The 72,089-nt window shown below is 34.1% G+C and overlaps 1 protein-coding gene and 2 pseudogenes across 1 annotated transcript; 2 read left to right on the forward strand and 1 right to left on the reverse strand.

Annotated features, from left to right (window-relative positions):
* Positions 1-5,866: 5,866 nt before the first annotated feature.
* Positions 5,867-9,787, forward strand: LOC149570229 (glucan endo-1,3-beta-glucosidase pseudogene; annotated as a pseudogene).
* A 15,789-nt stretch (positions 9,788-25,576) lies between these two features.
* LOC149570230 (glucan endo-1,3-beta-glucosidase-like) lies at positions 25,577-30,700 on the reverse strand (annotated as a pseudogene).
* Positions 30,701-40,285: 9,585 nt separating this feature from the next.
* LOC149570231 (glucan endo-1,3-beta-glucosidase-like) lies at positions 40,286-42,132 on the forward strand. The gene is made up of 2 exons (XM_089817881.1): positions 40,286-41,394; positions 41,822-42,132. Exons 1-2 carry the CDS (start codon positions 40,484-40,486, stop codon positions 41,928-41,930), a joined length of 1,020 nt encoding a protein of 339 aa, XP_089674007.1. The 5' UTR covers positions 40,286-40,483; the 3' UTR covers positions 41,931-42,132.
* The last annotated feature ends 29,957 nt before the right edge of the window (positions 42,133-72,089 follow it).

A 72,089-nucleotide genomic window follows, 5' to 3' on the forward strand; every position in this document is an offset into this window, starting at 1 on the left:
GCATGAACTTAAAATATTAAAAAAGTTGATTGTCAATCATGAAACTAAAAATCAAAAACTTCAAGAAGAGTTAAAGGAAGCAAATTTGATTATAGAAAATCAAAAAATCTTGCTTGAAGAAAAGGATAAAAAATTGAATGTCTTGCAAAGTTCATCTAAAGAATCTACTAGTCAGAAAATAAAGTTCTTTTTCAATGGTTATTATTTTAGTTGCAATATTTTTGGGCACAAGGCTATCTTTTGTGAAAATAACACTAATCAAAGAAAAAGGAAAGTTGTTAGGTTTTTTAAATGCTTTCATTATGGTCATTATGCAAATCAATGTAAATTGAATATGAGACCAAAACAAATTTGGAAGCAAATAAAAGCAACAGAAAAGTCCTTGATTGTTGAAACAACTCTATTCGCTCAAAAACCTGCAATCTAGGTATTGGATAGTGGTTGTTCACACCATATGACTAGGTGTAGAAACAAATTTAAAACCGTAGAAAATTTTGATGGAGTGTTTGTTCGATTTGGTGATAACTCATGAGCCTATATAATAGGAAAAGGCTCAATAATTTTGAATAAAGAGACACCTATTCATGATGTGTATTTTGTTGAAGGTCTAAAACATAACTTACTAAGTGCACGTCAAATTTGTGACAATAGATATTCTATTTCCTTTAATGCAAAAGAATGTTATATTAAAAATGGAAATGATAAAGACATTGCCAGTGGATTAAGAACAAGCAGTAATCTTTACAATCTAATAGATTCAACTATCCAAGAAACTTCATTAGTTAATACTTTTCTAATGAGTCAAGGAGAAGAAAATTGGCTATGGCACAAAAGAATGGGACATTTAAACTTCGATAATCTTGCTAGAATCAGTAAGAATAAACAGGTCAGAGGACTACCACAGATTACCAAACTAGTAAATATTTGTGAAGAGTGTTAAGGGCAAACAAACAAGAGTTTCTTTTAAAACAAAAGAATACTTTTCAAGTAGACCACTTGAATTAGTGCATACTAATTTGTGTGGTCCTACTAAAACTGCTTCACTAAATGGTGAAAAGTATTTCATGCTATTTATAGATGATTATTCAAGGATGGTTTGGGTGACATTTTTGAAACATAAATCAAACGCCTTTGAACGTTTCAAATTTGTTAGAAAGATGGTAGAAAAAGAAACTGATTTAAAACTAAAATGTTTAAGATCAGATAGGGGAGGAGAATTCACCTCTCAAGAATTTATTAAGTATTGTGAGAAACATGGAATAAAAAGACAATATTCTACTACTAGGACACCATAGCAAAATGGTGTTGTCAAAAGGAAGAAGCTATTCATAAAACTATTTACATTCTTAACAGAGCACAAATTAGAGTTAGAACTACCTACACTCCATATGAATTATGGAATGTAAAAACAATAAATGTCAAGAATTTTAAAATTTTTGGTTGCAAATGTTTTATCAAAAAGAACAATGATTCTTTAGAAAATTTTAACTCAAGATCTGATGAAGGGATCTTTCTTGGGTATTCCATGCATAGCAAAGCTTATAAATGCTATAATAAAAGGCTAAACAAAGTTGTAGAAGCTATAAATGTCATATTTGATGAAAATTTTGTGTGCTGTAATGATCAAGAAGATCATGAAGATTCATCTTTTTAGAAATCAGAAATTGTACATGATGAACATACTGAAAATGATAAACATGAACTTGCTAATGAAAATGAACTGGCTGATGAAAGTAAACCACAAAATTGCTCAAGTCCTAAAATAACTAGTGCTGGTTCAAAAATAAAAATCTCTTCCAGAATAATAGCTAAGAGATATCCTGAATCTCAAGTTATTGGAAATGTAGAGAAAGGAATTCTAACCAGAAGAAAAGCCAAAATAGGAGAACAAGAAAATATTGTTGAACATTACTGCTTGATAGCTAATTTTGAACCATAGAATGTTGCTGAAGCCTTATCAGACTCCTGTTGGAAAAATGCTATTTAGGAAGAAATAAATGAAATAGAGAAAAATAAGACTTGGGAACTTGTTCCTAGACCTAGTGACAAAAACATCATAGGTGCAAAGTGGATATTTCATAATCAACTGAATGAAGAAGATAAAGTGGTCAAAAATAAAGCCAGATTTGTTTGTAAAGGCTATCCTCATCAAGAAGGGATTGATTTCAGTGAAACCTTTGCATTAGTTGCAAGAATGGAATCAATTAGAATTTTTCTTGCTTATGCTAGTCATAAGAAATTCAGTATATACCAGATGGATGTTAAAACTGCCTTCTTAAATGGGTATCTTGAAGAGGAGGTTTATGTGGAATAGCTAGAAGGCTTTGAATCTTGTGACAAACCTAATTATGTCTACCGATTGAAAAAGACTTTGTATGGATTAAAATAGGCTCCTAGGGCCTGGTACTCTAGGTTGGATAAACATTTAATTTCAAATGTTTTTTCTTGTGGAAAGGAAGACAACACTTTGTATATCAAAGTTATAAATGATGACATTTTGGCTATAGAAATCTATGTGGATGACATCATTTTTCGGTCTACTAATGATGATTCAGTAAAACATTTTTCAAAAATCATGGAATCAGAATTTGAGATGTCAATGTTAGGTGTGCTTACATTTTTTCTTGGTTTGCAAGTTTCACAGCTTGAACATGGATTATTTCTATCTCAAACTCAATATGCCAAAGAAATGTTGAGAAAATTTAATATGGCTGAATGCAAACCTGTCAGCACTCCTATGGAAACTAGCTATAAACTAATGAAGAATGATGATTCACCTTCTGTTAATCAAACTCTTTATAGATCTATGATTTGAAGTTTTCTATATCTAACTACATCTAGACCTAATATAATGCAAGCTGAATGTATGGTGTCAAGATTTCAATCTGATCCAAAGCAATCACATCTTAATGCAGTGCATAGAATACTGAAATATATTCAAGGCACTCTTGATTATGGTTTATGGTATCCTTATAACAACGATTTTACTCTTATTGGTTATACTGATGCAGATTAGGGTGAATCTGATGATAAAAAGAGCACCAGTGGTGCAGCTTTCTTTCTTGGTGAGTGTTTAGTTGCTTGGCATAGTAAGAAATAGGATTGTGTAACTTTATCCACTTGTGAATCTAAATATGTTGCAGCTACAACATGTTGTACTCAATTAATTTGAATGGATTATCAGTTATCTGATTTGGGCATCCAGGTTTCTAAACCTATTTCAATAATGTGTGATAACATGAGTGCTATCCAATTAAGCAAAAACCTAGTTATGCACTCACGTACAAAACACATAGCCATCAAACTTCATTTCTTAAGAGATAAAGTTAAAAATAATGAATTAAAATTGGTTTATGTGCCTACTCAAGGAGAGGTGGTAGATATTTTTACAAAAGCACTACCAAGAGAACTATTTGAACAGTTAAGAACATGATTGGGAGTTTTCTCTCAATCAATGTTGACATAAAAACTCTTCCTAATAACTATTCTGTGTTAGGTTTCTACTCCTTTCACAAAAAGAATTCATGAAAGGTAGATGGTCAAATTTTTGGCGCAAATTTTTTGGGGGGAGTAATCAGCATTTCACAAATTGGTTTCAGAGGTTTGATTTCATAGATTGATTTCAGTTGGCTCACAACTAGTTTAGAGGTTTGGATTCATAGATTGGTTTATTGGTTTCAAATTTGTTTTCTCAATTTGATTTCTCAATTTGATTTCTCAGTTTTTGGTTGATTCAGGTTAGTTGGTTTTAGTGATATGGATCAACATTTCATGATAAATCAGTATTGTATATCTGTTCATTATCTTGTATATATAAATTGAAATATCTTCAAAGTCACCTTGTATATATGAGATGATATTATGAGATTGTTGACCACAATGACATTATAAAGATGGAACAATGCATGCACTAAAAAGGTGGCAAATACACATGTATATAAGTCACGAGGCAACATTTAATAAAGTATGTAAATGTGGCATATTGAAGCCAATACAAATTAAATAGAAATTCTGAAGTAATGTTTTGATGGCAATGTTTTAAAATAGAGAAGACTTCTTTGGCGACAGCTGTGACTGTAAATACTGATAGAATAGACATGGTATTTAATTCTAATTTTCCAGTTCATGCCAAATGTTAAAATCTTGTGGCAGATTTGAAATAACACGAAATTTCATTTTTCTTTGTAGGTAATTGTTCTCATTGAAAGAAAGCAATGAAAATGCAGTGAAATGTATTGGTCCACTTCTCCCTCTGGAACATTTTTTTTGTATTTCATGATAAAGTATTATGGGTGATTCTTTAACAACAGGTGCAAAGATTTTGTTCTCTGTCAGCAAACTCCAACATGGGTAACAGTTAATAAAGTTTGTGTTTGAAGAATGACTTCTTATATTCATTATATATGTATACTCATCCTCTTGTTTAACTGTGCATGCATGAGATGAAAAATACCATTATTTCTTCAAATAGAACAAGGATTTCGAAGGAAAATGCATAAAGGTCTACAGGTAAAAATCCATGACAGGTTCAGGTATGTAGCTTCAATGTTGTTGTAGTATATTAAAAAGTGTGAAATATGTCTTCACAATTTAGGAACAAAGGTTGATATTTTCCTTCTTTAGATTTTTTATCGATCCTTTTATAAAGAAGTTTTTTTTTTTGCATGGTGAAAAATGAAAACCCTAGATGATGCTTTAAAAAGAAATCACAGTCAGAGATTTTTTACTCTTTTGGGATTAAAAGAAAATGTCTTTTCTTAAAAAAGAAAGCAATTTTTTTTAAAGAGAAGAAAGAAAGGGGTTTTGATAAAATGCATGAAATTTTTGACTAGATTGTAAAGAATTTTTTATACAACAAAATTTTTTTAAAGTATTTGAAAGGGGGCAAAATTTCAGTCATCAAAATGAATGTTTCTTACTGCTGTCGATTTTTCTTTCAAATGGAAAATTTCTCAAAACTATCAAAAAGAAATTAAAAGAAGTCAAATGAAAAACCTAAAAAGGGTTCTATAGAAGCACATTATTTGTTGTAAGATACTTTGTCTTCATAACCAATTTAAAATGAAGATGGATTCAAAGGCATTGCATGTTCAAACTCGAAATACTAAATGAAAAGTTTAATAAACAGAGGTAAAATGGTTTTCTTTTTGAAGGGTAATTGGATTTTTTTTTAAAGATTCTTTTGAGGGTATTAAACTCGGAATACTACCAGCACAGTTTTGAATAAAAAGGAAGATATGGCAAACAATTTAATAAGGAAAGATCACATTTGAATGGTAACCGATTTCAGTTGGTTGCTCAAACAACAAAGAGGGTTTTCTTAACAACCCTAACTGGTTCAATTTGGTTTACTTGTAACTGTTCATTTTGAATTTCATCTCTATATATAGAGATCATTTGTAAATCCAAAATATGAGTTGTGAAGAGGCAAAAAGAAGATTTATATTTTTGAAAAGCTTGCAAAAACTAGAGTCTTATTATAAACTTGTATGCATGTATAGATGTCATATATACACATTTATATATGTTTATAAGATTGTAATTACAACACTGATAAAAGGGTTAAACACGCTGAGCAGTAGAAGTTGCTGATTGTAAAATAGTTGGAACCCAATAAAGAATACAGGTTCATGGAGTGGTTTTTCTCCCAATGACAAAATCATGAGGATTTTCGAGGGTTTTCCACTCGGCACAAAATTGGTCTCTTCTTTCTATGAGTTGACATTATTCTATATGTTTACATTTTAATATGTTTTGATTTCTCCACTGCTGTAAATTTTGACTTAAAATTACTGAAATCAGATTTTGAAATAATTTAATAGTGTTCTGATTCACCCCCTCTTAGAACCTTGATACTTCCAACAGAATGTCCCGTGCACTGGGAGTGTGCTATGGAACACCGGAGAATGTGCCCAAACCGCGCGAGGTGGTGGAGCTGCTGAAGCGCCACAACATCGGGAAAGTGAGGATTTTGGAGGCACATGATCATGATCGCGTGGAAGCTCTGAGAGCCCTGGAGAAGACGGGCATAGAAGAAGTAATAGTTGGATTGAGAAACGAGGAGCTCGAGAAGGTTGCGAGCAACCAGGCGGCAGCCAACGGGTGGGTGAGGGAAAACGTTGGCGCCTTCTACCCGGCCACCAATATCAAATACATTTCGGTGGGAAATGAGGTGCTGCATTACGGAAACGAGAGATACGTCTCACATCTCCTCCCCGCAATACGAAACATTCAGTCCGCACTGCGCAAGGCCAATCTGGACAAGGATATAAAGGTCTCCACCACCCAGGCGGCATCATCTGTGCTGGCGGGAGCAGGAGCGGGAGATTCTAATTATGATCCGCGTTCCTCTCAGGGTGAGTTCAGCAACAATCTCAAGAGCACTCTCCGCCCTCTGCTGAGGTTCTTGGCTGACAACGGCTCTCCATTCATGGTGAATGTGTACCCTTATTTCACCTACGGGCAACAGGGACCAGATATCCTTGGACTATGCGCTCTTCAACCCCTCGGCCTCGGTGGTGCACGATGGAGGTATTCAATACAGGAATTTGTTCGACTCGACGGTGGAATCTGTCATTGCCGCGCTTGAAAGAGAGGGACATCCACGTCTACCCCTGCTCATTATGGAGAGCGGATGGCCCTCTGCGGGAGATTATGAGGTGGCAACCGTGGACAACGCCAGGGCCTACAATAACAACCTCATCAGGCATGTCTCATCCAACCGTGGAATGCCCAGGAGGCTTGGAAACCTGTCACAACCCACTCTTCCCTTACCCAAATAAATAGGCTCTCATTGCCACCTTTTCTTTTTAGTTTTATTTTTATATTTTTTTTATTGATAACTTAATAAATAAGAATTTAAGATTTCATGCGGGGGGTTGGGAAGAGTTAGTTGCAGTATTCGAAGAAGTTCGGTCAGTTACAAGGGAAGAGGGGAATAACGAAAAACTACAAAACACAGCTCTACAGCACATATATTGGCATTCCCTCTGAGATATCTGGGGCAAAAATTCTCATTTCATGCGCTCCAAACTATCTCTAAGTCAACATTAATAACATAGTGTTTTTGTTCATGGTTGTGTTGTTTTGGGATTCTTCTCATGATCATACAAACAGAACCAGTGAAGCAGAATGAGCTGCAATGGCTGCCGAGTGTTGAGAAAAGGTTGCAGTGAGTCATGCGTACTGAGGCCATGCCTGGAATGGATCAACACCGCACAATCTCAGGCAAATGCCATTACCTTCCTCGCCAAATTCTATGGCCGAACGGGGCTAATTAACCTCATCAGCAATGGCCCTCAATGTTCAAGGCCTGAATCTTCAGGCAAGCATGTCTTTTATTTATTCCATCTTCCACCTACAAAAGAAACCCGCTTTGGCCCTGCGAACTTGTCAAGAGCTTTGTACATTTCATGCACTGGCGGGTACTTAAAAAGCTGTTTAATCAAGTGCAACACATGGAGAAGCATCATTGTAATGAATTCCGTGATATCCTAATGTTCAATGAGTGGGCACTGGGCTGTATGGGTAATCCAACCGGCGTAGCTCTGCATGGGTGGCGACTGGAAGGAAGGGAACCAGGCACAAGGACAGCATGAGTTTATTGGAGCCACTGACCACTGTCAGGTTATAGTATATTATGTTTTTGGTTGTGCATTCGCTTGAAATGTTGATATATGTTATTGGGGTTGTTATTTCATTGAATGTTTTGTCAGATACATCCTATATGATCATTTCTATTATATCTCTGCAATATCTATTTCTTTTCCCTTAAATGCAACATAAATGCTACCCTATACCTCCTTGCTCATGGTAGTCATATTCTACCATTTGTTGATAGGTATTGGCAAGGTGAGAATGGACCTGTGTCCACAATAGGGTAGCGTTAGGAAATCTGTAGCCTCCCTCACACCAGTTAAATGAATCTCACATTAATTAAAATGCTTAATAACATAGCAAAAACAAATGGGAACTTTGCTACTTGAATTGATTAAACCTAGTAATAGGGGAAATGATTTTTTTTGGCACAGGTACTTATGACTGTAGAAAACCCGCATTCGTTTGTAAAACTAAACTTTCTCAGCTGACTAAATGGCATGCTTCAAAAAAAACTACAGCTAGGAGAGATTTAAATTAGTTAGCTAGTAATTCTTCCTAGGGAAGTGTTTAGTGTCTTAGCACAGTAAAAAGAAAGCAATTGTTTCTCTTTCAACAGCCTGAAGCGGAATATATTGCAGCAGTGTCATGCTGCACAATGGTACTCTGGATGAAGCGGACTTTGAAATATTTTAAGATAGATTTCAGTCCTCCTATTTCTATTTTCTGTGATAAAAAAGAATAAAAAAATCCTGTTCTGCACTCTAGAACCAAACATATTCCTATTAAGTACCATTTCTTGTTTGAACAAGTCAGTAATCATCAAGTTAAGCTTGAGTATGTTCTTCCTAAGGATCAGATTGCAGACGTGTTTACTAAGCTTTTGCCCAAGACAAATTTGAAAGGGTGAGACAGCAGTTAAGAGTGGTTTCACTCCACCATTAAAGAGTTGACTTGAAGAGTTAGGGGAGTATTTGTTGCATTATTTCATGCCCGTTATAAGTGTTTGTAGGTTAAATTGCAGATTTTTTTATCAATATCCTCATTTTCATAAATCCTAGTCATCCATTAAACTTTGAATCTTGGCCATTGACTTCCCTCATGGAAATTAGCATGGTATTAACCTTGTTGACCTAATCATGATAAGAATGTCATTCATAATTTCATAGACTGAATGTGACCATCAAGGATATGTACTTCTTAATAGTGTTGTTTTACTTGTATGCTTATATGTTGATAGTGCGTAGTGGAAAGTAATGGTGTCATGCTGCTTGTGTATTTATGTTCTATGAGAGGAAATTTAAGATAGGACAACATACTAGGATTGCTAATGGATTTACTAGTAGCTACGTGATTGGCTTAACCTATGTGTGTTAAAAGAGAATTGATGGAAATACTTGGAAGTTGGATTAAAATTTCTTGCTAAAGATGCATTAAAATGCTGCAATTAATTGATCCATGGTTAGAGAACTTTATGGTTTTATCCTTGTATGTGAATGGGAGTATGGCACTCAAAGATGAATAAACCTTGTTATGTTCTACTTACCATAAATAATGGGATTGAAATGGCAACTAAGAAAATGTTATTTAGTTATCTTGTTGACTGATTACTATTCTTGACACTACTGTGTAGCACAATTCCATTACTTCTCTTGGTTTTATTTGATTAGACTATCTCATTGACAGGCTAGGTATCTTTCATGTCAGGAAAGATTCTGGGGAAGCCTAACAGCTTTGTGGTAGGGTGGTAAAGCACTCCCACAATATTCTCGCCCTTGTTTCTTAGACAGGTTCATGAGCTCCTTACAACTTGGTTGTCATGGTTAGACCACCTGGTATCTGGTATTCAGTGCTGGTAAATCTAGTAACGAATTTACAAATTTCTTTTAATTTGAGCATATATGTGTATGTATCATTTTAATTAAAGTTAATGATAGTTAATTAACTCATGTTCATGAGTCAATATTCAAAAGACTTTGACTCTCGTTGATTTTTCCTGCAATTTATGGAGATGGCTGATGTGGCATTGGTTTTGTAGGGGCAGCCCTTACAAAACCCCATCCACGCCTACATTTTCTCCCTCTTCAACCACAACATCGAGTCCGGCTCCAACGTCTAGCACCATTTCGACCTCTTCTATCCCAACAAAACTCCCGTCTACCCTGTTGACTTCACCCCCACCCACTACTAGGTACTGGAATCTTCCCTGATTATTATCTAGCCATCCATCACTCACCAATAATACAGAGGTCTCGGTCTGCTATGCCCTCCGGATTATTATCTATCTCTCACCAATAATCCAGGAGGCATGGTTTTCTATGCCTTCCTCTACATTGTAAATAATTACCACTCCTAAATAAGTGAAGTGTATCACCTTTTCTTTAGTGTAATCCATCCTCTATATAATAAGACTTGCCAAATATCATTTGGAATATAATTAGTCACTTTAAGGAATTATTTGTATTTCATTGAAAAGGAAATAAAAACCGCATTTCACCAATGAAAGAAAATTACTCTCCGCATAAAATCATTAAAATATAGTAATTCAATCTCAGATCAAGGATACCTTCACTCTAGTAATAAAATAAATGGGCTAGATAGTTTCACAGTCTAAATCTTATAAGAAGTGTAAATAAAGTAGGAAAGCAATAAAATTAAGATTTATTAGTCCTTATGAGACAGTAGAAATGTGAACCAACATTTATAAATACATGTACAACTCTATAGTTATTTCCTTGGAATATAGAAAAAATTATATTTTACTTTAATCATTTTATGGTTCACAAGAATTGTGTTTTGTTTTAATTAGTATACTAAGTATATATATTTTTTGCTAGTAATTTTAGAAACCTTATTAATATTTCAAATTTCTTCTTGAAATGTAATGACTCTTATTTAATATATCATGTTTGGGTTTGCCCTCTTCTTATTGAGAAAATGTAATAGTTTATTTGACAATTTATAAAGAAATAAGGATAAAATAATAAATATGATTTATCGAGCATCTAGTTGTGAAATGGTGTCATGAGCTCTAAGGCTTGAAAGATTTATATTGAATCTTTTGAAACATCTAAAGAAAAGTAAAGTTAGTAGTAATTTTAAATTCTATTAATCTTGATCAAGAAACTTGGACTACCTATTACATTTCAACTAAGAATGAGCTATTGGTGGTTTTTAAGAAATATTTGGTTGTATTCTAATTCCTCAATTAAATAATTCTAAATTTCACATTCATGGCACATTTTCTAGAGAATTCTATTATTATATATTATCTTTGTATATGTGTAATTCTTCATCAGTTGTTATTTTTCTACTAGGTAAACTAGGGAATGCACCTTTTAACTTTGTACACTATATAGGACCCCTGGTTTGAGGCAAGACTAGAGGTTTTCTTTCTATGTTCCTTTCTACCAATCCCTGTTTGAATTGAGATTTTATAAATTTTATTTTAAGACAATTTATAAGGCTTCAACCTTTTATGGATAAAATAAATATTTATTAATTAATTTTACAAAGAATTAATGACTCTTATTAAACACACATTGCACATCCTCCTCTATATCTCATTTTCCTCTAGGTGGTATTAATGGTCACTCTTTCAAAAAATAGAGAGTGTTGTATTAGTTCTTTTGATTTAATATTTCTAGGAATTCCAATTTAATAAAAAAAAATTATATTTTACTTTAATCATTTTATGATTCATCAAATTGTGGTTTGTTTTAATTAGTATACTAAGTATATATATGTTTTTCAACTAATGTTTCTTCTTAAAATGTAATGACTCTTATTTAATATATCAAGTTCAAGCTCATCCTCTTCTTATTGAAAAAATGTAATAGTTTAGTTGATAATTTATAAAGAAATAAGGATAAAATAATAAATATGGTTTATCAGGCTTCTAGTTATGAAATGGTGTCAGGAGGGCATTTCAAATTCTTTCTCTAAGGCTTGAAAGATTTATGTTAAGTTTTTTGAAACATCTAAACAAAAATAAAATTAGTAGTAATTATAAATTTTGCTAGTCTTGATCAAGAAACTTGGACTACCTCTTACATTTCAGCTAAGAATGAGGTATTGGTGGTTTTTAAGTAATATTTGGTTGTATTATAATTTCTCAATTAAATAATACCAAATTTCAAATTTATGGCATTTTTTCTAAATAGAATTCTAGACATGAAAAAACATAAGACCATTGAACAAACATGATTAATTGAAAGACAACTGTAGAAATACATAGATAGACAATATCTATATCTTTCTATATTAGTCAACTAAAGACACTCATAGATGAATAAAATAATGAATTAAAAAAATATAGTTTGAGATCTTAGAGAGAATTGTTCTTGGCTTCATTACTGGAAGGAGAAAGATGAAAAAGGCTAGGGATGCAAGTAAGGACAACAAGGAAGAGAGCTAGGGAGAAGGAGACATCAACAAATTGTAGAATGAGCTCTATCAATTGGGGAAAGACTAGAATGCTATCAAGCAAGCTTGATAGTTCTATTGTTATTTTGTTTTTTCTCTCTATGGCTATCTCTAGTTTCAAAGATGTTTATGTTCTTAAGGATAACTTGAACTTTATTATTTTCAAGTCTAGTGACTGTTACAACAATGGTTTTTGTTGGCTGAACATCTCGATACCTAAGTCTTGGTTTGATTATTTTCCAAGTAAGATGTTTAGTAGGGTTACATCTGTTATTTCCTTGAATAGTTTTTTTATGTTTATAATTTGAAGGATCATATTGTTTTTTGTTTTATTTTTTGTTTTAGTTTTTTCTTAATAATTATTTTTGGAAGTATGGTTAATTTTTTGGTTTATGATGCTCTAGCTTCTTTCTTTACTATAATGGTCTAGGTAGTGCTAATTCTTTGTAATGGTTCTATAGGTTCAAGACCCTTTTCCTTCCTTCATTATCAAAAAAAATTAACTATATGATTATTACCCATATTGTGAGATCTATTTTCACTAATATTACCACTATTATTATATATCATCTTTTGGAAGGAAGTGAAAATTTATTTAGGAGTTGGTCATGTTTGGTCTATTTAAATTATTATTGCAGTCCATTTAATGACACTTAATAATAAATGATGCTTCATATTATTTTGGAATCATGTTTGGGAATATCTTAGAAGTTATAATGATTGAAGTTTTCCTTTTGTATTAATTAGTTGTTGGATTCACATGGCTATAAACTTGTGGTTTTATTCTTTATTGGCTAGTTGAGTTGTTTGGTGCTGGTATTGTTATAAAAGATCAATGCTTGGGATTTTGGTATCTACATCCATTTTATCTTTCAATGGCTTTAACATGGTGAACATAATCTTTTTAATCAATGTATTATGATTTTTTCTAGAAATAAAAATAGTTTTTGAAATGAATAATTGTATTCCATCTAGAGAGATGATGATAGAGATAAAAACTTGGAAGGGTGAAGCCAGGTCATATCAAGCAAGTATTATTATTATTTAGACAATCATTTTCACTAAGGGAAGAAGTTATACACTTCACTTATTTAAGAGTGTTAATTATTTACAATCTAGAACAAGAAGGAATAGTAGGCAAGGATTTCCTTATGTATTATTGGCAAGGGATATATAGGTGGATAAAAAATGGAGGGATAGATATCTCTAACCACTACCTAGTAGAGGGTGAAGTTAATGGGGTATACAAGAGTTTTTTTATGATACAAGAAGCCTAAATGGAAATTGATGTCTAGTCCAAAATTTATTTTTTGGTTGAAGAGGGAAAAAAAGGAGGTGTGGATGAGCTTTCTAGGCCTCCTAGGTATTTCCTATTTGGAGGAGATATGCCTAATGAGGTTTTTATTGTACACCCTAGCTTCATCCATGGTTTGTACCCCATCATCTGCTATGGAAGGTCACACACTCATGGTAAAAGGCAATGGTATATGTGGATTTACCTCTATTCTAAGTGCAATAATGATAGTTTCCTAAATCACATCAAACAAGTTCTTGTATTCAATGCCTTCATCTTGGACGACTAGGGAAAAGGGGTTGAGCAATGAATAGACTAACGAGATCTTGTCTTTATTTCCAGTGTAGGTAAAATAAGGGTAAACATTAGCAATGAATGGAGAGGAGTTGTCATCCAAGAAGCTATGGTTGGGAAGTAAATTGCATCCATATGTTCATTATGGACTAAGGAAATATGATGTTTATAGGAACCACAAGAACGGGTTACAATTTTTTGCATAAACTGACACTGAACTGTAAATTTTCAAGAAAACATTCACATTCAAATGCAAATTGCCATTTAATGGTAAGGAATTTGAAGATGAACTAAAATAGAATCTTTTAGGATTTTCTATGCATATTCTAAATATAAATTTTATTTAATTTCAATTGATTTGATTGAATTAATTTTTCTCCCACGAAAATTGCTATGTTATCAAAAACCTAATTTTTAAAAAGTGAAATTATTTTGACACACAATTTTTTTTTTCTACTATAGATATCAACGTGATTCTTTCAAATTTAGTCTACAAGTTAACATCCATACGAAAACCATAGAGGTGGTATGGCATCTTTATCCTTAGTATTTCATATTTTATCAGAGTTTAAAGTTGATCTAATAGTAATTTTGACATACATGGATTTTGACACATGTAACTTATATATTTATCGAATTTCAAAATTTCTTTTCTTGATTTAAAGAGGACTCAAATACAATGAATGTAGTTATTTTTAAAAAAAATTATTCTCTTAGTTACTATTTCTCCATGAGCATTCAATACATAGGTTTATTTTTTACAATGATCCTCTATTCAATTAGCATAAAAAAATGTATACATAAACAATTCAAAATATGTCAAGTCCATAGTCATTAGAAAGCTAGTTCTGAGTACATGTTTCATGCAAAATGACATATCTTAAGTGCTCCATCTAAACCTACAAATAGAGCTTGGAAGCCATGAAAACAATAGGAAATATTATAGACTTTGAAAAATGCATCTACTTTACTAGTTTTGATAGAAACTAAATTTCTGTTAAAAAAATTTCAATAGTTTCAATAGAAACTATTTTCATTTAGTTTCTATCGAAACTATTTAGGCCATATTTTTCATGTCTAATTAGTTTTGATAGAAACTATTTTTTAGTTTCAATCAAAACTATTTAATAGTTTCTATCAAAACTAAATAATAGTTTATATTGAAACTATTTAGTTTCAATCGAAACTACCTTCAAAAGTAGGTTTGATCAAAACTATGTGAGGAGTTTCTATTGAAACACTTTGGTCCAAAAATTCATCTTGTGCATTTTTGGATGAATTTCTTCCTCAAAAAATTTGTAACTTTCTCTCCTTTCTCACAACATTAGAGACATATATTTTTCTATGTCATGGAGTAATCATTTTCTACTTTGATATATTATCAAAGTAGAATTAATGAAACATGTATAATATAAAATTATTTAGCACATTTCAAACCATTGAGAATGTTATCCTAGATGTAATGATTGAATTATTAACTTTAATCATTTAGCGTTGGAGACATAATTACCTTTTATTAATCGACTATCATTTTTTCAGCACTTCTTTCCTATATATTTTCAATAAAATATAAATAATTCTTGAAGATGAATGATTATATTCTTTCCATACATGTTGAGAGATAAAAATTACATAAGTAAAGTCAATTTATCTAAGAAACAAGTATCATCATTCAAAGGGCCAATTAAATTAAGGAAAGAAGTGATACATTTCACTTATTTTGGAGTGGCAATAATTCACAAGAGAGGGAGGCATAGATGTTCTATATTCTACCAAATTTACAATATTATTCTTATCTAATGATAAGATTAGAATTCATCTATATTAGTCTCACCTTTTTTGATATAATATCCACCTTTTATTTCTATTTTAGTCCACATTTATAAAATTAATGAATGCTATCTCATTCCTACTACAAGTACTACTGGTCACACATTTTTGTATGTAATGCAAGATGCTTTTATAAATATATATTCATATATTTTTTCTTTATAAGGTGGAATCATATTTGAAATATAATAGAATTTAGAGTTATATTTAGATTTGAATTAAAAATTTCAAACATTCCATTTCTATTTTTGACAATGAGATATTAAATGCATGGTAATACATGGTTACATATACTTGTATCTATTTTTATTATGGTTCTTATTTATACTCTTTCATTGTGACCAATATCCATCTTAATGTTGATGAAGGATGCTCCCCTTAATACCATAAACACATGATAGAAACAAAGAAATAAAAAGAAATTGCAAGAACAAAATATAGGCTTGTTATTATCATTGCAAATGTGAAATTATAGAATTTAGATTTACAATATGCTAACCCACATGGGCACCTTCATTATAGAAATTTGTAACACAATGTTGTGAACTATCACCCGGAGCTGTCTTGGACATTGTTCAGGCTTTTCTTAAATATGCAATTTTATGCCACTTGGAAAGGTTCTATACACTCAAACTTGAAAACTAGGGCTAGCAGACACTAAAAATACATATACAGTCGCCCAATACATTTTTAACATTTATTTTGGAATTTTTGGTCAGCCCAAATTTGAAAGGCCATAACTCTCAAACCATTTATCTAATTGGCTATTATAACACCTTTTTGGAAACATTAGCTTTTGATCTAAAAGCTTGAGCCAATGCAAGTGCTCATCCATCAAGTTTTTGTGCCTCATCCAAGCACTTTTAGGCCTTCAACAATGAGATTAAAGTTTGTATACTAAGATTGTAGACCAAAAATCCACAATAAATCCATGAATACTCATGATATGGCACTAAGCCTCAACTGATAGGCTGATATATCCAAGATGAGCATCCACTTTTGAAATTAGGACATTCCAAGCTTACACGATTGACTTACTAAGTAGCAAGCCTCTATAGACAACAACTTCATATTAAGACAACCCTTATTCAAACAACTGAAATGAGATATTTTTGGTTGATGCAAGATTGCTCTTACACCCAGGATGCTCTTGCATCAAAAGTTTATTCATTTAGACTACTTTATTCCATACCCATGGTTGTGATTTTAGTAGCCTTAGTCACTTATGGAGTTGTGGAAATGCCTCATTTTATTTAAATTCTTTTTTGATCTATAGTTATAATTCTTTTTTGTTAAATTAACATGATAAACATTTAATTGTGAGTATAAATGTTACATTTACAAGTGTAGCTCAATGATTTAAAAATAAAGCACATTCATATATTAATTATAGAATATAGAAATTTGATATTTTCTAGGTGTAGCACCTTTTTTTATAATATCAAGAGATATATAGATTTCCTAAATTATAAAGCTATCTTTTTCCACATATGTATATTATGAAGAGTTCCTAATTAAAATATATATAATGTAAAAATATCTTCTTATTTAAGCTCTCCTTGATCCTTGATTTGACAATTTAATTATTATCTTTTGCTAGCTTTAATGTGGGGAATGCAATCTTTTTTGTTAATGTATTGTTATTTTTCTAGAAATATAAATAACTCTTGAAACTGAAGAATTATATTCCAATCAAGGACATGATGGTAGAGATAAAACTCGGAAGCATGAATCTAGCTGATATAAAGAATGTCTTATTATTATTTAGAGGGTCAACTATATTAAGGGAAGAAGTGATATATTTCACTTATTTAGGAGTGGTAAGTATTTACAATATGGACTAGGAAGGAAGAGTATAGGAGGCCTTCATTGTGTATTATTGGTGTGTGATTTCCAAGTGGATAGTAAGTGAAGGACAAACATCCATGATCCGTAGTAAGGAGTGAATTTGGTAGAGTAGATTGGAGTTTTGTTCCAGCATAGAAGAGGCCAAAATGGTTGTCGACGTCTAGTCCAAACTTGATGTTCTAGTTGAAGAGGGAGAAAATGTTGGCATGGATGGTCTTTCTAGGCCTCCTGGGTGTTCTCTCATTCGAGGAGATGTTCCTCATGAGGTTATTATTGAATGCCCTAGCGTTGTCCATGGTTTCCACCCTATCATCTCCTACAGAGGGCCACCAACTCTTCAAAATGAGTAGGGGTAAATGTGAATGTCCCTCTCTTTCAAGAATAACAATGAGAGAGTCCATCAACACATTGAATAAGTTTCTATATTGAAGATCTACATCGTGGATGAAAGGGGCAAGGGGTTGAAGAGTGCATAGTCTATGGATATTTTTTTCCTTGTTGTCCACATAGGTATAATAAGAGTACACATTTTCCATGAATTGAGAGTCATTGTTATCCAAGAACATCAATAGAGGGAGGAGAGTTCTCCTGAGATCATTGTGTAACTCTCCCTGCAAAGGGAGCAGATCGTAAGAATCTCCTACCAGTATAGATGGGGTTGCATGGGTGGTGGAGACTCTTATATCCTTGTCCCTATTGGCATTTTTCAATGTAGGCTGAATATTTTGTATTGCAAGGAGGAGATGTGCTATGGGTTTTTGATTTGGACTTCCTATTATAATACAAAAAAATATCTGAGCTAAAATGTAATACAAATTCCAAGTTCCTATTAAAGACTAGGAGAATTTTAAGCTACTATTAATGATATGTTCCAAAAAAGTTAATGTAAATAATTGAAATCCTTGATGAGAGAATTGGAAATACCATCATGACTCCATTTCATGATTAGAATTTAAGAAAACTATTGGAAATTTATTCAACACTTCTCTTAGGATTCATGACAAGGGCTTAACCACCTCTTGTCTACTATAAGTTGAGTGATTGTATTGAACACTAATGGAACAATCTTTTTGTGCAAGAGAAAATCCACTCTAAAAAGTCATATTAGAGCTTGGTCACAGGTTTGAATCCTCGGACCATTGGGTATTGTCGAGGGTGAAATTGTTGAAAATTTATTTAGTACTCCCCTAAGGATTTGTGACAAGGGCTTAACCACTTTTTTTGTACTATAAGTTGAGTGGTTGTATCAGGCACTAATGGATCAGTCTTTTGGTGTAACAGAAACCCCACTCTAACAAGTTGTATCAGATCTTGGTCACAAGTTTGAATCCTCAAACCCTTGTTTAGTGCTAAGGGGGAGATTGTTAGAAATTTATTCAACACTCCCCTTGGGCTCCATGACAAGGGTTTAATTGTCTCTTGTGTACTATAAGATGAGTGTCTTTATTGGGCATTAATGGATTGGTCTTTTGCCACAACAGTAACTACACTCTAACAAAATCATTTTTAGAGCCCCAACCTAATCTTCCTATAATTTATGAACTAAACCTTTAAATTTCTTTAATAAAATGGGATGAATCGAAGCATGATATATTAAGTAAGAATCATTACATTTTGAGGGATTTTAGAGCATTAGTAAGACTGCTAACAATACTTGAAACTTATATTTACTACACTAATTAAAAGAAACCATAGTTTGGAAAGAATACATATTATGGTGATTAAATAAAAACACAATTTCTGCTACTAAAATGGCATTCCTAAAAATGTCATATCAAAAGCTCTAGGAAAACACCCGACTAATTTGTTGAAATGAATCGTTAAGAATGAAACATAAACTTGATTTCTTCCTTGAATACATCTTCACATACCCTATTAAATATTTTATATTAAATTAGGGTGAGAAAAGTTTGTTTTGTGAGTATGGGTATTATAATTACAATTCTAGCTTTATGATGAAGAAGAAAAGTAGAACAATCTTATTCATTATGAATTGTGAAAATGATCTTGCGTTCATCAAATGCACCTATTTTTATCAAAAACATCAAGTGATACATATATTCTCTATATCTTAGAGCTATCATTTTTTTATTTACATACAAGGAATAAATTATTATACCTTATAGAAAATCTAGCACATTTTGTATCACTCACAATGCAATCCTTGATCTCATGATTGAATTACTATTTTTCAATGGTTTGTTGAAGGGAAGTAATTTTTATTCATTTTCAACAAAATACAAATAATTCATGAAAGTGACTAATTATATCCTAGTTGTAGACATATTGAAAGAGACCAAACACGGAAGAGTGCAACCAGCTAATATCAAAGTCTTATTGTTGAAAGGATCGATTATATCAGGAGAAGTGATGTGCCCTTCACTTATCTAGGAGCGGTAATTATTTACAATCTAGAGGAAGACATAGCAGACCGATACCTCTGTGTTATTGGTGAGTGATAGATAAATAATAATCCAGAAAGATTCCATTACCCAGTAGGGGGTGAACTCGACGGGGTAGACTGGAGTTTTGTTGGGATTGAAGACCTCCATTGTCCAAGGATATCTAGTCCCTGTTGCCTGAGCAGGTGAAGTAGGGGTACACATTCATCATGAATGGAGAGCCGTTGTCAGCCAAGAACCTCAGTAGAGGTCGGAGAGCTCTCTTGAGCTCATTGTCGAACTGTCCCTAAAAAGGGAGCGGATAATAATTTGAATCTCCCTCTCCTGCTCATAATTTGAATCTTCGTCTAGATTGATGTTGTGAATTGCGGTGTGAATTGTTTGTATTGAAGGGAGGAGATGTGAGACATATTTCTTCTTTCCGTAATGCAACACCTCATTTCCCACCGAAATCTATTTGATGTTGGCGGCCGGGTAGAAGGCACCAATATTGTCCCTCACCCACTCGTTGGCTGCCGCCTAGTCGTTCGCAACCTTCTCGAGCTCCTTGTTCCTCACTCCCACTACTACTTCTTCTATGTTAGTCTTCTCTAGGGCTCTCAGAGCTTCCACATTATCGTGTGCTTCTAAAATCCTCACTTTCCCAATGTCGTGGTACTCTAGCAACTCCATCATTGTCAGCCTTAAACATCACACACTAGGAAGAAATTAAGCTTGGAAAAGTAAGTCAAACTTTGACTATTTAACACTTCTACACTAGAAATCAAGTCTTAGTGTGATGTTTAAACTCCATCACTTTTTACGGGCTGGGCACATTCCCCAATGTTCCATAGCACACTCTCACTGCACGAGGCTATAGATGCATCTTTTAACCTTCTCATGATTCTACGAGGATTAATGTCTATCTATCTTCAGGAATTGAATTCAACAAATTAGAGTTTCTGTATAGGAATATAAGAAACATATATATATTTTGACCATTGATCATATAGTCACATTATTTTGCTGCATCCATTCAAAATAGAGAACAACATGCAACTATTTTACTTGGATCACAATTTGAATTTCATCTCACCAACATATCCACATCAATAGTTTCCACATATGGTGGAAGAATTGTAGGTTATTTGCATCCAAGTGCATTTGCAATATACTTAAGTTATTACGAAATTAGGAACTATAACTTATTTCAAACACTTTACATTTATCACTCAAATGATGGGTTTACATGCAAAGTGAAAGTACTTTGACATTGACACTAGTTATCAACACATCATTCCATGTGGTTGTTAAAGTTAAGAGGTTGCTTTTAAATAAATAAAGAAAGGAGTTGTTAGATTAGATTTAGGTTTCAGAATCAGGTGGTGAATAAAAGAGCTGATTTTCAACAAATCACTAAGGTAGTAGTTAGATTAGATTTAGGTTCGAGTGGTGAATAGGTCGAAATAGACAAGTAAATTTTCCAAAATGATAAAATAGATTATTATATATATTTTTAATTTTAAAATCATATATTTGTTTTAAAAATATCTATGATGGAAGCATTTTAAAGTTTCTAACTTGTGATAACACATGGCCTTTGTATGATACTCCATTCCCATATGAAAATTATATTAACTAAAATATTATATTGTTAAATAATTTGTAAGTTTGTAATGGTTAAAATTAGGTAATAGCCTACAACACAATGGTATCTAGGAGGTCTTGAGTTTGAATCTATTCAAGCTTCATAAAAAAAAATTAATCACAACAAAAATAATAATTAATTTTAGCTTCGGCCTCTTATCGATCAAAAATAAAATAACATTATTATAATGGTTAAATTTTGTTATTCATACTTTTGAAAGAAGAATTCCAATACAATATTATATTAACAAATGACATACTTTTGTAGAAAATTCCCTTTATCCATTTAAATGCTTACACGTTCCAACACATTTCCCTATTTGTTACACAAATAAATATTACCAACTCTTACATATCATGAAAGAAAAGATTAGACAATGATTGTCTAGGAAATCAAAAGAATATGGCTTTGCAATGCATTCGATCAATATTACAATTTTCAAGGAAAATATTAACTATAATTCCCATTATATGTAAGAAGTTATCAGTAAGGATGATGATTTGAGCATGAGATGATAAGACCACCTAGGAAGAGGACACCTTTACACACTAAAGAGGAAGGAATGAAAGACTCTTAGAAGGACTAGCTTAAAGTTTCAATGGAAGAGATATCAATGAAAGATATACATGATAGAAAGATGTGCAAGGACAAGGAATCTTGAAATTTTTATTGTTAGAAAGGAATTAGAAGATTAGATATTCCTAATACTTGAGAGCTTGAGAAATGCTAAAGGAATGTAGGAAAAGAGGAGAATACAAATATGCCTTATTGAGAGACAAAAAAGAAATAATTTTCTAGAAACTACAATATTGGTCCACTACAGAGTCACTATAAGAATGGGACATGACAAGTAAACATAATGAAACATTTGTTTCCCTCATTTTTCTTTTCAATTTTTTGAACCTTACAAACCTTAATGTTGCAGATTTGAACTCAACCTTTATAATGATTGAATAAAATGTACATAAAATAAATTAAAGGTCCATAAAAATGGATCTTCAATGTTTTAAATCTAATTATATAAATTTTAATAAAAAAATTCTTATTTTTCTTTAGGTAAAAGTACATGATTAATTTTTTAATAGTTGCATAACTTATCACAAACTTTGTTGAATTCCAATTTTTTTTATAGTTTACTTTAACTTAGACAGACACATTAAATCTTTTGAGAAAAGGATTTCAATGAAATAGTATATTAAGAAAATGACATATTTTCCTGAAAATCTAGGTGTCCCTCCTTGTTCCATAGAGAAATTTATTGTATATTTTTTAATACATTCCTCCCTTTGCCTATTTAAATGTTTACACATTCTAATATATTTCCTTGTTTGTTATACCAAAAAATACTACCAACTCTTAGAGCTCATGGAAGAGCACAATCAACAATGGTAATATAGGAATCTAAAACAATATGGTTTTGAATTGCATTGGGTCAATAGTCATCTAGGAGACTAATTTGAACATCATTTTGATTTGCATTGGGTCAATAGTTTGACATGGCACTTCCAGATCAATGCCCCAAGAATGACCAAGCCTTCTCAATCCATCCATACAAAAGAACTTTTGCATACTCTATGCATGGGTGAGACACCATTATCCTTTATTAATTTGAAATATGAAATCTATTTAATTTTTTGAAGTTTTCACTTAATTAAAAACTCCACCATGGGTTATCCAGAACTAGTCACCTTGGGCTCTCATGTCGATTGTGTGCCACCCTTCACACTTTGGTCCTAGAAGGACCCTTCTATGCTCCAAATGAAAGTCAAGAAATGAATAAAACAAAAATATTTTATTTTTCTTTAGATGTTTCAACAAACTTAATATAAATCTTTCAAGCCTTAGAGAAAGAATTTGAAATGTCCTCCTGACACCATTTCATAACTAGAAGCCTGATAAATTGTATTTATTATTTAATCCTTATTTCTTTATAAATTATCAACTAAACTATTACATTTTTTCAATAAGAAGAGGGTGATCCTGAAATTGATATATTAAATAAGAGTCATTACATTTTAAGAAGAGATTTAAAACATTAACAAGGCTTCTAACATTACTAGAAAAACATATATATATACCTAGTATACTAATTAAAACAAAACACAATTTGGTGAACTGTAAAATGATTAAAGTAAAATACAACTTTTTCTATTAAATTGGAATTCCTATAGATATTAAATCAAAAGAACTAATACAAAACTCTCTATTTTTTGAAAGAGTGACCATTAATACCACATAGAGGAAAATGAGATACAGATGAGGTTGTGTAATGTGTGTTTAACAAGAGTTATTAATTCTTTGTAAAATTAATTAATAAATATCTTTTTTATCCATAAAAGTTTGAAGCCTTATAGATTATATTAAAATAAAATTTAGAAAATCTTAGTTCAAATAGGCACTGGCAGAAAAGAACATAGAAAGAAAGCCTCTAGTTTTTCTTGGGACCAGGGGTCCTGTATAGTGTACAAAGTTAAAATGTGCATTCCCTAGTTTCCCTAGTAGAAAAATTACAATTGATGAAGAATTACACATATACAAAGATAATATATAATGATAGAATTCTCTAGAAAATGTGCCATGAATGTGAAATTTGGAATTATTGAATTGAGAAATTAGAAAACAACCAAATATTACTTAAAAACCACCAATAGCTCATTCTTAGCTAAAATGTAATAGTTAGTCCAAGTTTCTTGATCAAGACTATTAGAATTTAAAATTACTACTAATTTTATTTTTCTTTAGATGTTTCAAAAAATTTAATATAAATCTTTCAAGTCTTAAGCTCATGACACCATTTCACAACTAGATGCTTGATAAATTATATTTATTATTTTATCCTTATTTCTTCATAAACTGTCAACTAAACTATTACATTTTTTCAATAAGAAGAGGGCGAGCCCAAACTTGATATATTAAATAAGAGCCATTACATATCAAGAAGAATTTTGAAATATTAATAAGGTTTCTAACATTACTAGCAAAATATATATACTTAGTATACTTTTAAAACAAAACACAATTGTATGAACCATTAAATGATTAAAGTAAAATATAATTTTTCTATATTCGAAGGAAATAACTATAGAGTTGTACATGTATTTATAAATGTTGGTTTGCATTTCTACTATTTCATAAGGACTAATAACTCTTAATTTTATTGCTCTCCTACATTATTTGCACTTATTTTAACATTTAGATTGTGAAAATATTTAGCCCATTTTTTCATCACTGAGAGTGAAGGTATCCTTGATCTGAGATTGAATTACTATATTTTATTAATGATTTTATGTGGAGAGTAATTTTCTTTCATTAGTGAAATGCCATTTTTATTTCCTTTTCAAAAAAATACAAATAATTCCTTAAAGTGACTAATTATATTCCAAATGATATCAAGCAAGTTTTATTATATAGAGGATCGATTGCACTAAAGAAGAAGGTGATACACTTCAATTATTTAAGAGTGATAATTATTTACAATGTAGAGGAAGGCATAGAAAGTCATGCCTTATGCATTATTGGTGAGAGATAGATAATAATCTGGAGGACATAGCAGATTGAGACCTTTGTATTATTGGTGAGTGATAGATGGGTAGATAATAATTCTGAAAGCTCCAACTTGCCAAATAATTTAACACCCGACTTCAAAAATTAATTCAAGACCATCAAAGTTAATGTTGAGATATTCTAATATACTTGTGTAAACTGCATTTAAAATTTAATTGTTTTCTTTAGCAGATAAAATTTGACCATTATTTATAGAAGCATAAAAAATATATATTTTACACAATGGAGTGCTAATTCCAAGGTAATTACTATAGAGTTGTCCATGTATTTATAAATGTTGGTTCACATTTATACTATTTCATAAGGACTAATATGAACTCTTAATTTTATTGCTCTCCTACATTATTTATACTTATAACATTTACACTGTGAAAATATCTAGCCCATTTTTTTAATCATTGAGAGTGAAGGTATCCTTGATTTGAGATTGAATTAGTATATTTTATTAACGATTTTATGCGGAGAATGATTCTCTTTCATTAGTGAAATGTCATTTTTATTTCCTTTTCAACGAAATACAAGTAATTCCTTTAAGTGACTAATTATATTCCAAATGATATCAAGCAAGTCTTATTATATTGAGGATATCAAGTCTTATTATATTGAGGATTGATTACCCTATAGAAAAGGTGATACACTTGACTTATTTAGGAGTGGTAATTATTTACAATGTAGAGGAAGGCATAGAAAGCCATGCGTTCTGCATTATTGGTGAGAGATAGATAATTATCCAGAGGACATAGCGGACCGAGACCTCTGTATTATTGGTGAGTGATAGATAGATAGATAATAATCCGAAAAGATTCCACTACCTAGAATGGGGTGGGGTGAAGTCGACGGGGTAGACGGGAGTTTTTTTGGGATAGAAGAGGCCGAAATGCCCCTGGACTTTGGGCCCGGACTTGATGTTGTGGTTGAAGAGGGAGAAAATGTAGGCGTGGATGGGGTTTCCAGGCCTCCTGGGTGTTCCCTTGTTGGAGGAGACATGCCTGATGAGGTTGTTATTGTACGCCCTAGCGTTGTCCACGGTACCCACCCCATCATCTCTCGCATAGGGCCACCCGCTCTCCGTAATGAGCAGGGGTAGACGTGGATGTCCCTCTCTTTCAAGCATGGCAATGACAGAGTCCACCATCGCGTCGAACAAGTTCCTGTATTGAAGACCTCCGTTGTGCACCACCGGGGTGGAGGGGTTGAAGAGTGCATAGTCCAAGGATATCTGGTCCCTATTGCCTATGTAGGTATAATAAGGGTACACATTCACCATGAATGGAGAGCCGTTGTCAGCCAAGAAGCTCAGTAGAGGGCGGAGTTGTAGGATTCAACCAACAACAGCAACACAATAAAAAAAAATGATAATATTCAAAACAAGGAAGGCTCTGTTTTATTGCAGAGAAAAAAACTGATATATTATTCCTTCTACAAATTGCTGTTCAGCCAATACATTTATTCAAATAAAAATTGTTAAAACTAATCCCTAACACAGATCAAAATATAGATCAGGAGTTTTGACAGTAGTTTTAGCATTATTCCATGCCTATGATTAAGGATGGGAGAAGAAGTAACTAAGACTAGACAAAAATGCATCCAAAAATATCATCTAATGCATGCCATATGTACAACATGCTTCTTGTTTAAACTACTCCTAAACTGAAGTATTCTAAAAATTATTTATAGAATGGTGGAAATGGAGCAGTGGAGCTGGAGTTTGAAGTGAAGATCTCAGCATCAATCTTCATACTCTCCCTTGATGCTGAGAGGACTCACAATCTGATCTCTGAGTACCAAAAACTGATCTTTTGTAACTGCCTTTGTGAAGATGTCTGCAATTTTCTCTTTTGTGTTGATGTACTTCAACTCAACCACTTTATTTTGTACCAAATCTCTAATAAAATGTTGTTTAAGATCAAAGTGTTTGGTCCTGCTGTGATGAACTGGATTCTTGGCCAATTTAATGGCACTTATGTTGTCACAAAAAATCACAGTCGGCTGAACCTGTATCTCTCCAATTTCTTCAAGAAGCCTTCTAAGCCATAAAGCTTGTGTGCTAGCTGAAGTGACCGCAACATATTCCACTTCTGTAGAAGAGAGAGCAACCATACTTTGCTTCTTTGAACTCCATGTAATTAAACCGGAACCCAAAGAAAAACAATTAACAGATGTAGATTTTCGGTCATCCAAATAATCTCCCCAATCTGAATCACTAAAGCCAACAAGCTCAAACTTATTACAAGAATAGTGAATGCCAAAATCTACCGTGTTTTTCACATACCTCAAAATTCTCTTGGCTGCCTTCATATGTTCTTCTGATGGATTTGTCATATACCTTGAAACCAATGAAACTGAATAAGCAATATCAGGCCTTGTGTGAGTTAAAAACATCAAACTCCCCACAATGCTTCTGTATAATGTCTCATCAACAATTTTAACACCATCATCTCTACATAATGTAACTCCATGAGCAATTGGAGTGGAAAGAGGTTTACAATCAGCCATATCAAATTTTTTCAACATATCTTTTGCATACTTTTCTTGACAAATAAAAATTTCATCTTTACCTTGATAAACCTCCATGCCAAGAAAGTACTTCATGAGACCTAAATCTTTCATCTCAAACTCATTCATCATAGCAACTTTAAATTCATCTTTCATCTTTGAACTACTACCCATATATAACAAATCATCAACATACAAACTCACAATGAGAATATCATTACCTTCTTGTTTGTAGTAAAGGGTAGGTTCACTCTTACTTCTTTGAAAGCCATTCTGCTGAAAATATCCATCAATTCTTGCATACCATGCACGTGGTGCTTGCTTGAGGCCATACAAAGCCTTCTTCAACTTGTAGACATAATCTTCTTTGCCTTGATTCTCAAAACCTTGTGGCTGTCCCACATATACCTCTTCTTCTAAGTACCCATTCAAGAAAGCACTTTTCACATCCATGTGATGAATACTCCATTTCTTTTGAGCTGCAAGAGAGATTAGCATCCTAATAGTTTCTTGTCTTGCTACTGGTGCAAAAGTTTCTTCATAATCAATGCCATACCTTTGAGTGAAACCTTTAGCAACCAATCTTGCCTTGTGTCTTTCAACACTCCCATCACTATTATACTTGGTTTTATAGACCCATTTTGTGCCAATCTTCTTCTTCCTATGTGGAAGATCTACAAGCTCCCATGTTTCATTCCTATCAATGGAATCCATGTCTTCATTCATTGCTTGCATCCAAACCTCATTAGCACATGCATCTTCAAAACATGATGGCTCAAAATCAGCTTTAGCAAGTAATGCAAAATTTACTGTCTCACCTATTGGATCTTCTTCGTGTGCTTTATTTTGACACCTCTCATAAATATCACTCAATCTTCTTACCTTCCTTGGAGGACTAGAGGATGGACTTGCTCTTGGTATTGGTGAGGGGTTTTTTGGTGGGCTTGGTGATCTTGAAATAGAACCATTAGCTGGCTGCTCATTATCATTATCAGCAATATCATCATCATCCAAAACTGATTTTGGCTTTCCAACATGTTGTTTTTGATGACCATAAACTCCCCCTTCATCAAAAATCACATCTCTTGAAACAACAATCTTATTAGTAATAGGATTGAATAATCTATAAGCTTTGGTTTCCTCACTATAGCCCACAAAAATACATGATTCATTTTTAGCATCTAGCTTTTGCCTATTCTGATTAGGGATGTGAACATAAGCCAAACAACCAAAAACTTTAAAATGATTTACATTAGGCTTTTTCTCATACCATGCTTCATATGGAGTCATCTTGTGGAGGGCACTTGTAGGACTCCTGTTGAGAATGTATACGGCTGTAGCAACTGAATCAACCCAATAAGAATTGTTCAAACCCTTGGTTTGTAACATGCTCCTTGCCATTTCTACCACTGTATGATTCTTCCTTTCAGCCACTCCATTCTGTTGGGGTGTGTATGCAGTTGTGAGTTGTCTTTTGATGCCATTCATCTCACAAAAATTCTAAAAATTGTTTGAGAAAAATTCTCCTCCTCGATCTGTTCTCAAACATCTTATTGTGTTCCCTTTCTCATTCTCTACATGAGCTTTAAACTTCTTGAATGTATCAAAGGCTTCATCTTTAGTCTTCAAAAAATATACCCAACACATGCATGAGTAATCATCAATAAAAGTAATGAAATATGATGACTTACCCAAACTTTGTGTTTGCATTGGACCACAAATATCTGAATGAATAAGTTGAAGTGGGTATTGGGCCTGCCATGCATTGCCTTTTGGAAATGATTCCCTTGAATGTTTCCCTTTTGCACACCCTTCACAAATCTGTTTATGCTCTTCAACCTTAGGCAATCCAAGAACTAATGCATTTGATGTTAGATTCTTCAAACTATTAAAATTTAAATGGCCATACCTGAGATGCCACAACCAACTTTTATCCTCATAAGCCATATTGACAAGCTGATTATCATTTTGACCAAACTTCAAAGGAAACATCCTATTCTTTTTCATAGGAACAATTGTAATCACTTTATTTTTTTGATTCTTATCATAGATAGTACAGTGCATGTTCTCAAATACCACTCTATAATTCTTCTCACATAGCTGCCCAACACTCAATAAATTATAATTTAACTTGGGAGTATAATAAATATCTTGAACACTTTTCATACCTTCCTTTGTCTGAACATTCATGGCTCCTTTGGCCGCAACATCCACAGTATTGTTATTACCAAGGGTAATATTGGATTTTTAACTATCATCAAGCTTTGAAAATATTTCTCTTTTGCCAGAAATATGGTTAGAGCATCCAGAATCCAAATACCAAACATCATTCATAGTACTTTCACCTTTCCCATAACACAAAAATATATTACCCGAGGAAGGATCCTCATCTTGTTGGGCATAATTTGCACTATTGTTACCTGATTTCAGTCTACACTCTCTCTCAAAATGTCCATACTTATTGCAATGATAGCATTGAATGTTCCTTTTATCAAATCTGCCTCTACCTTTGCCTCCTTGAGAACCTCCTCTTCCTCTAGATCCTCTTGAAAAATTCTGATTTTGGCCCATTCCCGAGCCTTTGTTGTTGTTACTACTGCTGCTAGCACAATCGTTTTTTGAAATTTTCAATTGGGAAGAAAAAGCCTTCTCATTAACACTGATAGATGTGTCCCTTATTCTATCCTCATGAGTGTGCTCTTGAGATCGTTGCGGAACTCACCCTGAGAGGGGCGCAGATCATAATTAGAATCTCTCGCTCCCGCTCCCGCTAGCACAGATGAGGCCGCCTAGGTGGTGGAGTCCTTTATATCCTTGTCCAGATTGGCCTTTCGCAGTGCGGTCTGAATGTTTCGTATCGTGGTGAGGAGATGTGAGACGTATCTCTCGTTTTTGTAATGCACCACCTCGTTTCCCACCGAAGTGTATTTGATGTTGGCGGCCGGGTAGAAGGTGTCAACATTGTCCCTCACCCACCCGTTGGCTGCCACTTGGTTGCTCGCAACCTTCTCGAGCTCCTCGTTCCTCAATCCAACTATTACTTCTTCTATGCCCGTGTTCTCCAGGGCTCTCAGAGCTTCGACGCAATCATGATCATGTGCCTCCAAAATCCTCACTTTCCCGATGTTGTGGCACTTCAACAGCTCCACCACCTCGCGTGGGCTAGGTACATTCCCCAATGTTCCATAGCACACTCCCACTGCATGGGGCATTCAACATTATAAAATATTCTAATAACAATCACAATCAAAACATACTACGCCACCGATCTTCCAATTACAATTCTAACAACTTATCTAATGTATACATACCTCTAGCGGCCATAGTTACTCCTTAACTAATTCGGACAAACTGATATCTTTGGGAAAAAGCTAAATATTAATGGCTACGATTTTGGTTGTACGATGCAATACTTGTGATACTTAGTGAATGAAAATCACAAGGCCCGATTGGGTATTTATAGTTTGCAATCGAGTCGGTCATTGCGGCAAACCATTTCTACATATGCTTTGCCACCAGATGCTATGGAAACCATTTATAGTGCAAACTCTTCAACCGAATGGCTTAAAAATCACTCATTAATAGTCAAAGTTTGATTTACTTTTCCAGGCTTAATTTATTTCTTAGTGTCAACCCTCCTTATCCCAATAACATGACTACATTCAGTTTCATTTTTTGGAATATAATGCGGATGCATCTTTTAACTTACTCACGGTTCTACGAGGCTCAATGTCTATCTATCTTCAGGAATAGAATTCAACAGATTGGAGTTTATGCAGAAGATATCTATGCTTTGACAATCAAACATACAGTCCACGTAATTATCTCGATCGCCTCAATCATAGGAAACATTTTTACCCATTTGACCTGCAATACGGATTACAATTTCAACCTCAAGTCGCCACAAGCTCCACATCACTAGTTTGTATAGCCAAATGACACATATAGTTGATCTTCTCGCCGCAACATCCAGAGTTCTAGTTGTTGCATAAGGTGGAAGAATTGTAGGTTATTTGTATCTCAAACACTTCTTAATTCAACCATAGATCTTGACGAGGACACTTGGGACTTTGACTTGTTATTAAAACGTCATTCCAAGACATTGACAATAGTTTGAAGTTTCTTTTCACTAAATAAATAAAATAAGTAGTTGTTATTATATTTAATTTACGTTCTTTGTGTGATTTTAATCTGTAGTCAATTTTAATTTACATATGATATTATATTAGAAAAATTATTTTTAATAGTTTATTTTAATTTAGATCTAATATTTAAAATACATTTCAATAAGGAACATAATCTTTTAATTTATTATTGATCATTTGAAATCTATAGCAATCTATCCTTACTTGGATTTCTTTTGTTTCTCTTCAAATTTTCCTAAATCAGTGATATTTGCCCACTAGCTTAGTCTTGAAAATCAAAGGGCTTATGACTTGCCTCTTCAAAGTTACAAATAGTTTAACCCCCAAATTATTGAACAATAATCTACCCTCCACAATGAATCATAATTAGATATTAAATGTATCCAATGATGGTGATCCTTCTCATTGGTTGGATCATGTTAACTATCTCATTCCTAAAAAATATCTATCAATTCATGTGAAAGAAAATTATTTCACAATTCATTTTATAAACTGCAAGTGATTTTCGAGAAGTTAAATCCCAAGCCTAGCATTTCCCACAATTACTAGGATCCCAAATCATCCTTGAGAATAAATAAATTTTAGGATTCAATTATCCTTGTCATAGAGTTATGGTTCTCCTATGCTAGTTTGATTTTATTTAGAGTTAAAAATTGTGTGACAAATTAAAATTTTCAATTTTCTCAATCATTCTCAAATCTTTACTCAAATAATATCCTTGGAAACCTTTTTACCAAGCATTTCCTTGACTTCCTTCCTAGGATAATTGTCCAATGCTTGATAGGTTCGATCTCATTTGTCTATAGTACTATACATTAATACCATATTCTTCTTCATAAAGTTAAAGATAATGTAATTTTACTAACAAAGCTAAAATATTCATAGGTAACTTCACATATACAAGAGAAAGAAGCACACATGGCTAGTAAAAAATCAAGTGCAAAACAAAAAAAATCAACTTACTTCTGCTAGGATGCAGAATCTAGTGGAAAATATATTGTGTTGATTTTTATACTTGATTACACTACTAGTACTTGATCACTTTAGTTGTTCAAATGGTAAGGATTCAGAAAAAATTGCATTCAGTTTTTAAAAAACCTATGTGCAAGTTTTGGGTACCCAATGTATCGGATATGCGATAAGGTTGTGCAATGTTTTTTCCTTTGCATTAGTATTAGGATTGGAAGCAAAAAGTCAATGCAAATTGCAAAACACTTTTTGGATGTTGTTAGACTAGTTTTTTTTTCTCATCACCATTTTTTGGCCCACCATGATCCTGTACATAACCTTTAGTAACTACATAATTGATAGTTTGGTAACAAACTATTATGTACTTTTACACTTAAAAATGTATAATTGCAACACAACATCCTTGTTTATAAATAATTCTTTACAAAAAGTATAATATTTAATCTCTCTATCTTTCCATGCTAGTTGAAATGATGTAGCATGAGGGAAGGTATATCCCTTGAGATTTTTATATTCCTCTAGGTGTCTTCTATTTCCTTCACTTTAGTTGGTTCTAGGACTCGTGAACTTTCTCACAAGATATAAAGAAATTAAATACATATTATGGTCAATCACAAAATTTGAGATCAAAATAGAAAAGTACAATTTTTTTGATTTAAAATATTATCCACTGGGGTAAATAAATATTTATTACTAGGTTTAACCCCAAAAAAGGGCCACACAAGATTTTTTTCTTGTTTTCATCTGAGGCCTCTGCTCTTTTAGGGTTGTAATGTCCTTTGCATATAATTTTGAATATTCTCCCTCAGGGATGTTGTAAAAGTCAGTCTATCCTAGGATCCATGAGTTCCTCCATAATTTTGTAAGAAATTCCTTCATACCCATCCTCTATATCTACATATGTATTACTGACACCTTCCTCATTGTTTAGAGAACCTAAAATCTAGTTATTTCAATTGAGTTCCACTATCAAGGGTCTATCATCAAAAGCATAGGAAAAAATTCTATCTCTCACTATAACCTATACAAAACCTTGCTTCATTCCACCCATCCCCTCCCCTTTAATAATCATTTCATGATAATAAAAATTAGGTTTCTCATATTCTAAGATATATTTTTGGTATATTATATCAATAATAAAGTAAAAAATTAAATTATTTTTCTCAAATTTAATATCATGATCTATTTTTAACTATTTATGTTTCTACAAATGCCAATGACATTTTATTTGTTGAAGAAAAATATGGAAATTTTAAGGTTATTTAGACAAGTAGATTAGAAAAGTTCAAACTTCATTTTAATGACCTTGATTTTTTTTTGAAGTGGTTTATTGAATTATTTGACAAGTTGGAGCTATTAGCATAGTATAGCAATCACTTTAGTTTCATTTTGTCAACAATTACTTCAAAATATTCTATTATTTCTTAATGGTATCATTACATTTTCAAATTATTTTTATTGTTACCCTCTTTTATCCCTCATGAAGAGGTTCATATTAATTTTGAAACATATCCAAATTTTATCATTCAACTATATAAAGAGAAAGAAATTTATTCAAAAAAATTGTTCAAGGAATATTTATGCATTTTCCCCATTCTAACTAAGCTTATTTCCATTTTTTTCTTTTTGATATATGATGGAAAATCACATTGGAAAGTTTCTATAAGAAATCCAAAGTCTTAAAAATTGGTGGATCGGTGGGTTCCAGATAGACAATGATTGGTAGGATTTTCTTAAGATTTGGAGAAATAATTAACTCCTCTTTAAATTTTAAGAAGGATACCAACTAGAATTCTAATATTTCTTAATGATATCTTCATGTATATAATATTTAATCCATAGTATTGATAGGTAAAATTAATATTGCTTCTTTCTTATTTGCTCCTTCATCTAGTATTCATTTAGGAATAATTTATATACTCGTAAAAAGAAGAGAGTTCTATGATTGATGATGATTGATCTACATGTTCTTTACCTTTTCAAGAGGGTAATTACATAGAGTAGGAAAATTATAGTAGATAATAGATTGGAAGCAACCTTATCATAAATAAGATAGGAAGAAGACAAGAGAAGGTTGAATATGTTGTTGATTGCAACTTCGCCAAGAATTTCAAAGATCTATCATTTGGTTTTATGTTGAAACCACAAGTTGGAGTCTTTCTATGAAGGAGGTGGTGGATTTGGTAGTTTTTCTAGACTAGGTAAAAGTACAATTAGTTTCCACACTTATTAAAAGGACAAGGCTAACAAAACTAGAAATATTCAACTTGAATGACATAAACTTGCATTGTTTTTTGGAATTTGGCAGCATACCCAGGAAGAGGTCACTCAAGGAGATGGGGACCAAAAGGGTAAGGACTTGGGGGGAGATCATACTTAACAAAAATATTCCATAGTGAAAAAAAATGACAAAGTGCAAGGAAATTTGGAGGTGGAGAAGCTAGAGAGGTCCATTACTGAACTAATAAAAAAGAGCATAGACCTAGAGGATAAGTTTGATAGGGTTTCCAATTTCTCAATGTGTGTTATGCACTCAAAAACCACTACCCTTTATCTCATGTAGACTAACAAGGATGGTGTAACCAATGAAGAAGAAGTGGAGGCTATTTTCTCTCAATACAACTTCATGGCTAATGATTGGCTCCACCTACTCTTGGAGAACCCAAGGAGCTAGTGATTGGTTACCTCCTACTGGTCTACTTCTATTAGAAATGCCAAAGTTTTTGTTGCACCAAAAGATTGACCTATACATGCTTGATACAAACAATTGTCTTATATAACCATAGGAGGTGGTTAAGCCATGTCACAAAACCTATGAGGCATGTTGGCCCAATGCTAACAATCCCCCTCCCAATGTTTCTCATTATGGCCTGCAGGATTCAAACCTATGACCAAGCTCTAATCCTAATTGTTAGAATGGCAAGGGTTGTTGTTGCAATAGAAGATAGATTTGTTAATGCTTAATAACCAATAGTCATATAGAACCACATGAAGTGGTTAAGCCATGTTGCAAAACTTGTGAGGGATGTTGGCGCACTGCCAACAACTTCCTATTTAGTTTTCTTATTATGGTAGTTGGTTACTTGCTTGGCCTTTGGGCTCTTTTTAGTTTTCTATGATGGACACGTTTATTGGCCAACTTATATCTGATGACCAAGTTTATGTATAGTGTTGATACTTTCATGGATTTTAGTAGTACTTATTTTACTATCATGCTTATGGATGAGTTTTTGATATTCAAAAAGCAGGTTGGGTAATCACATGGAAATGACTTCCTATTGATCTTAGGTTAGGATTTTGCTCTATTTTGGGTTAGTCCCCATTTTGGCTTCTTCTTGATTTCAAGAACATATTTCTGACTATTAAAATATCTACTTGTAATATTTCTCAATTTTAATAAACTAGGTCTAATTAAAACACTATAAAATCTATATGAAGATATTTTAGACTCTGATGTCTACAAAAGCATATTGTTGTATATTTAAAAAATGTCATTAAAAAAGAATAGGAGTTATTGATGGCTCTGATACCACTTGATGAAGGTACGCTCTGATACCACTTGATGATGGGCCACACTACCCTTACCAACTCACAACCAAGAATGCAACAATATGAAGAAAAATTTATTATACTTGAAAATCCAATGCCAATTACATTAACATTTCTACAAGATCTCTCAAGATCCAATCCAAACCCAAGCTAGTCCAGATCCACACTCTGGTAGAAACCTCTAAGATGTCAACTTGTGCTCTCAAGCCACCAAGCAACCTCCTTGTTTCTAAACTGCAGTCACTAGCTCTTCTCCAACTTTATCCAAGATCCAAGTGTAAAGTGCCTCACATTTGGTACTCTGTCTACACTCACAACTCCACAATAATCTTGTTGTAAACTGCCTCACATTCGGCACTCTGTCCATAGACTCAAGAAAACTCACTCGTCACTTCCTCCTTCTCTTTAACACCTTGAAGTTTTCCAAGCTTTCCAAGCTTCACCTTCCACAACTTCTACTTCCTGAGCTTCTCCTTCTCGAGCTTCTACTCCTCAAGCTTCCACTTCTCAAGCTTTCACTTCTCAAGCTTCTCCTTGAGCTTTATTAGAAATGCTCATATGCCTTGCTTAAATAGGCACTTACCACCCCATGCATGACTTATCCACAACCTTCTAGAATTCTTCTACAACCTTCTACAACTTCCATAACCTTCTACAATATCCACAACTTTCTACAATATTCATAACTTTCTAGAATTCTTTCCACACACCTCGATAAATGGAATGACAACCATTTATTTTTTATTTTTTCGATTATGCCACCTATGCGCCTCGAAAATAGAAATCCTCTTTTCCTTTCTTTTCTCCTTTTTTCTCCTTTTTTAAAAGAAAATTATTATTTCTCCTCTAATTTTCGTCATTTTCTCTCTCCTCCAGATTTTTTTTTCCAATTTTTTTTATAAAAAAAATTTAATTTTAATTTTTTTTTTTTCAATAATTTTCCATGCAAGATGCTCCTGCATCAGACTCCCTCGGTAGATAGAAAAGTGTGTCCCACACTTTGACACCAAAAAAGAAAGATCTACCACCATCTTCATCTTCACCAAAGGTTTCCACCTCAACGGGGACAAGAGAACCACCATGCAAATCTTCCACATCTGTATTACTCTATCAAACACCAGAATCTCAAACATCCAATCAACATGCTCACTCCCAAGAACAAACTCAACATAATGCTTCAACAGAAAACTCTCATCCACATCAGCAACTAGTGAATTCACACTCGTAGCAACAAACTCTGCATCAGCAACAACAAAGTCCACATCAGCAGCAATATGTAGATTTCCATCAACATAAGCCAAACTCTCAACACCAACAACCTCATTGCTCACAACAAGATGCTCTGCAAGATACAAGTCACCACCAACAACAACTGGATCATCCATAACTGAGTGCACCACAATCTTCATGTTAGACTCAACCAACTAACCATGAAAACCAACCTCCATCCCAACATCAACAAGGTTAGGAATATCCTCAGCAACATCCTCTATTTGCTCTACAGGTTCTGCATCAGACTCCACAAACTAATGAACAAAACTAACCTCTTCCACCTTGACCTTCTTAGCTTGATTAGCAAATCTAGCATCCAACCGAGAAATCATCTTAGAAAAATTCCTCTCCACTATATCATGGATTTTCGCAATCATCTTAGGGTCCAATCCTCGTGGAGCCATCTCCCAAGATCTTTGTAAATCCTCTGCAACAAATCCTTCCCACACTCCTTGTGACAACTTCAAATTGTTTGCAAGTCAGATCGCAACCTGCCACCTCATACAAACAATTAGGAACCACATCACAAGTCTAGGACAATGGATTTGCAATCCACAAGCTCTCTACGATCATGCCTCAACAGGTTCAAACTTTCATCTTTGCATCCATCAATCAATCTGCATGTCCTCCCAAGGTCCTGGTGTAAACTGCCTAAGCTTCGGCGATCTATTTACATGCTCAGGAACTCCCACTCTAATAAACTTCACCCAACCAAGGTCCTGGTACAAACTGCCTCACACTTTAGCAATCTACTTGTACACTCAAGAAATCCTGCTCTGATAAACTTCACCCAACCAAGGTCCTGGTACAAACTACCTCACACTTCGGCGATCTGCTTGTACACTCAGGAACTCCTGCTCTAATACCACTTGATGAAGTACGACTCTGATACAACTTGATGAAGGTACACTCTGATACCACTTGATGACGGGCCACACTACCCCTACCAACTCACAACCAAGAATGCAACAATATGAAGACAATTTTATTATACTTGAAAATCCAATACCAATTACATTAACATTTCTACAAGATCTCTCAAGATCCAATCCAAACTCAAGCTAGTCCAGATCCACACTCTAGTAGAAACCTCTGAGATGTCAACTTGTGCTCGCAAGCCACCAAGCAACCTCCTTGGTTCTAAACCGCAATCACTAGCTCTTCTCCAACTTTATCCAAGATCCAAGTGTAAACTACCTCACATTCGATGCTTTGTCTACACTCACAACTCCCCCATAATCCTGCTGTAAACTGCCTCACATTCGGCGCTCTGTCCACAGACTCGGGAAAACTCACTCTTCACTTCCTCCTTCTCTTTAACACCTTGAAGCCTTCCAAGCTTTCCAAGCTTCACCTTCCACAACTTCTACTTCCCGAGCTTCTCCTTCTCGAGCTTCTACTCCTCAAGCTTCCACTTCTCAAGCTTCCACTTCTCAAGCTTCCACTCCTCAAGCTTTCACTTCTCAAGCTTCTCCTTGAGCTTGATTAGAAATGCTCATATGCCTTGCTTAAATAAGCACTTGCCACCCCATGCATGACTTATCCACAACCTTCTAGAATTCCTCCACAACCTTCTACAACTTCCATAACCTTCTACAATATCCACAACTTTCTACAATATTCATAACTTTCTAGAATTCTTCCCACACACCTCGATAAATGGAATGACAACCATTTATTTTTTATTTTTTCTATTATGCCACCTATGCGCCTTGAAAATAGAAATCCCCTTTTCCTTTCTTTTCTCCTTTTTTCTTCTTTTTTAAAAAAAAATTATTATTTCTCCTCTAATTTTCGTCACTTTCTCTCTCCTCCAGAATTTTTTTTTTTTTTTGTCCAATTTTTTTTTTTATAATTTAAAATTTTTTTTTTCAATAATTTTTCATGCAAGATGCTCCTGCATCATCACATGTGTCCCAAAAAATAAAATTGGCATTTTCTCGCTTAGTGTTAACATCTAGCATGTCATCCCTAATTAGCTAAGTAATTATTTTGGTAAACCAAACTAATTCCTTAACACAAATTACCATTTCCTTGCCCTGCTATGTTCTTCCTATACATGAATGTAACTGATAAATCTTTAATAACTCTATCTGTACAACTCATAATGACATGCACTCAAAGATGTACAATTCATAATGACATGCACTCATATTTTATCATTTTGAAAAAGTTACTTGTCTATTTCAAACTACTCATCACTTGGACCTAAATCTAATCTAACGACTACCTTAGTTATTTGTTGAAAAGAAACCTTTTTATTCACCACCCAAACAGGCCTGGAACTTTATGGTCACCCCTGGCTGTCATAGGATTTTTTCATGATAATTTAATCATTTTGTTGCTTTTTATTTTACATTCAAAGATAAATATTAAGTGTAATTTTTCCTAATTTTATAATTAAGTTATAGCTGCTAATTTAGTAATACCTTACCTAATCTATCCACAATATTCCAAACACGGTTGGATACAAATAACCTGCAATTCTTCCACCATACGCGTCAGCTAAAACTTTGACGTTGTGGCAACTATTGACACGGATATGGTGGTGATATGAAATTCAAGTTTTGATCCGAGCAAATAGTTACATGTGGTTCTCTATTCTGAATGGATGCAGCAAAATAATGTGACTATATGATCGATGGTCAGAGTATATATATCTTTCTATCTTTCTTGTCCTAGACATAAACTCTAATCTGTTGAATTCTATTCCTGAAGATAGATAGACATTGAGCCTCGTACAACCGTGAGTAGGTTAAAAGATGCATCCGCGTTATATTCCAACAAATGAAACTGAATGTAGTCGTGTTATTGGGATAAGGGGGGTTGAAGAGTTTGCACTTTAAATGGTTTCCATAGCATCTGGTGGCAAAGTCTATGTAGAAATGGTTTGCCACAATGACCAACATGATATCAAACTATAAATACCCAATCGGGCATTGTGATTTTCATTCACGAAGTATCACAAGTATTGCATCCTACAACCAAAATCGTAGCCATTAATATTTAGCTTTTTCCCAAAGATATCAGTTTGTCCGAATTAGTTAATGAATAACTATGGCCACCAGAGATATGTATATATTAGATAAATTGCTGCTAGAATTGTAATTGGAAGATCGGTGGCGTAGTATGTTTTGATTGTGATTGTTATTAGAATATTTTCTAATGTTGAATGCCCCGTGCAGTGGGAGTGGGCTATGGAACATCGGGGAATGTGCCCAGCCCGAGCGAGGTGGTGGAGCTATTGAAGCGCCACAACATCGGGAAAGTGAGGATTTTGGAGGAACATGATCATGATCACATCGAAGCTGTGAGAGCCCTGGAGAAGACGGGCATAGAAGAAGTAATAGTTGGATTGAGGAACGAGGAGCTCGAGAAGGTTGCGAGAAACCAGGCGGCAGCCAACGGGTGGGTGAGGGACAACGTTGGCGCCTTCTACCCGGCCGCCAACATCAAATACATTTCGATGGGAAACGAGGTGCTGTATTACGAAAACGAGAGATACGTCTCACATCTCCTCCCCGCAATACGAAACATTCAGACCGCACTGCGCAAGGCCAATCTGGACAAGGATATAAAGGTCTCCACCACCCAGGTGGCCTCATCTGTGCTAGCGGGAGCGGGAGTGGGAGATTCTAATTATGATCCGCGCCCCTCTCAGGGTGAGTTCCGCAACGATCTCAAGAGCACTCTCCGCCCTCTGCTGAGGTTCTTGACTGAGAACGGCTCTCCATTCATGGTGAATGTGTACCCTTATTTCACCTACGTGGGCAACAGGGACCAGATATCCTTGGACTATGCGCTCTTCAACCCCTCCGCCCCGGTGGTGCACGACGGGGGTCTTCAATACAGGAACTTGTTCGACGCGACGGTGGACTCTCTCATTCCTGCGCTTGAAAGAGAGGGACATCCACGTTTACCCCTACTCATTACGGAGAGCGGGTGGCCCTCTGCGGGAGATGATGGGGTGGCAACCGTGGACAACGCCAGGGCGTACAATAACAACCTCATCAAGCATGTCTCCTCCAACCAGGGAACACCCAGGAGGCCTGGAAACCCCATCCACGCCTACATTTTCTCCCTCTTCATGTTGGGTGATGCGACACGCTCCCCTGCCCACAGCTAGTTAATTATGTGGTGTTCCATGTTCACTAACAGTCACGGCTTTTGGTGCAACGGCAAATTGAACCCATGACCAAGCCAAAACCAGTTGCCGTTGCACCAAAAGCCATGATTGTTAGTGAACATCGAACACCACATAATTCACCACCTGTGGGCAGGGGAGCACGTCACATCACCCAACAATCTCCCCCTCGATGCGCATATCAAGTGCTTACGCGGGTCGAGAAGGCACCGAGGAGATTTGAACCCATGACCAGGCCAAAACTAGGCTCTGATACCAATTGTAGGGCCCATTTTCTGTTGCACCAAAAGCCATGACTGTTAGTGAACATGGAACACCACATAATTAACCACCTGTGGGCAAGGGAGCGCATCGCATCACCCAACACTTCAACCACAACATTGAGTCCGACCCCGACATCCAGCGCCATTTCGACCTCTTCTATCCCAACAGAAATCCCGTCTACCTCGTTGACTTCACCCCCACCCCCTACTAGGTACTAGAATCTTTCCTGATTATTACCTACCCATCTATCACTCACCAATAATACAGAGGTCTTGGTCTGCTATGTCCTCCAGATTATTATCTATCTCTCACCAATAATGCAGAAGGCATGGCTTTCTATGCCTTCCTCTACATTGTAAATAATTACCACTCCTAAATAAGTGAAGTGTATCACCTTTTCTTTAGTTTAATAAGACTTTCTTATATCATTTGGAATATAATTAGTCACTTTAAGGAATTATTTGTATTTCACTGAAAAGGAAATGAAAATCGCATTTTAGTAATGAAAGAAAATTACTCTTTGCATAAAATTATTAAAATATAGTAATTAAAATTGTCATAGTCTAATCAATTAGAAAACTAGAATTAGTATTTGATAAATAATTTATAAATCAAACTTTGAAAAATATCATGTGTTGGTTTCACATAAATTAATGAAGGGGGGCAAATGGGAAAATTAGTTCCCTGCCTTATAGGACTAATAATGTACCCTCATCAAACCATTGAAAAAAATATTTCAATCATGAGATCAAGGATAGTGTTGTGATCGATACAAAATGTGCTAGATATTTTCACAATCTAAATATTATAAAAAGTTGTACAATATATGACACAATAATAAATACTTAGTAAAATTTGTAACACAATTATTAAATTTCAAGAATACCAATTAAACAAATCTATAAATAATAGTGAAATACAATATACTTTATAGGAGAAATAAATCTAATTGATCTTTTTAGCTCACTACTTCTAACTTCTATAGTAACTATTTCTTTTTCCTTAAATTTTAAAATATGCAATTATTTAAAAATAAAATAAAATTAACAAAGGTAGGAGGAGGGTCCTAAACCCATATAGTAGCACTACATTCATACTTTACTGCTCTGGTCCATTACAACCAAGCAGTGGAAAAGAGCAATTCTAGCTCAAACAACTAGAGTCCTACAAGTTATTAAAATTTATCAAAAACCTCCATAGATTGAAGAATATTATTATTATTATTTATGTATAATAGATCTATTTATATTAATTATCCTATGTGTTCTTTGTTCACCATTTGGCAATGTTTTCTCTTTTTCAATTTTTTTTTTTAAAATTTAAATATTTGCCTAAGGTTTGACCCAATATTTTTGAGTTTATTTTATTTTAAGTTTTTTTTCCTCCATTTTTTTAGATAGTAGGGAGTCTTTGGTAAAAATTCCCTAGCAAAAATTTAAAATAAAATAAAATTTTGTAGCTGTCCAAGCATACTTGGTCTACACTTTGCATAGTTTTTTTTGGTTTGGCACATTATATGTATAAAGTTTTCTTGGGTGTCCAAGAATCATTCAATCCAGTAAATTTATGTTGGATTGTAGTTATACTTCAAAATAGGGTTTGATTTTTTTTGATATGATAAACCGGTTTTATAGGGGCCCTGAAACCCATAAGTAGCTACATAAACAAGGCTGATAATAAGCAAAAGAAGCCCAGGCAAAATAAAACAAGTCTAAGAACTGATAATAAGGACAAGGTTCAGCCAACAATAGAGGCCAATAAAAAGGCCAGAACAAACTATCTTTTACAGAACAAAGAAAAAGCCAAAAGAGAAACAACTAAAACACAAAAAGACAGAACAAGAGGGCTACTCTTCATTCTTCTTCTCTAGATCCTGCATGGTTTGGGTAGCCTCATAAATCTTCTAGTGCTCCTCGACCTTTTGCTCCTAGACTTTCTCCATATCCTAGTCCAAATTGGCAAAGGTGATATCAGTGGCCATATCATCCTTAGACCTAGCTCTTCCTCCGTCATTTTTGTCCTCACCAACCAACAGGCCTCTATCTTTGAACACACTATTTAAAGAGAGAATATTGTCATTTATTGAATTGAGGAGAGAGATCATCTAACTAGCCAAATTATGATTGTAGTTTTCAATATTTTTAATTCTCATCTTAACTAGACTGGCTCTATCATTCTGATCCTCCTAGTTCTCAATTTCAATTTTCTTGTTGTTGCCCTCCGACTGAGAAACCTTCTCTCTGACCTCTTCCAACTCATGGTAAAGTCACTTGATTGATCAAAAATTATCAATCATGCTATTACGAGGATTGTTTAGAATATTCATACCTATTTCCCTAGCATTATCAGAGATGGCCACAATAGCAGGGTCTATGAGCTCTTCAAGCTAGGGCTCTTCCTAATTTTCCACCAGAATCTAAGGATTCATTGCTTCTCTATAAATTCCCAACATCACAATCCTTACATTGAAATTCCTCCAAGATTTTCTCATATTCTTGACAAGCACTTCCCCCTCTTTAGCACCAATATTATCCTTTTCCTTCTCCTCGGGGTGAGAGTGAGGATGGGGATTAACAGGAGAAAGGGGAAGAATCATAACTTTTGGCCCCTGATTTGAAACCCTCTCATCATCTACATCATCCCTCTTCTATATTTCCCTTGCATGGTCCTCTTTAATCTCCTCTTCCCTCTCCTTGTCTTCATCATCAGAAACCATGTCCTCCTCATCCTCATTATAATCCATATCATCTTTACCAGAGGTTTGGCCATGGTCCCTTGGGCTCTTTCTTGTAGGGGTTAATTCAAAGGATTACTTCTTAACATGACCCTTAATTTTCTTTCCAGAAGAAATGTTCCCCTCCTCCTCTGAGCTAATGCTCTGAATATCATCAAAGCCAAAGGAGTAGCTAGAGCTACCATTGTCCTCTTTTGCATCTAACGAGGGATTAGTTTAGGTGTTAGTCTATAGATTAGTTTGTCATTTGAACATGCGACATTTTAACTTGCACACATGACTTGACTATGCTTCCACATGTTGTACTCCCTTGTAAATGTTGTTCAAAAGTAAAGTTCAACAAGATAATTGGAGTGGGAGGGGGTGAATCAATTATGCATTAAAAAAACTCTCAATATCTTTCTGAAATACTAAATCAATCATTCTTGGGGTTAGATATGGTTGTGGGTGTTTCTTCATTCGCTTTATCACTTTTCTCATTTGCCAATGGTGGTATGTGGAGTTTTCTCTGGTCTTCCAACCCATTTTGAGGTGGATTTTTTTTTTAAATTTCTCAGTTGAGGTTGAGGTCTTGCCTTCTCTATTTCTTCTTCCCCGCTTCTTGTTGAGCTAGAAGCCCTATTGAGGTAGAGGCAAAGCTTTTTGAGGTGGCTCATTACAGGTGAGAAGTAGTTATTTTTCTAGGAGTTAATGTACAAACATAAACCACCCTTTTACAAAGGAAAAGGCTAACAACAAAATTTTTGTTAAACTTCAACAATGTAAAAGTCATATTTCTGTTTTGAATTTTAAGTTGGTGTATACTGATGAAATGTGTATAAAATGATAAAGTTTATGTTTATAATATTTTTAAAATTTAAAAAAATAAAAATAGCATGTTTTAATATCTTTCAATGACCTTTTTTGATAGTGTTAAAAATTGAGTAAATTAGGGGTTATAGTTCCCACCATATAAATAACTAAAAATGAATATATTTTAATCTAAATTTGAATTATGTTGTTGACAACATGTGTACCTAGAACTATCAAATTTTTTTTTTCAGAAATATTTAATATTTTGTTAGTTATAGCTATTTTAAGTTGAACTTTTCTTAATTTAACAGTTTTTCATTCCCACCATCTTTTCCCTAGTAAATCTATGTTAACAATTGCAAATGTTATATATTATTGAAGAAGACTTTCTCCTCTAGAATAATTAACCATTTAAATTTTTATTTTTTTTTATCATCTAGTAATTTTATATTTTCGAATGTGCATCATCTTCACTATTGAAATAACTAGTTGTATTATTTTGCAATTATTGTAATAAAAAATCTCCAAATAGATCCATCTCAAAGCTACACTTCCCCTTTCCACCTTAATAGGAACATGGAAGAGGTACACCAAAAGGAGGAGGAAACACCAAACCCCCTTCCTAGCCATTTGAGCACTAGAATTCACCACAAAGTTGTGAAAAGACCCAAGACCAGGTGCCAAAATTACCCAAAAACAACAATCTAGAATGAGTCCTTGAAAATTAGTAGCAATTGTCTAGCATCTAGCAAAAAAAAAAAAAAAAACTCCTATATAAGAATAAGGGAGAGGCCACTAAACATGAAAATCAAAGACAAAACTTTCAACCACTCTTACACTCATGTAAGGTGAACCATCACTTTCCAATAGTACATTAGATTAGGTTGGGAAATGCCATAGTACCTCTCATCCTAGCAACACTAGCCTTAGGGAGTTGCTTCCAGAACTAACCAGAGTAGTTCTCATCATCAACAAAAGGAAACAATAATTTTGTTGGCTTCAATCTAGTCTTCGTAAAATGGGGTAAAAACCATTTGAAGAAACAAAGACCCACCAAGTAATATGATGTTGAGCAAACCCCTACAAGTGTAAAATGAAATAGTGCATATGAAGAAGCTAAAATTGGGAAACCAAAACCAAATACCCCAATATTTCCTCCAGGGATAACACTTAGACAATCAAGCATAATCCATCCAAGAAAAACCATCTTTTGCAAGTAGAGAGTACCTAGGACCAACCTTAATAGCTAGTAAAAAGTTTGGGTAGAGGCCCCATCACAGTCTCAAAGCACAATGTCTGACATCCACTCTGAGAGCAAGTTGTAACCAATAGATTGAGTCCTCCAATTCCTTCTAATCATAGTCAAGTAACTAATCATCCCTATAGTACTTAGTACCATATTACTACAATTAACTCCTTAGAAGAATAAAAAAACCCAAAATAATTTGCCTCAATAATTGAGGGAGTAAGCCCTTTGCCAAGGGAAATGTAGGATTTTGGATAATCTTGTTCCAATAACCATAGAAAAGTGTGAAAGGGGGAAAAACATCAACAAGTGCAGAAAACCTACAAGAATCCTCCCACCAAAACACACCACAACAACTGCAATCCTATAAAATCCCTAGCCATGAATCATACCCATCCATGTCAGAACAAATAGATACCACATAAAGTGGAGATTGAGAGCCATAATTATAACTCCCCACAAGGGCTTCATAATTCATTCACCAAATATGCAACCAAGGGGTTCATGAAACACATAAATAAGAAGTAGAAGAGCCCACATAATATGATCACCAAGCTCTAAAAAATATTAGGAAGCCACCATAGACTAGAAGCTCATATGCCATCATTGAAATTGGACATTTATCCTTGGGGACAAACCTATTTGAATGCAATCCTCGACACAAGAAAAATATCGCCAAATGAGTCCAAACTAGTCCGTCCCTATCATCAGCATGCATCCAAAGAGAAGGGGAATGCACAAAAAAGGGAACAAAATAGCATAAATCTACCTAAACAAGGAATTGAGCTTTTAGAAGAGGAAGAAAGTGGCCCAGGTAAGTCAAAGGAAAAGTGGCCCTCCTATAAAAAGGCTTGGAGGCCCAAGGGGCTTCACAAACATAGATCGTAGCTGAAAACTCTAATTAAAGAAAAGAAGGGGAGAAGCAAATCACCCATTGCAACAACTTCTTCCCAAATCCTCCCAGATCATCCTCCACTCCAAAATGTTCCTCTTGAACACATAGATTTTGAAAAACTATCCCCTCTCCTCTTCAATTAATATACTATATTGATAGCCCCAATTTGCCAAATAATTGAACATTGACTTCAAAAATGATTTCAAGACTATCAAAGTTAATGTTGAGATTTTCTAATTTGTACTTGTGTAAACTACCTTTAAAATTTAATGTTTTTCTTTACCAGATAAAATTTGACCATCATTTATAGAAGCATAATTAATTAACTCTTAATGTTATATTCAAAAACTATAATTTAATTATTTACTTTATTTTAGATATAATGTAACCTAAAATGTATTTAGACAACATAGAACATAATTTTCTTTGGCATTTGATGAATATCAAAGGGGAGATGATGGTTGGAATAAAGAGTTTGTATAGGGAGTAGTGAGAGGTATTCCTTTCTACCAACCTTTAGATGATAGATCCATGATGGGAGAACTCAATGGAAATAAACAACTTCCATATTCTTTAGACAATGAAGAAGTTTTTACTCATATAGATGTAGATCTAGATGATGGAGATGAAAAAAATTCCTTAAAAAGTGGGGCAAAAAATGTGGATTATATATAGTTAAATTTTGTTTTATTATTTAATTTAATATAGTAAATATTTTACATTTATAATAATAATAATCATCTTCAATCTATAGAGGTTTCTTATAAGTTTAGATATTTTGTAGGACTTTGGGTGTTTGTGTTAGGGTTGTTAATTTTTGCTATTTGGTTGTAATAGCCTAGAGTAGTGAAGTGTGAAGTGTAATGCTATTATATGGGTTTTGGACCCTCTTCCTACCTTTGTTAATAAAAAATAATTTTTAAATAATTGCATATTTAAAAAAAAAAAAATAATAGCTACAATAGAAGTTAGAATTAGTGAGCTAAAATGATAAAATAGATTTCTATCTGCTAAAGTATATTGGATTTCACTTTTATTTATAAATTTATTTAATTTGTATTCTTAAAATTTAATAGTTTTATTTTAATGTTTACTAAGTATTTTATATTGTGTGATATATTGTGCAACTTCCTAATTATGAAGAATTACTAGCAACCCCTTTAGATCATTTCTATAAGCCATTAATGCAATCAACCCATTTATTATTATTATATATCTTTTCACTCCTTTTATATCTCTCTATATCTCCTCCTATTTTTAAATTTTCATTTTCATTTTCATCCACATCTCTCTATTTTTCTTGCTCTTTAACCCTATGAAAGAACATTGATACATTGCATCCCTTGCCTTTTATTGGCTTTAGCATAAGGAAATTGATATTTTTAAATTAAAGTATTATCATTTTTCTAGAAATACAAATAGCTCTTGAAACTAGAGAATTGTATTCCATCTAGAGACATGATGGTAGAGATAAAAACATGGAAAGGTGAAGCCAACTAATATCAAGAAAGCCTTATTAGTTCCTATCATGTAGGAAACTACTATCCAGGGTTTGTGTTAACTAGTTATTAAACTCCCATTACACAACCAATCTTAAAGCCTTTTTTCTCCTATTCAATGTCTATTTCCAATAATTTATTATTCTAAAATAGTGAAGATGATTGAGAGTTGCTTGTAGGAGGGTCATATTATTGCTTTTACAATTTCTAATGCAAGAGAGCAGGCAAGAATCAAGGCATGTGCCTTAGGCTTTTAATTTTTATAGCCTGCTTCCATCTACCAAGGTCTTGGGCCACCCATTACTATGGGATGATCAAAAGTAGGTTCAAAAGCAATAGCTTGCGGCTAGGGGCTTTATTGGCTTCATGCATCTATGATGCTTGTCTATCTCTTGCTTGTTGTAGATCATTAAATGATGGTTAGAAAATGATATCTATTCCCATATAAACCATTTACAAATACCCTTCTTGTTCAAAATAAGTAGGGTATATGGGTTACAGGTATGGATTCACATGATTTTGGAGGATGCCCAAAGGTATGTGAAATTGTCTCTATTGTCCTAGTGCATTTTAAGAATTCTTAGGTTCTAGTTTTTAAAAATGATTTTTTGATTTGTTGATTTACATTTATCCTTGAGAGCTTTATCTCATGCTTGCCTATCTTCTTAATTGATGTCATTTCCACATCTTGGGTATTTTCTACCTTGCATAAGTAATTTAGATTTTAGAGACATCTCTTCTATAGGAAAGCATTTCATATCCTTCTATTTGAAAAGATTCCTCATTAATTTGATTTTGTCCTCTAGATCAAAGAATCCCTTCAACTTCCCTACCATCTGCTAGTGGGCTTAATTAATGAACACTTCTTTCTTCCCTTATTCAAAATCCCTTGAACTTGATTATCCTCTATTCATGGATTCTTACTATTATTTTCTTCATTTCACTTTGGATTGCACTATAGGATGTGCTCTAAACCATCTAAATCCATGATAGTTACTAGAAAGGAGCTCTTGTAGAAGGCATGCGATGAATTTAAATGATCGAATATTTCATCAAACAGTCCTCACCAAATCAATCAAATGACACAAACATAGAAGTCTATGCTCAAAATATACAATATACATGTACTAATAACAAGAATCTAATTTTGTTTCAGTCACTTTTTACAATTAGAAAATGTTAAACATATTGGAAGAAATAGTCTAGTGCTACTTTTGAAATCTGCATCTTGACTTTTCATTCAATTCCTAAGATATATTTTGGTACTAGAGTCTTTTGCTATACTTAATGTTTTCTCCTACACTCGAGGTTGTCTCAATAGTAACTTAGAGGATTGGAGGTCTCACAACTTTAACATCACATCAGTCACAACACTAGCTTACAACCAAACCAAAATAACTCTGAACTATCATGCATGCTTTTCTTCAAAGCTTACACACATATTCTTCCAAGTCCTCTCTCTTTTGCATTACATTGCAAATCCAACTTACAAGTTATATCCACCAATAGTTTCAAGAAGGCTGTATTGATTGTTCAAAGTGATTAATGGTGTCTGGAAACATGTACTAGTAAAAACCCTTAGGCATTACCATCCATAATTACAATAACTATGGCCACCTAGTTGCATGCTTATTATGAACTAAAGATGATTTTATTTTGAATCAATAATACTTTAGCCCTCTATCACATGCTTATTATCATGCAAAAAAAATTTGTTGGATCTTTAGGACATTCTAAATATGCTATTACAGCAGAGAAACCAACTATCCCTAGTTTGTTCTAAGTTTGGTATTAGAATGTTGAACTAGTCCACATTATTTGTCTAAATAAATGTCTAAGCCCTCTTACAATAGTGGCCTATTCAGGAAACCAATTTTATATTAGGGACGACTAATCTCATACAAGGCTTTTGAGTATTGACTCTTCATTATATTTTCCTCTACAAATTATTTTTTGAGGTTATCAGTGTGTTTCCCAAATTTTAGTTCATATCCTTTGCCTTAATATTTTGAATCAAGTCAAGTGTCAAGTCTAGAGTCTAAGTCTAGATTGCCTATAGGATGATCTTTCTTCACATCATTCCTTAGATTTAACCTAATATAGGAATCATATGAGAAATGCTTCAATCCAAAGCTAGGTGATTAAGGTTTTGGGAGGGTTTTCTCATTGTTTTCTTGATGAGAAGAAGGTATAAAAGTTCTAAAGATTCATATTTTCTTGTTCCTAATGATGCTAAAGATAAAGATTCATTTTGTGAAGTAGTTCTTCATGAAAGAATTCTTGAAATCTTTGAGAAAACCTACTCTATGATCAAGTGTTCCATTAAAGACATAACACAAAAATAATGAAGAAATTACGAGCATGTATAGAGAAAATACAGTAGAGAAACTTTGAAGATTCAGGCTTAAAGACAAAATGTAGATTGTGAGAATAAGATACAATCAAAATTAGTTGAATTTGATGCAAAATGAACATTCAAAAATACCAAAATGGTGAAAGAACATGGTTAAAGGTTGAGAAGAACGAAGTTGACAACCAAATCAATGAATCAAAACACATCTAAACATTCACATCATCAAGTTGAATAGTCAAGTCACCTTGGAAATAAGTCATGACCACTAGATGAAGATCAGATCCATAGATAGTATTTTAAGATGGAATTATAAACTATCTAACAATGCATCTTATTGACCATTAGATCAAAATTGATCAATAGAGATCATTATGTTGTTATAAAAAGATACATACCCATCAATTCATGTGACATAGTGATGTGAAGGCATGTGTCTAGTGGGCTATCATACTCCATGAAGCATAGTCAAAGTCTAGTCATGATGGGCCAACAAAGAAAACTAGTCTAATGTCAAACCTTCTAAGCAATGAGGTAATGTCATGTGTTTGCTATGGTGTGCCTAGTTAGAAGAAGGGACCCACATTATGAAACAAAGAAACCTAACCTCATTTTAGTATCACCATTAGATCAAAATGAATCTATAGAGGTCGCTATGTCACTATGTGAAGCTTCCTGATTGTTATTCTATGCAACATAGCAACAAGAGGGATCCATGGAGCAAAGAGGTTCAACATCAAAGTTTTGAGCAATAACATATTGCCAAATGTTTGCCACACTTATGCCATAGTGTACCCAGCTGGAAAGAGGGACCAACACCACAAAGTAAGGAAACCTAACCTTCATTTTGTTACCATTGTCAGATTGGAAAAAGATCCATGGAGCTCATTATGTTGCTATGAGAGGTTGTTTGATTGTTATTATATGTGACATAGTGATAAGAGGGACCCATGGTAGAAATTATAAAGGAAAGTCTTAGCATTTAAATCACGATAATTGATTTAACATCAACAGTTAGAAATTGAAATTGTAGTAAATGTTGGAATATGAAATTTATGTATTTGGTGTAAGATAAAAAATGATGCAGAAACATTGATATTTCATAGGTTTTTCTAATAAAGTAGGAAGCCAAATGGTCACTGAGTATTTTAGACGCACCATGAATCTAGAATCACAAATGGAGAAGATGCCACGTGTTCATATGACTGGATATTTTCACATTTATTCTCTTTTATATTATGACTATTGCTCTGCCAGAATTGGAAAGAATAATAATAGACTATAAATGTAATCTCTTTTGACATGACAAGGGTCAACAAACTTGATGGTGAATGAGTTTGTAAAATTTCATTTAGTTTTTTTTTACTAGTCATGTTTTGTTTCCCACTCTTAGATTAGTTTTGCATAAATATTTGAAGGACAATTGTATGTGAACTTGTGATAATTAGGTGGATTCCATTTCATTTTGATGTTTGTAGTGAAAGTGGTTCCATTTACTTTCCTCGTATATGATCATGCTTCCTCTCTTGTTCATTTCATATCATGTTAGATAGTTTTATTGGAAAATAAAAGATAAATGTATATGAATCTATTAGTTATTGGTTGGATTCCATTTCATTCAAGGTTGGTAGTGAAAGCAATTCTATTTTCCCTCATGCTCTTATCTCTTCATTCCTCTCTTGTATTTAGATGGGAAATCAACACTTAGAAATAGGAATAGATATTAGAAGAAATTCAATGTAGCTTGTGATATCCATTTCACAGGGTGTTATAAGTTGCCCAAATCTATTTCTACCTAGGCTGTTTGTAGTTATGAATATCCTAATTTATCCTTTTCTACTCTTAGGTTAAGAGCATACCCCATATCAAAATGATCTATTAAAAACACAATTCATTGCATATATTGCACATAAGGGAGTTGCACCTTACAATTCAGAGGGCAATGATATAACACATACACTGACCCATTTGTTGGTAACATCCTTTTGATTCCTCATATTTTGGGCATCTAGAGTCAAGGTAAAGCCAGGTTAGCAAGCAGGACAAGTTGTTAACCAACAAATTTTGGTGACTCTACTAGGGAGATTCAAATGAAAGTTTTGAAGAATTTTCCTTCATATTAATTTTCAATATAATTCCATATATTTGAATTTCAAGAAAGGACTTGTGGTAGTGAAGTGTTTGTCATAAGTGCTTGATACTAGTTTTACAGTCTCAACCTAGTGAAGAAAAGAATCAAATTCAAAGTTGAAGACTAGTAAGATAAATTTGAAAAACACCATTTATCTAAATATTTGATACACTCTAGATTCCAAATATACTAAGAGTGCCAAGGAAAAAGGAAAGATTGATCCAATATGCGAAGAGCTAAAGAAGGCTAACTTTCTTATCCTAGAAGACCTTTGTAGAAGAGGAAGGACACATGCAAGAGAATTTGTAACCAAAAAACTCCAAGATACTCTCTTAGCTATAGTTGTTCCTCCTAATAGAAAATAGAGAAGTCAATCTTCTGCTCCTCAAGTTGTTAGAAATTTTATTCCTCCTATTTTTGATTCTTTATTGTTGATTGGTGCAAGAGTTCCACTTTTTGTTGCTTTTCAGGCAAATCATAATATTGTACCAATAGCTATGGCACAACCATGGGGAAATTCTATTGGTCCTCTTGCCCTTGGGGCTAATAATGATCTACCAAGAGCATTAATAAAAAAACATTACAAGATTTAATGGAGATGGATCTACTTGTGCAGAACAACACTTGAGTGCTTTCCATAAAACTTATGGTGTAGTAAATCCTCAATATGAGGATGTAGTAGTCAGAATGTTTGTTGGCACATTGGTGGAAAATGTTGCTGATTGATTTCAAAACCTACTGCAACATGCATCACAAGTTGGAACACCGTGAAATAATGATTTGAGTAAAGATACAAAAGCACAGAAGATGCACAAACCTTGTTATTACAATTGGCACAAATAAAGAAAGAAACCTCAGCTTCTATGAGAGATTTGAATGTAAAATTTAATAAACTTCTCAAAATAATTCCTACCACAAGTGCACCTACCAATGATAATAAGAAAACTTTTGACATTAACTCCATGCCACCTGATCTAGGATACCAAATTAGAAGAGCAAATGTAGCCAACTTGCAAGCTAATCAAACACTAGCCTTGGAGATGGAGGATGGCATGATAGCATCTGGTAAGTGGAAAAGAGATTTTCAATGTAGAACTGTGAGCAATACAACTAATATTTCTAATACTACAGAAGTGATGCTTCAAAATTTGTCTAATGAGCTCATCTAATTGAAGAAATAAATCAATAGACCTACTTATCAACCTCATTAGGAAGGTTATAGATATCCAAATGGAGGGAAAGTATTGAAAATACCAGCTATTCAATAGATATTAGTAATTGAACCTACTCCAAAAAGATAAATATATGTGCTTTTCAGCTAAGAGTAGATCATGATGGAGATGCATGTGCTTATATGATCATATATAGATAGATGGTGGATAACAAAGAACAAAAAAATTGAATATCTTGAAAGCAAGGATGATCATGCTCCTTGTGGAGACTCTAAAAATTATTTCTTGAAGTATGAGTTATATTCAGAAGCAAGAGCAGATTTTTTTGCTACTCTAGAAGGACCTTAGTTAAAAGTAATAACCAGAGGTTAGAAGAATATAAATTAGAACAATAATTTAGTCCCTGTAAAGAATAATACATCATCAAATAAAGTTGATAAAAAAAATGGCATAGTAACTTCATCTTCACAAAAGGAGCATAAAGGTAAGTATTCTCATTCTTTTGACATACTACAATATTGTGAAGAAACAAGAATTCAAATATCTCCATTTGATTATTTAAAATCTAATCCTAATCAATTGAAAAGATTAGTTGAGCATTGCAATAGTAAAGAGATAGATCATGCTGATATTAATGCCAATTTTGAACATCATAATAAGGCTAGCAATAGTGAAGATTCTTTTCATAATGAAGATTTTGCAATTCCTAGACTATTTCAAGAAGAAGAATCTATTGTTTTACCTACCTATCAAAAACAAAAGCCAAATGCTCTTTATATTTCTTTGTCTATCAATAGAAATAGATTGAGTAATTGAATCCTAGATTTAGGAGCCTTTGACAATGTAATGCCTAGATCTATAGCCAAATATTTAGGTCTTTCATTGACTAAAAATTTTGGTAGATGCTACTCAATGGATGCTAAACAAGTGCCATTTTTAGGAGAGATTAAAGATTCTCAAGTTACCCTTGTTGCTTGCCTCACTAAGAGATTGAAACTTACCACTCTAGTAGTAGACATCCCTACAAGCTATGAAATTCTCTTGAGTAGGAGTTTTTGTAAAGACATGAGGGGATAAATAAAACTAGATTGGTTTAGTGCCACTATACAAGTCAAAGACAAAAAGGTGAAGCTAGAACAAGAAGAGAAAGCAAAATTCATTATTTTGAAATCAGATGATACTAGATCTCAAATCTTGTATCATGAAATGTAGTTTGGAAATTATATGTTGTTCTCTGGTACCCCTAAGATCTTAGAAGAATTAGAACCAAATAAAGGTGATCAATTATGGACTCTGGTGATCAATTGTGGACTCTAGAATTTGATGGCAGTTGTGCAAATGTTGGTTTAGGTGTAGGTGTTGTGTTGATATCACTTGATAGAGAAATGACTTATTTTTCTTATAAGTTGGATTTCAAAAACACTAATAATACTACAGAATATTAAGCTCTCCTTCTTGGTATAATGGAAGCAAAACAAAAGGGAGTCAAGATGCTTAGAGTACAAGCAGATGCAAAGTTGGTAGTAAAACAAGTCAAAAATCAATATGTAGTGAAGAATTCAAGATTGAGAAACTATTGTAGTAAGGTGTGGTATGAAATTGAGGGTTTTGATGCCTTCTCAATTACATTAGTACTTAGAATTGAATTCAATAGCTAATTCTTTGGCAGTTTCTACATCATTGCTCTTACAACACCCTGATTTCAAAAATCAAACCTATAAAGTAGAAGTTCTACTCAGGCCTAATGTCCCTAATAATGAGGAGTCATGGTAGGTATTTAAAGATGATAAAAAAATACACAAATTCATTGAAGGGGAGGATCATTTTGAATGTTTGTATTTTGAAGGAAGCAGTAATACAAAAGGTAATGATTCAGTGATATTAGATGAAAAGAAGATAGGATCTAATGGGTTTCAATTGCAAGGTAATAATATTCCACCCTATTTAATCTCTTTAGAGAAACTCTTTGATTGACATGATGCATATATAAAAAAAGAAAGAGATAAGAAGGGAAAGACATGTGGTGATCATGATGGAATCAACAATCAAAAATGTTGTGGTTCTACAACACACACCCCATTCACTTTTTTCTAACTCTCGAACTCATGGTTTGAGATTTGAGAAAATGTTAGAGTCAAAAAATCATAAAAGATCAAAAAGTTGAAAAGTTGAAAAAACCAAAAAAATCAAAAATCAAAAAAATTCAAAAAACTAGAAAATTGAAAAGATACCAAAAATATATAATATTAAAAAAAAAACTCGTGCATATTTGCGCGTGCGCCACCTATGAGGTCTACATTGCACACTCGTGCACTTGCACAGGGGTGTGACGCACATCTCACGGGTGGGGCGGGGTTATAAAAACCCTCGCCTCCCATTTCAAAACCATTCTTTTTTTCATTTCTCAAAACTTTGCAAATAGCACTTACACACAAGGTGTGTTCAAGTTAAACTTGCATGGCACATCATCCGCGCACATCGCTACATGCCCCACGTGCCCACTTTTGCATTTGGCACTACACGCTATGTGCGCCTATTTTTATGTTTGGCACTATGCACCCCATGCACCCATTTTTATGTTTGGTGTTGTGTGCCCTATGCGCCCATTTTTTGTGTTTGGTGTTGCGCACCCCTCACACCCATTCTTGTGTTTGGCTCTATAAACCCCCATTTTGGCTTAGCACCATGTGCCTTGCACCCATTTTAGCTTGGCGTCACATCATGCACACATTTTAGCAACTCCTCTCCATTTTCCCCCACCATGCATACATATTGCACCACTCATCATGCACCTCCTCCATATTTGCCCCACTTTGTAGGCCTCCATTCACCATGTAGTGCACCTTAGCACCACTCACTTTTGCCCTCTATCGGCACGTACGCTACCAAGCCATCTCACACATAAACTTTTGACTAAGAATTTAATAAACCCAAAAAATAATAATAATAATAATTATTATTATTATATATATATATATATATATATATATATATATATATATATATATATAAAGTAAAAAAATTAATAATTTAAAAAAAAAATTAAAAAATGAAAATAAAATAAAATAAAAAGATGCATTTTTTTCTTTTCCCTTCATCAATCAATTAAACATGCATTAAATGTTTTCTTTTGTGTTAGTTCTTTTATTTTTGAGCTAATAAATGTTTTTTCTCATGACATGTACAGGTTAAATGGCGTCCACATCTAGAGACAAAATGGCACACAAACTTGTTGTATTTAAGTTCCAAGGCATACCATCAAAATTGAGATTTCACAATGAACATGTAGAAATTAGAGACACTGATTTGGGACACATAGATTTGGGAGAATTCCTCAGAATTTGTAACAAACCCACTAAGAGATCTACACTAGTATCTTCACTGATTTATTCCAGGTTGGTGAGCACAGCTTCACATCCCATATCAGTGCAATCAACAAAATTGATAATAGCTCTGACACAACTTTTTGTTTTTGATGAGAGAGTGGTTAAGAGCTCGACTAAAGAAGTGGTCCTAAACCTATGGCCTAATAACATTGAAAGGGTCTTCCATCTCCCAAGGGTAGACCAATACATTAGAATTTCCTATGAAGTAGTAGAGAGATGGTACAAGGAGCACTAGAAAGAGGCAACCAAAATTATCCAATCATCTTACCTCATTGAGACGCCTCCTTGGGGCAGGATTACAAGAAAGGTGGACATGACTAGGGGATACTTGAAGGATGACATTGGATGTTCCATCATCCTTTTGAGTAGAGTCATGGGCTTACCAGCAGCCGGCCACCTCAGTGCCTTCATGGTCAATTTCACTGAAACAATCAAGTTAGCGAGGATGCCTCTAGACTGGGTTACCACACTAAGTGAGAACTTGTGTGAGTAGTTGCGTGTAGTTAAGGAGAAGAAGAAGTTTTATATGACTTCTTACATGATATATCTACTTGCAGCAAGGGTGAGAAACTACCTTGATCTATACAGGTGATGCAGCACATAGGATCCTAATGCCTAGCCCTATATTGTCTATCCACAACTAGTGAGGAAGAAGCTCTTGGTGCAGAGCAAGGAATACATAATCATTAATGATGCATTCATCTTCATGATCATTTGATTCATTAAAGGTGATTATGTAAAGAGGTTATCCAAAGATGTAAAAGTATAGATAATAGCTCTTGGTGCCTATTACATCCATTTCAAGACATTCACATATCTATGGGTAGCTAGTGCCACTATCAACCTCAAGAAGCTCCCCAGCTATCTGAGTGATAAATTGGTGTTTTTAGAGATTTCCCAATAAATTGAATCTGCATATGAAAGGGTGAAGAGATAGAGGAGACCCTATTGGACATGGCGCCTAGTCATTAGACCATATCAGGTCAAATAGAAGAAAGATATTCTATCTTTTGAGTGGGAATGGGAGAATTATCCCCTAAAAAAATACAACTCCCCTAGGCTTTATTTTGATAATATCAGGAGAGTGGAGAGTTTGGCCAGCAAGGAGTTCCATCATGAGGATGCAATAGAAGATCATTAGATGAATGCCACAAATGACTATGATGTACCCATAAGAGACTATTGTAGGATGACTTTGTATCTAGCAAAAAAGACTGTCAAGCTCAACATTCCCGAGGATGTAAGGGAACATGATTCATGAGAGCTATTGCACCCCCTATTCAACTCAGACAAGATAGGAGAGAGGCCCATTATGAATGCTAAGGTTAACAGAGAAGAGGGCGATGATATTAATCATCGTGCAAGGCATGTTGTTAGAATTACCAAGGATTGGATCAAGTAGCCTTTTCAACTTGATCCAATACCTAACATAGTTATCTTCCATGCTCAAGCCTACCCTAAGACAGGTAGAGGGAGGAAAGTTACAATTCCTACCTTTGCAGCCCACTCTCCCATTACACCAGAGATAGTATACCAACTTGACTGCTCAATTTGATACTATCATGCTCTAGAGAGGAAGGGGAAGAAAAAAAGGAAGAGGACCTCCCTCTAAGGATTCAAACAGAATAGGGTGAAATACAAGTACCTCTCCAACAATAGGAAGATGTACAAGGGTCCAAAGATACTAGAGCTACTCAAGTCTAGGATAATGTTCAGTTGCCTCCCTTTGTACCTAGCCAATTAGAAGATGGGGAGAGTTAGTAAGTTCCCATTCCTCCTTCACAAGAAGAGCCAACATCCCCTTTCACCTCCACAAAACCAAATGGGATCAAGATCCAAATGAAGAAAAGGAAAAGGGTGACTAGGAGAATGGTGCCTTTTCCATCTGTTCCTAAGACCATTCTAGAAGCAGAAGAGGAGATAGATGAAGAAGAGATGTTACCCTTGTAGAAGAGAACTTGGCTAGCTAGAACCACTAAGAAAGAAAGGAGAATACATATCATAGGTACATCACCATCCAACCTAGCAAGACCCCTGAAAGTCTCTTCTTTAGAAGATGAAGTATAAAAGTGGGTGGATAAGCAAACTAAAGAGGTTGATGACATTTTCAAAATGTTAGATTTTGATTTTATGCCTATTGGTACAGAACTAGTTCGAGATAAGATCAGGGATACCCCTATAGGTGAACCTCAATAAGAAGATTAGACACAAATGCACCCAAATTCACAGGGTCTTGATCTTACTCCCCCATCTCCACCACAAATCATGGTGGTAGTTAAGGGTTCTGTTACTCCTCCACCCCAAAGTTCAAAAGAGGAATAGGTTTAGGAGGAACCTTCACAAGGAGAGGAACTAGAACAAAGGGCCACCAATGAAGTGTCAAAGGAGGGGGAAATGGTGGAATATTCTCAACCACCTTCCCAAGACACTAAGGAGCAAGATATAGGGTCTACTCAAATAGAGGCCATAGAGGAAGAACCCTCATAGAGGGAAACATTGCCGAGGAGTGATAAGGGGAAGGAGGTAGTAGAACACACCCCTTCATCCTTAAGAAGAAGGTCTTTAGATGAGCACATCCCAAGGTGGCTCCAAAAGGAAGTAATAAGGAGTACTAGACCTAAATTCCATGCTTCAGAGGAAGACATTTTTGAGATTGTAGTGATTTTTAATAAACCTAAGTCCCTGACACATGAGGCAATACCATTGGCATTTGTCACCATTACATGAAACTAGGAGTTGTTTTTGCAAGTGGTCGTTCCTCTTGAATACATTGATGTAGAAAGCCTTGGTTGCAAGGATTATCAGCTCAAAAAGACCATGCTTTGGAGACCTACATGGGATATAGCTTGATTAATGGTGACCATGGGGATAAAAGAGGTCTTAAAGAGCATGGGGCAAGATGAGGTCAAACTTCAAACACTTCAAAGGAAGATTGAGATCCTAAAGGGATATTTGGATGAAGTGGTTGGTCCTCTTGATCATGAGCACCCCGAGGACATTTTGAATACCATTCTTAAAGAAGTGGAGCAGTGCACATGGATCCATTTTTGAAAGCCTATCAGCAGTGGTGGGAAAGTTTTGAGGAGAAATGTGTTTTGATTATCATAGTTAATTTGAAGTTATTGCATGCTACGTAGGAAAACATAAATAAGATCATAGCAATTCTGAAGTAGGACTTTGGTATTATGGATGAAGTACAGGCCTAGAGTAAAGATTTACAAACTTTGCAAGCCATAAAGGGGAAAAGGTACTAGGTTTTGATTGATGTATATACAGGAGAAGAGTTAGATATGATTGATGATTGGATAGAGAAAATAGTGGATAGCAATAAAGTAATGGAAACATTGCATGAGGAGATTCATTGGCTCAAGCACCAAGCCCAAGAGAAAATTTTGGAAGTAGAGAAACACTACAATGATGCTTTCTTGGATATTTTTGAAGATGAGGAATGAGAAAAGTTGTTACCTATGGAGATAGTGGTAGAGAATTTTAGGAAGATTTTTGTGGAACTTCTTAATGATGAGGACATCTAACAAGCCTTTAGAACTGAGGAAGCATTGTTAGAATTGGATACCAAACTCGAAGATTTTGCTGACACCTGAATGGAGATAGACAATTACAAACAAAAGGTCAAGGAAAAATATGAGCCTTTGGATTTATCGAATGTGGCTAAAATTATTGAGATTATAGAGAAATTCAAGGGCAAACATGCAAACATAACTTTGGGATGAAAAGGAATAAAACCCAGATGCCAAATTTCAATTTTGACACTCAGTATAATTTTGAGATTTTGGACCATTTTGAGCTGCATAGCTCTACAAGTATGTAGGTTCATAGGTACATAGATCTATAGGTTTGTAGCTCCATAGGTGCGCATGTTCAAAAAAGTTCTGTCGATAGTTAACTGCCAATTTTAAAAATAGAGCTTTCCATGCATTGGAAACACATTCTGACAATAGTTTAACTCTTACAAATGCCTTGTAAAGGACCAACTTCTATTTTTGGGATTTCTAGACACTTCCACTTTGACTCAGAGCTTTCTCATTCTTTCTTCTCTCATAATTCTTTGTTTTTCAACATGTACAGGCTCATGCATCCAATTAATGAATAAAATATGGATGGAATCCTACAAAGCACCAATTAGGCAGTTAGTTTGTACATAATTAGTTAGTTTTATTCTTTAAAAAGCATTTTATTGCATGAAGATATATCTCAATCTCAATAGAAATTGAGGAGATGATTTCTTATAAATACCCCATTGTAATATGTAATCAAGGTTGTTGTTATTTTGAAATAAAATTATGCTTTTGGTGCTCGTGTTTGGAGAAAAGTAATTCTTGCTTGAATGTGTCATATTTTTGTGAATTTTGTTCATGGAATTGTGATTGAGCCAAAGGCTTATTGCATTGTTTCTGGTTGTGCAATCTTTTAGTTTTGGTGGTTTCTATAGTTTCACAAATTCTGTTGATGTAACGAGCTTGAGAAGAAACCATCAAATTATACCTATATAACTCTCTGTCTCACATGAGCACACTTTTTGTGGCCTTGCAATTTGATGAAGGGTGAAATATCATATGATCATTAAATTTTCTCATTGACGATTGCATCAGTGGAATTGAGGAAGTATTGCTTCTATTTTCTTTGGTTACCTACCAATTTCTCTGAAAAGCTTTACACGCAAATGTGTTGTTTTTTGTAGCGTATGTCCATTAGGATTTCAATTATACATTATTTTCTTTGAATTTCATGCTATTTTCTTTAAAGTTCTTGTTATTTTCTTTATTAACCCTCTTATTAGAATAAGATTTCATACTAGCTGCACAGTTGGATTCCATTCATAAAACACATAAAAATACAAAAACATAGTTCTTTTTTAGTGTTATTCTTGAAACAGTGTGCAGATTCTTCATTCCATCCGAAATCAAAATGAACTAGCAAAGGCCTCCTCGTGAACATTCACATTTATCTTCAACTAACCAGATTCTAGTAGGTCACAATATCACCCGAGACCTCAGAGTTGATTCATAAAATTAGCTTTTCAAGAGAGAAGTTCGCAAGAATTCCTACCATTTAGCATCGTGTAAAATAACAACTCAACAGAAGAGGCACTAGAAGGAGGGCATGACCTTTAGATCTCAAAAAAAAGGTGGAAAATTTTCCAAAGTTTCAAAATTTTGAACTTTTTGCAAAATTTTGCACTTCACACAAGTTTAAATTTTTTTTTGAGTTTTTGAGAAATTCAGGTGCACAAGTGTGTAGCTCCATAGGTCCATAGGTACGTAGATCCATAGCTACATAGGTGCATAGGTGTACAAAACTTTGTGGTTTGTAAAATTCTATGACGTGAGAAAGTTTACTTCTATAGAGGTACACTTTTTCTAGAATTGATGCAAACTAGAGGGTTCTAATCCAAAATCCCCATTTCAGTGAGCATTAAGGTCTATGCCAAGTGCACACAAGTTTCTTGAGCTTACCCACTTCCAAAAGCCACGTAATGATAAGGGAATACCCTAAATTCAACCACTTTCATTCAAATTTTCATCATCTTCTTCAACTCCACCTCCACTCCAACCACCTAGTGGACCACCACATATTCTGATAGCTACACCTCAACAACAACCTTTAGGTCTTCCAAACTGTCCAATTGCCTTTTTTTCAAATGTTGTAGACTCACCAATAAACTTGAGAGGTGCACTCCATGACCTCCCTAAGAATCTCAAGAATTTTTTCCTAAGATTCATCTATGGTGAGACACAAACTACCAAAGATCACATCAAAGTATTCAAGAAAATTTGCAATTGCAAACAAGTTGCTAATGAGGATGTGGTTCTTCCTTTATTCCCCTACTCCTTGGGGGAAATTTCCTTCAATTGGTATGTTAATTTTCCACCTAGATGCATTTGAGATTGGGATACTTTCAAAAAATTATTCTTGGAACAATTTAAAACATTCATCAACCCAGCTATGATACATCAACGATTCATATCAATCAAAAGATACCCAGCTGAAATAGTTTCTCACTTCAACCATCTCTTTCATATGGCATATAGCAAGCTAGAGACACCATACACTATACTAGTTGAAGCCCCTATATAGAATTATCTAAATGCTATGGACCATAATACTGTAATTTTTTTGAGAAGACTTCCTATAGAAAATATCAACACATTGCATAAAGTCTTTGTAGAGACAATTACTTTCACTAAGCAAGCTAATCCTAACAGAGGAGGATTAATGCTTCTAGCTCCAACTATCACAACGATGCCAACATACCCTACTAAAGTACCCATGATGCTTAGTCAGTTCATACCTATAAATCCAATTCCATTACAATAGGCACCTACTCTGCAAAATCCCACTCTGCAAAATCCCGCTCTAACATATCTATAGTTTGAACCTCCAAAAGCTACCTTCTTTGAGCAAAAGGTAGCAACACCTTTTGAAGTAGACAATGGATTTGTTTCCAAATTTGGTCAGATGAAAAAGACTATGTCCCAAATGAACAATGAATTGACTCATCTAAGGTTATCGTAGGGATAGAACAACAATTTCCAAAGGAACAATGCTAGTCCTTACAATAACAATTATGGCTAGAATGATAATAGGAACTTCAATGGGAACAACAACAATAATGTAGGAAACAACAATGGGGGAAACAACTTCAATCCTCCTAATCACAAAAATGGCTTCCAAAGACAAAACTAATAGTGGAACACTCAACTGAATAATGGAAATATTCCTATTGACAACAACAATAATAATGTTCAATATGCAGATGTTAATCAGTATGATGATAGTAAGAATGCACCCAAAAATGATCATTTGTATTACAATGGGAATCAAGAGATGAATCAAAGCTCACAAATGACTGACAATGCACCTCCTATGCAATTTAATGCTATGCTGCTAGAATCCTATGATTCTACATAGAATGTGTAACTAGAACAACTAGCTAGTGAAGAGTTCTCTTTTCCATTCAATCAAGAACCTGATATTCAGCATGATGAGGTGTTTTCTTTTCATAATGACAATTTAAACACGTACAATTTGAGAAATAGAAAGAAAGCTTTGATAGATGAGATTCCTCCAGCCTTACAAAAAACTCCTCCTGATCTGAGAGTGAGTAATAATCTAGTACCAATCAGGCCACCATTTGGAGGACAACAGAATCAGAATCAAGTGAATGTACCAACAATATTGAAAAAGCTTGCTTCATCTACTAAAAAGTATAATGCTTTCAAAGACTTGAAGTGAACCAAAGAAAATATGCCCATGTTTGACATGTTGCAAAATTATCCACAATAGTGAGAAGAGCTCATGAAGACTCTAGATCATACAAAACTACCCCATAATATGAATACTGTCCCTCAAAAGATGGTATCTCAACAAGTCAATGCTATAGAAGCATTGCCTACTATGTTTAAAGACAAGGTTGAAGTACCCCCATTCTTGTATAGCTTTAGGATATATGAAAAGAATCTCCAAAATTGCTTGATTGATTCAAGGGCCTCATGTAATGTCATGCCAATATCAATAGCACAAGGTTAGGGGTAAGTTCTCAACCTTCCAATCAAATAGTGATATAGTTGGACAAAATGGAGGTGAAAGTCATCGGTGTGTTGAAAGACATTCAGATATAGTTGACAGTTGATCCTCGGATTCAAGATGTCATTGATATACATTGTTAGAATTCTTTAGAATAACTGAGAGGCGGGGGGGGGGGTGAATCAGTTATCCAAGGTCCAATGGTGTCCAATTCAAACTTTCTAATAAAACATGAGTGAATCAGAAGTACTATCCTTCTTTCTTATCATGCATGCAATTAAACATTAAATAATCATAAAAGTAAACATGCATCACCACATAACACAAAGAATTTTGGTAACCCAGAAACCCTCCAGGAATAAGAAGGTAAAACTGGGGTGGGGACGATACCCATAGAATAACTGCGCAATTGATTTCAACCACTTCTAATGGCCTGCCTTGTTAAAGGCTACAACACATTGTTAAATGTGAATCTGTTAAAGGATTTCTACACACTATTAGGAGTGTGTCCTATTAGAGGAGTTAAAAACATTCAACTTAGAATGCCACCTTGTTAAAGGATTTACATAGAGCTGTTAGGCTCACCCAAGTCCATGGGATTTGCAATCACCTTCTCAAAAGAATCTTTCATCCCTCTCTAAGGATCTCCTATCCTCCCCCTAAGGATCTCTTTATCCTTCTCTTGAGGATCTCTTTATCCTTCTCCTGGGGATCTCTTTATCCTTTTCCTAAGTCTTATCCACCTAGCTATTAAGCTAACCTAGAAATGTAGGGTTTTAATGTCTAATACAATTGTAAGAAAGTATTAGAATGGTTTTGACCTGATACAGATTGCAACTTCAACTTTGCAGATTTTAGATCGCTCTTTAGTTCCTTTCTTTGCTTGACTTTTCTCCCTTGCAGTGTTGACAGCTTGTTCACCCTTCAAGATATGTCTCTTTGACTTCTTCCACTCATTATGCCAATGCATTCTATGGTCACTTGATCAACTCAGAGTCTTGATGCTCTGTTCTTACTTCTCTTGGTTTCTTCGCACATCCATACTTTTTGACCAACTCCCTCTCATGCATGCACATTTGATCTCTGACCTATAACTCCTTATAAAGAATTTCTATTCTTCATTTCCTGCTCAAATCTTAATTTGATCTTGAGAAAATGGTATTGTTTTCCCTCAAAATTATTTCTTCTAGAAACTTCATGATAAATCTATTAGCATTCACCTTGAATTGGTTTGCATGGTTTACATAAAATTTTGTGACATCTACTCATTATCCTTATCATCCAACTAATTCACAAAATTTGATGTAACAAACTTATCGTTGCTGATCTAGCGAATCTTTGACTTAACAAATAATGCAGCAACTCAACATCATTGATTTACTAATGCTTAGCTCCTTCTGTGTTACTCGACTTCTATTGTTATTTTACCAGCACTCGACACCTATAGCATTTTTTTTTTCCTCAGCACTTGAAGACTTAGCACTTAAATATCACTCGGCTCCTGTATCATACTCGACACCTAAAGTCACTCGGCACTTGATCTTCACTCAGTACCTGAAGGCTACTCATTACCTGAAGATCACTCGACACACACTAAAGTTGAACTTGCTTGGCTACAATTGAGAATCTGCTCGGCTCTAACTAGCTTGCTTGGCTCACTCTAATGAACTTAGTTAGGCTTTACAAATGACTTAGTTAAACCTTACACCTTTGTTATGTCTTAGTGTGTCGATCTTCTTAGAGTATGCCATCAATACACTATTTCATCAATGACTTAGTTGATTCTTATTCTTCATTACAACATCATAACTTCAACCTTTCTCTAGGTACTTTAGTTACATCTTATTGATTGCCACCTCCTTGTCAATCAAGCAATTGATAGTATTTGGATCACTTAAGAAATTATCATTCCTGCAAGTAGCAAGTTTGACATCAATGACAAAAAAATGATTAAAAACATTCTTTACCAGTTCCATTATTCTTCATTCATGATTATTTCAATCATTTCCAACAATCTCCCTCTTTGGCATTGATGGAAAACCAAATTGATCAATTGATCAACTTAGTTACCACCAAAATTACATCATTTTTTGCTTGGTATTTAACTCCTTTTGTTGATACGAACTGAATCCTTTTTTTTGCCTCTCCCTCTTGACTGTTGTATCCTTACTACTAATCTAATACATCTCCATATCTTTACCTTCAGTTACATCTTTCGTATATATATATATATATATATATATATATATATATATATATATATATATATATATATATATATATATATATATATATATATATATATATATATATATATATATATATATATATATATATATATATATCCCTCTTACTTTGTATTGATTAGTTTCTCATATATCTCCCTCTTTGACATAAATGCCAAAGATGTAGCATCTTCAACATGCTAAATATAAGCTTTGCATCTTCATGTTTTCTCCCTCTGTCACCATGCTTGTGACTGATTTGGAGTTTCTATGCCTATTTTCATCCTATGCATCATTCTTCTGATATTTCAATGATCTACTCCTGTTCATGCAGGGCAACTTCTCTATTGCTTTAGACTGCTTGAGTTAGGGGCATTACCCCCAGATTGCCTCTAAGATATTCATAAGCATCATTTGGAAATGATTTGGTGAAGATATCTACAATTTGTTCCTTTGTGTGAATGTACTCCATCTTCACTTGTTTGTCTTCCACTAATTCTCTGACATAGTGATACTTGATTGCAATATGCTTGGTTTATGCATGCATTACTAGATTCTTGGATATGTTTATAGCACTTGTATTATCACAATACAATATCATAGGTTTGGTTACCTCTTCTTTCATTCCTTTCATTAGATGTTTAAGCCACGCAGTGTTTGTGCAATTGACTGCCGCTGCCACATATTCTATTTCTGTAGTAGACTAATAAGGTGTGCATGTTTTGTTTCTTGCTAGTCCAAGTAACTAGCTTTTTACCTAAGAATAATGCTCCTCCACTTGTGCTTTTTTTATCATTAATGTTGCCTCCCCAATCTACGTCTTTGTATGCATTGAGCTCAAACTTCTCATTCTTTTTGTAATATAGGCTAAAACCATCAGTTCCTTTGAGATACCTCATTATCCTTTTTACTGCCATGAGATGATTTTCTCTAGGATTAGTAGAGAATCTAGCCACTATTCCAACTGCTAATGCTATATCTGGTCTGCTATGTACAACGTATTGTAGTTTTCCAAGCAGAGATCTATACATTGTTTGATTGACTTCAGCTGATTCATCATTTTTAGATAGCTTATGTCCTGTTGCCATTGGTGTGCTAACTAGTTTGGATTCTTCCAATCCAAATGTTTTAAGTATCTCTTTGATGTATTTTTATTGTGTCACAAATATACCAAGTTTTAGTTGATTTACTTGCAATCCTACAAAGAACTTTATTTCTCCAAACATTGACGTCTCAAACTCATGTTTTATTTTGTCAACAAAAATTTTGCAAAGTACTTCCTTTCCTCCAAAAACTATATCATCCACAAAGATTTCAAATACAAGGATATCCTTACCTTCTTCTGATTTGATGTACATGTTGCTATTATCATTTATTCTTTCAAATCCTATTTGCACTAGATACTTTTGAAGTCTCTCATACCATTCTCTAGGGGCTTGCTTTAATCCATATAGAGCCTTATGCAATTTGAATACCTTGTTTTTATTATTTTCATCAACAAATCCTTCTAGTTTCTCTATGTAGACTTCCTCTTCAAGTATACCATTTAGAAATGTGGACTTTACATCCATCTGATAGACTTTAAATCCTTTGAAGGCTGCATATGCTAGTAGGGTCCTTACTCCTTCCATTCTAGCAACTGGAGCAAAAGTTTCTCCATAGTCTATTCCTTCTTCTTGTGCATACCCTTTACAAACTAGTCTTGCCTTGTTTCTTGTGATTTCACCATTCTCATCTAACTTGTTTCTAAACACCCACTTGGTTCCAATTACATTCTTCTCAGCTGGTCTTGAGACTAAGGTCCATGTCTTGTTCTTCTCAATTTGTTCTATTTCTTCTTTCATAGCATTGTACCAGTCATCATCTGTTATGGCTTCACTTACTATTTTTGGTTCCATTTTGTTGAGTAGACATGTTTCACTTCTTAGTCTATTCCTTGTAATTTGTTGTGCCTCTTTGTTTCCAATAATTTGATCTGCAGGATGATTTCTTCTTACATACTTTGCCAATACTAGTTCTTTCCTTGTTTGCAAGTTGTCTCTTTCAGAATTTGAATCTTCATGTATATTTTCATTAGGTATTTTTTCATTTTCTTCTTGTTGGCTATTCTCAGAATCTTAATGAACATTTTTTGTATTCTGCAGCTTGGCTTCTGAATGTTTCTGTTGTTTGGCATTCACTGTCTATGACTCAGTAGATCCTGGATTTTGTTGCTGATTATCATTCTGAGTTGCAACTTCACCATTATTAGGTATACCTTCATAAAAGTATACAAAGGTCTTGTATTCTTCTACTTTCTTGGTGTCCTCAACACTTTGAACTTCTGCAAGCTCATCAAACATCAAATTTATTCTTTCTACTACTTTGTTAGTGTTAACATTCAAGCACTTATAAGCTTTGCTTCTAGTAGAATAACAAGGAAATGTGCCTTCCTCACTCTTTACATCAAACTTTCCATTTCTAGACTCTTTATATATAGTATTTGCATCCAAATATTTTGAAATGTTTTACATTAGGAGAATGCCCATACCATAATTCAAAAGGTGTTGCATTTCTACCTTTCTTGACTTGAACTCTATTGAGTGTGTAGACTGTAGTACTTACAACTTCTCTCCAGTACTTGAGTGCAACATTTTTCTCCATCATTAAGGTCCTGGCATAGTCAATAATTGATCTATTCCTTATTTCTGCTATACCATTTTGAGGTGGAGTCCTAGGTGTTGATGTTTGCCTTTTGATTCCTCTTTCATTGCAAAACTCTTCAAATTCTCTTGATGTGAATTCACCTCCTCTATCAGATCTGAGACTTTTTAGGCTCTTTCTAGTCTCTTTCTCTACTCTGTCCAAGTACCATTTGAACATTTGAAATGCATTTGATTTTAGTTTTAGGAACATGACTGTCATCATCCTTGAATAGTCATCTACAAATAACATTATGTATCTGTCACCTTTGTAGCTTTGTACTTTAATAGGACCACACAAGTTAGTATGAACTAGCTCTAATACTTCATTAGAAGTATAAGTCTTGCTTTTGAAAGTTGACTTGGTCATCTTCCGTAGTTGGCATTGTTTGCAAATGGTGTTATCAGGTTTCTTCAACTTTGGTAGACCTCTAACTTTCTTCATCTTGCTGACGCTTAACAGATTTTCAAAATTTATATGACATAGCCTCTTGTGCCATAACCATACATCATCAGTTTGAACAATTAGACAAGAAGCATCTTCCATGTCTAGGTAGAACAAATTACTCCTAGTCTAGTCACCTTTTCCTATTAGACTTCGTTGAGAATCATAGATCTTTGCAATTCCATTTCCAAATTCAACCTTGTATCCTATGTTGCCTAACTGTGAGACACTTAACAAGTTATAATTCAGGCCTTCAACATAGTATGCATTATCACATGTTATCCTTTCAGTAAGCTTGATACTACCTTTCCCTTTGATCTGACGTGGTGCATCGTTACCAAATCTAACACTATATCCTTCAAATTGAGTAAAAGAAATGAACTTAATTTTATCTCCAATCATATGATGAGAGCATCCACTATTTATGATCCATCTATCATTCTTGTTCATGCAGGTTACCAGGGCAATTGCTTCATCTTCATCTGGTTCATCTTTCGTAGCCACATAGACTACTTCATCAGCATTCTCGTCAGAGTCTTCTTCAACAATGTAGCATCTTTTTCCTTTACCTTTGTAGTCCTTGTTGTCCTATTTCTTGTTCTTGAAGTTGCCCCCATCCTTGTAATTTTTCTTTTGTGTGCATCTAGCTGCAATGTGACCTACTTCATTACAATTGAAACAAATGATTGGAAGCTTACCTTTGAATTTGCCTCTCCCTTTGTGAAATCTTCTTGCTAGTAATGCCTCCAATTGGTCTACATAATCTTCATTAGTGCTGCTATCACTGGATACATACTTTCCTTTTCCATTCCTTTTCTTTGTTTGCACTACATCATTGTCTTTTATTGTCATCTTGGCTTTGAATGTAGATTCAAATTTTTTTGGCTTGTAGTTGTCAAAGTTGGATAGCTCAAAGGAAGTGAGTCTTCCAATTATTCCTTCAAATGATAATGCGTTGCTTGGTACACACCTTAACTCTTAGATGGCTGATACTCTTATAGCATAGATAGGAAGCAAAGTTCTCAAGTATTTGCTACATACAATTTCTTCTGCTAACTGTCCTCCTAGGCTTCTTATGGCACTTACTACTCCCTTCATCCTTGCACCGTATTGAGCAACATTCCCTCCTTCTTCCATTTTCATATCATCAAATTTTCCTCTTAGGCTCTCTCTTTTGGCTCTCTTGACATTGTCATCTCCTCCATAGATTCTTTATAATGTTTCCCACATCTGATGTGGATTATCACATCCTTTGATGTCATCATACTC

This window comes from Cupressus sempervirens, chromosome 3, assembly GCF_028749045.1.
Source record: "Cupressus sempervirens isolate cs-2001-9-10 chromosome 3, ASM2874904v1, whole genome shotgun sequence".
Classification (NCBI taxonomy): domain Eukaryota; kingdom Viridiplantae; phylum Streptophyta; class Pinopsida; order Cupressales; family Cupressaceae; genus Cupressus; species Cupressus sempervirens.

What these genes read in the sequence shown, in the direction of transcription:
- LOC149570231 (XM_089817881.1), top strand. Translation starts at nt 40,484, where the DNA reads ATGCCCCGTGCAGTGGGAGTGGGCTATGGAACATCGGGGAATGTGCCC. An exon ending in CACGCCTACATTTTCTCCCT is followed by an intron (nt 41,395 to 41,821) that starts CTTCATGTTGGG and finishes CATCACCCAACA; the next exon opens with CTTCAACCACAACATTGAGT.